Source organism: Vitis vinifera, chromosome 6 (genome assembly GCF_030704535.1).
Source record: "Vitis vinifera cultivar Pinot Noir 40024 chromosome 6, ASM3070453v1".
Classification (NCBI taxonomy): Eukaryota; Viridiplantae; Streptophyta; class Magnoliopsida; order Vitales; family Vitaceae; genus Vitis; species Vitis vinifera.
In genome coordinates, this window is record NC_081810.1 from 15,281,656 (window position 1) to 15,353,744 (window position 72,089).

Here is a 72,089-nt window from a genome sequence, read left to right on the forward strand (position 1 = left end):
ATATGACACCTCAATCTTTTGCCTCTTTTGGGGTCTTGATGGACGTTTAGAAACTTATTCGTGTCTTTAGCGAACAAACCTAAAATAAAGTATGGTGAGCTGGGGGGTTGTACCCCCCTCTCCACTTCTTATCCACCAAATAGAAGGCTCAAAAGGACAAGTATATGATGAAATAGGAATTCAATTTGAATTATCATCAAAATTTAAAAGCAATAAATAACAAACAAAGACAAAATTTAAAACCTAAGAAGATCTTTTGGATTTTGGATTGATTTAAACATGCAAACAAATAAAAGAAGCAAATAGAAAATAAAGTCATGACAAATAATTGCAGGCTCGTATTACCCAAATCAAACCCTATTACCCTAACCTTTCTCTATACATCAAAATCATGCTTCATGATTTGATTTTACATTAAACTCGTATGGATATGAACAAAAACAGAAAGAGAATCCATATCAACATATTCCTTGGAACAAAAACAAAAAAAAATAAGCAAAATAAATTGAAAAAATAAATCCAAAAAAACAAAAGGGAAAACTGGGTGGCTTTAAATTCATAAAGAAACCGATTCAAAAAGAGGTGGGTCCATCTGAAAATTTCTTTAACCAAAACAAAATTTCCCTTATCTTCATTCATGTGAAAATTAATCAAAATACAACAAACCCCAAAATATAACACCTTCGACCCCAATATTTTCTCAATAGCCAAACGAATCCTTAAATGGAAAACTCACTTGTGATTGATTAATCCACAACAAGAGGAAGTTCCACTTCAGTTTCCAGAAACCTTAAAAAAATCAACCTTTGATGAAGAAATATGAAGATATGCCTTGACTTTGGCTTCTTTGAAGGTTTTCAGAAGATGCTAATCGGGTTTGGGTGGTCAACTTGTGAAGAGAGACACACTATGGTTAGGCCAAAATAAACAGATCGGTTGTCTACCTTCATGTATCAAATGAGCTATGAAAATGAGAATTTTTTGAGATCGGGTTAGGGCAAAACGAGAGGAAGTGACAGAGAGAGTTTCCCAACTTTCAAATGTTTCTTGGGTTAAGTGTTTTGTGGGTTTCAGATTTGATAACTTCAAGTTTCAGATTTTGGTGTTTATTAAATTGCACACCTGCCTGTTGACAGGGAAACATTAAAGGGTAATTTTGGAAATGCAAACCTAAACAGTATATAGTGCATGAGAAATATAATATTTTCCTCATTAACAGGCACATCTCATATTTCATTTATGTGGGTTTCCAAAACTATATATATTCCTAATAGCAGCCTGGAAACACAACTTTCCCTTTATTGAATCTTGTAAATATCTTCCCATGTTGCAGTCTTCTAGGAACAAGTTGAACAACGACCTTATTGTTTCTCTTCAACTTTATTTTCCCCATTCCCTTGTATAGAAAACATTTGAATTATGGATGCTTGAGACATACACCTTAAATCCTTTTAAATCTAATCTATTTGAACTAATTTTTTGGGACCTATAGTTGCACCTCTCAACATGAATTTCCTTCCATCAACAATAAATTTCATTCATAAATTTTTGAAATCCCACAACGTGAGTCCTAATTTAGCTAGTCATTGAATTCCTAACACCATATCACACCCACCCAAAGGTATGGGCCTCAAATCTGCCTAAAATTCTTTCATTTGCATGTTTCATGTCAATTGCTTACAAAGTATAGCACTAGTAATTCTAGTTCCATTTGCCACTACCACCTTCATGGGGTTGATAGTTTGTATTAAGCATTTTGTTCTTTTGGCCACTATAGGATCAATGAAGTTATGGGTGCTTCCTGAGTCAATTAGTATGATGATGACCTACTTCTTGATGTTGTCACAAATCCTCATGGTCTAATGAGATGTTGAACCAAATATTGCATTGATTAAAACCATTACCACCTAATATAAAAATATGTTTCATTGTACATTTATGGTCGTACTCATAATTCTTATCACAATAATAACAAAACCCTTTTTCCCATCTCTCTTGCATCTTTGTAGTTGAAATTCTTTTAATAGATAATAATTGACCATTCTAATTTATTCAAATTCTCATAGAGTTTATTGTACTCCCTCTACTTCTATTAGAGTCGTTGATTTCCTTGAGAATTGCCTTCATTGTCCCTTCTTACAACGAGGCTAACACGATGGTTTGGGCTAGTGTGTTCAATCAAAACACGATGACTTGATTTTTAATTGCTTCTTTCATGCACAAATGAAGCACTAAATAAAAAATTCTTATGGTAATTTACTAGTTCTAGCCATCAATGCTTCAAACTGCTCTTGGTATACTCTAACCATAAAAACTTGTTTTAATTTGGTTATTTGTCCAAGGGCCAAATCTAGAAACAACATCTATAGAAAATTGTGTCCAATTGATTTCCTTATTACTAGCCTTATACTCTTGAAACCATTCTAAGACATTTCCTTTTAAATGTAAGGAAGCCAATCTTAAATTCTCTTGATCCTTGATTCCATTAATTTTAAAAAATCTATCACATTTTTTAAATCCATTCACTACGATTCTTATCTTCAAAATTTGAAAAATTGAGTTTGGAAAACTTGGTTTGAAAGAAGTTTGTATTGTGTGAGTGATAGCCTATCTTGTTTCTATTGATTGAAACGCCATCCCCATTACTTGACTCTATTTTGGAAGTCATGTGTTTGAAATTTAGGTTTACGGTTGCGATCATTTTCGACAATTTTTAAACACTTATCTATTTTTTGGTTCCATGTTTTCCATTACCATTTCTTTAAAACATGAAAATCAATTTTCCATAAATAAAGGTTGAATCCACTATTCTTCAAATTGAGAATCTTCTATAAGCTTAAGGTTTTTTTTTTTTTCATGAATAAAACAAGTTTGTTGATAATAAAATCAATTTTTTTTTTTTTTTGTTTTGAAAATTAGAAGTTATCTTTTGTAAATAAAAATTTTAGTTTTTTTTTTTTGGAAAACATGAAATCATTTTCCATAATGAAATTTGTCATTATTTTCTGACATTAAACCATATTTCTAATAATGAAATTATTCTTCATAAATAAAAACGAGAATCATTTAAACTGTGATGACTTTTTTTTTTTCCCTTTGTTTTGGTAAACAAAAGCTTAAAAACTATCTTCCATAAACACAAATTGAAAATATTTTTCTAAAAATAAAAACTGAAAATTAATCTTTTTGTAACTACAATTTGAAAGCATTTTTGAATATTAAAAGAAAAACATTGAAATCATTTAAAAATAAAAAATAAAAATCATTATAAAAAATTAAAAATATATATAAATAAATTAAAAAATCAATAATATTTAATTTTTATTTTATGCATAAGTATAAATGTATTAATATTTTAAATTTTATGAAATAAATTATGCATAATATTTAAATATGAATATATTGAAAATAAAAGAAAATTTAATTATTTAATTTTAACTAATTTTATAAATTTTAAAAATATTATATTATTTTTATTTAATATTATAATTTTTTTCACAAAGAATATATTTCTTATGTTTGCTATATGAAGCAACAAGTTGAAATTCACTGTTTTTTTCCTCTCCAAGTAAAGAATATAAGTCAACATTATTTTTTGTGTAAATAAAATTGAAACCATTTTTTGTGTGATTAAAATAGAATTGAAATTATTTTTTAAAAAAAAAATCATAAATTGAAGTCATGTTTTTAAAATTAGGTGGAATGTTTTTTTTTTTTAATATAAAAAAATTAAATATACTATATTTCATATTTAATTTTGAAAATAATTGGATTGATCCCATAATTTTCCTTATTTTCAATTTTGCAAATCAACTTATTCAATCTTTATTTTTATTATTATTTACATTAGTCCTTAAAAGAAAAAAAAAAAAATCATAATTTTCCCTGAAAAAAAGGCAGCGGCTGTGAGGCACAATCCCGGGGATTGTGTATCCGAGGAGGCAAAGGGCATCATATGGCTTCGCTTCCTCACTGCTCTCTCTGCTCACTCTCTTCCCTCTCTTCGTCTACCTGTCTGCTTCACTTTCCTCTCCACCCAATCCCTTTCCACCGCTTCCCAACTAGCCCACAATTGCCCTTGTTGTACTCCTCTTGCGCTTCTTCTTCCTCTGTACAGCCGACCAACCTTCTTCTCCACCCCATTTTCTTGTTCACTAGCTTTGACAGGCCGTTGGATACTCAAACTTTTCTTGTCACTATCAGTGTTCTGGCCGCCATTGCCCTCTCTCTATTTCTGGGACTCAAGGTATGTTTCTCTTCTACAGTTTTCTGGGGTTCATTGAATGTATATGGGTTTGGATTTTGAAATTGGTTTTTGCTTCAAATGCATAATGGGTTCAGCATATCTCGACCAATTTTTTTGAATGATGTAAACTGAAGGAAATATAATTCACACTTGTGCCAAGGAAATGGTGGGTCCAGTTGGTTGGGCGTTTGTTTCGAATTCATACTGGAATAGTATTTCGAGGGAGCTTCTTTTGGGTTCCTTTGTTGAAATTGGTGTCACGGTATTTCTATTCTTTGTTCCAAACAAGGACTTTGGTGCGTTTGGAACCCTGTAAAATGAGAGTGGTTATGTGGTTTGGGTTGTACCTGATCTCTGTATTACGGTAATGGATGTCTGTTTGATTCATTCCTTTGGGAAGGCATTTTGTAAAAGACTGGTGGTTTTCGATAATATATTTTCTGAGTTGAGAGGTTCTCTACTTGTTCTTGTTTGGGTGTCTTTGGATACAGGTTTTATGGCTTTTGGATGAATCCATATTGTTTATGATGTAGAGAATTTCCATTCCAAACTTCCAGACTCTGTTTTGGGATGACTATTTGATGCAGTTCTTTTATTTTCCATGTCTTTTTCTTCTACCATTTTCTTCCTAGTAGAGGCCCATGTTTTTGTAATCTCTAGTTTTTAGTAGAGTTTGGTGATTGTTTTCATGGATGGAACGAGTTATATATATATATATCATACGGCTCCTCCATTATGTGCATAATGAGAATAATACATGGAATCCAAAAAAAATGGAAATATTCTCATTATAAACTGGGCTGGACTAGTGTTTTTACAAGAAATCTCTAGCCAACCTTCCTGCAAAAGATCTTTTCTTAACATCAAGTGTGTTCGTGTTGGTACTATACTAGATAGAAAGGGTAACTCGAACAATTTCTTTGTCCTCAATGCCCCGGAATTTCCAAGAATTAGTCACTTCAACAGGCTTCGATGGTTATATAGTTATCCAAAGTACGAATGAGATGGATGGTTGTTGTCTCAACCATTCTTGGGCAATTTGGCAAAGAAAAAATTACTCGAATAAAGGGCAAGATTAAGACAGATACAGATCAAACTAAAGATATTAAGACATATATATATATTAATTTATCCATGAAATGTTAGTAGTTTAAGGTGAAAGGAAGGAGAGACAAAGAAAGAGAAAATGTGTGGAATGGTGCAGGGTCCAGGGAGTGTTGGCAGCCTTAGTCATAATTTTTGAAAATAGGAAAATTTTGTGATATATTTTCCTCATTAAGATAAAACAACTAGGAAGAATGGGATCATAATCAATAATCATACCATGTGATCTATTTTGTGGTGTAATGATCTTGCTTGGAGGTTCAAATGACTGGTTAAGATGGGATTAAAAACATTGGCCATGTCTAGTTTATAATGGATTTGGAAGCTTGAAAAATATTTAATGTGTTCAACAAATTAATGGTTTCAAAATATTATGTTGTTCGCGCAGAAATTTCTTTTCTTTTCTCAAGAAAACTTTTCCCTGGAAAAGTTTTTTGTTGAAACTAGTAGATTCTTTATTTTGGAAGCTTTTGTTCTATTGTGGTTTTTGATCAATAATTGGTGGGATTTTGCAGGGAGATCCTGTTCCTTGTGAGCGGTGTGCTGGAAATGGTAATCTGTTTTCTTGACCAATTCTAAATGTATTTATGAGTGTTATGTGTCTGTTTACTTTTTAGATTAAATGAAGATTTGTCCTTTTAACTATTGTTGTTGCTTGTATCAAATGATAATCCATTTGGAGTGGAGTTTTAGGTGCAAGAATGACTTGTGGATGCCCTAATCAATGAAGTTCAACATGGATAAAGAGTTATCATCTATGTATACTCTAACCCAACCCCAAAAAATACACATGAAGTATTGCTTGATGACTTGGTTTCATTTTTCAATATTTTCAAAATCTTTCCTGTTTCTTTCTTTCTAGATGGCCTAAAATAAACACAAAGGAATAACTTTCTAGACTTTCTTTCTCTTCTTTCTCTTACTGTGGAGTGCATCACCTATTCAATCCCAAATAGAGCAAAAATGAGCTGCCGCCACAACATTATTTCTTTCTTGCAATGAAGGAGGATATGATCAACTATTTCTTCATCTCCTTTGCATATAAATAACATCCATTTGGGATTCATCATCCACCTTTTAACTTGGTCTAACGTTTCCTGCCCCATGTAGCTTCCCTTGTGAAAAAGCTTGCCCTTACTAGGACCCAAGAAATCAAAATCATGCTTGCATGAAACACTTCTGATCTTTGAATGGAAAAAAGGAGTAAAGAGATTTAATTGAGAAATTGCCACATGGTTTTGCCAAACCATCTTATCCTCTATATCTCTATAAATCGACTACACTTATAGTCTCCTGAAAAGGGCCTCCACCTTGTTTATTTCCCATTCATGGATCTTTCTTGTGAATCTAGGGTTGCAACATTTCCCTTTCGCACTTTGCTCTCATATCTCAACCACCTAAGCATCTTTAGTTGTGGCTATTGAGAATAATGTGGGGAAAGACAAGCTCCAAGGTTCTTTCCCACATTATCTATTTGTCCAAAACTTCACCCTTAAACCATTTCTCACCTTGATTACCATTCTAGTCTTAAATGCCTTCCCATCCACTTTTGATAACCTTCCTATTGCCTTCTCATACCATTCTCTCACTCCTTTACAAGACCTAATGGGAATCCTAGATTGCTCTGTTTCCCTGGTCTTGGATCGAATTGGGTGCATGCAATCTATTCCTAGACTCTCTAAATCTAATACAATGGAAAATATGACATCAAAAACCATAAAGAACCTAGATCTAGAGATATAAAGAACATACCTACGATCTGGATGTTCCCAGTCGAATCCAATCCATTGAAGTTGTTGAAAACTTCATAGATCTCATCTATTCGGTGTTTTTCCACTTGATCTCTCCTCATATGGAGCCAAGCACACAAGAGAAATGTGGACTTCTCTTTCTCTTTGAGGGTGGCTAGGGTTTCTCTTTGGAAAAACCTCTTTGGAAAATAGAATTGCTAAACCCTAAACCCTCAAGGGGGTTTATGGACTTAAGTGACTTGAGCTCAAATTGAACTTAGGTCATCTAATCCAGCTCACCTAGGTCCTAATTAATTAATTAGCCCTATTAGGTTTCAATTAATTAATGAGGTCATTCTAGAAAGACTATTCATAAGATCTAATGCAATCTTGTGTTTTTACCAAAATGCCCTTATGCATGCTTATGAACCAGAAACCCAAATCCTTCAAATAAAACGTGGCACTATGTATTAGAAGCTTGAGCCCATAGGGAAATACTAGCTCCCTCATAATCTAATTTCGAAATTGATTCAACATTCCACAAAAAAAAATAAAAAAATCAATTAATATCTATGAAATTATAATGAGGGGAAACTTGAGTTTGTGACTTATTATCCACTACATGCAGGCCCCCCATAAACTGGTATTTGTAATCTAATAAGTTAGTGTTATCAATCTATCAAGATCATAGTTTTAAAAGGCTCAAGGGGCACCAAGGCACAAATAGTCCTGGAGCCTGAGGCGCAAGGCTCACCTAAGGCGCAGACTTTAGTGAAGTGAGGCGCACCCTAATTTACATATATATTTTTATATAATATAATCAAATTTAACAATCATTTATTTGTCCTAAACATATAAATCATCAAATATCATCCAAAACTTCAATTTAATCAACATGATGAGGTCCCGGAAGGTACGTGACTATTTTTCCTCTATTTTTCCTCATCTTCTTCTTCTTCTTCATTTCTCCACTGCATGGCTGAGGCTAGGGCATGATTGGGAGTGGTGTCAGGTTCAAAAATACCAGAAAAAGGGGGCTGGAAGGGAAAACAGGGCCAAAACGGTGTTGTTTTGGCTTGTTTTTTTTTTTTAAAGGAACAAGCTCCAAAACGATGCCGTAATGACCTTTTTTTTTTTTTTTTTAAAGGAACAGGCTCCAAAATGAGGGCCAAAATGACGTCGGTTTGGACCCAAAAAAATAAAAATAAAATTAGGGCTTCTCAACCCTAGCCCTCTACAGCTTGATAGCAATTGAAGAAGAGAAGGAGAAGAAAAAGAAGAACAAGAAGAAGAAGGAGAAGGAGAAGAAGGAAGGCATACCTGGCCGGAGGCGAGTCAGGTGACTGCGTCATGCCTTGCGCGCCTACACGACGCTTTTGTGAAGGGGCGTCGCCTGCCTTTAGGCGAGGCGTCGAAGGGTGGGGTCACGCCGCCTCGAGCCTAGGCGTGCCTTTCACAACTATGATCAAGATTACATCTCTAATCCTTAAGTTACAAATCCAACTATTATGTGAACAATTGACATACTTTAGCTCCAAAGAGCATATGTCAAATTCCACTAAAGGAATTACTATAGCCATAGTCTTCTTGATTACATGTCCTTTGGATCATCCATGATGATATACTTTCTTAATCCTATGAGATATCATGGTGCCTCTATTGAGAATACCTATTGCTACTAACCTGTATCAACAAAGACACAATTCGTAGTGATATATGACTAAATCAGGGTCTCACTAATAGGTTAAAATCTCCTCTTGATTTTGGCACAGACTTAATATTTTGTCAAGGTTGAGAGTCTGACATATAATAGCTTGGTGAATCATGACAACCTGATGAACTTAGGTCATGATTCACCGTAGGTCTTGCCCAATATGTAATCATATACATTAATGCATTCACCATGAAAACCCCATCTTGACAACCAAGACAAGCCATCCCTTTAATTGAGAGATAATGCACAACAATCTCTACTAGATTGCCTAAATCGATGAATAGACTGAATAACTTATTATCTTGCAAGGAGCCCATGACTTGTATTTTTTATCCACTCGTAGTGCACCTAAGTCATATACAATACAAGTGATATGGACATGTATGCTGAGATAACTAATTAATGCATATGAGATATTAAAGGGAACTAGATACATAAATAAATAAATAAATTTATTAATGAATCTAAAATTGTTACAACATGCCATATACTCTAAGGCTCTATCCCAACAGGACCAACCTCCTTTGAAATAACCCTCTTCCATAGGGAGTTTAACGAAAGGCTTTCTCTCAAATGAATGTGGCGCACAAACTAGAAAGGGTTGAAAAGACCTCCTTGGAAATGGAGCCACTAGACACCTTGGATCGTCATCATCGAAATTTTCAAAAAGCATTCTATTGATGCTTGGTCTCCAATCCCCCAACTCAAAAAGAAGGTTTTGAAAAGCATTAAACACCACACCAACCCCACCCCCACCCCCCCCACCCAATGCAATGGTTGCATCCTCAAGCAACATAACATCATTGACCTTGATTTTATCCAAATAATTCTTTTTTCTATTGGCATTGGCCATTTTGTTGAAGAAATTTATATTCTTATCTCCCTCTTTAAGCCATAATTCTCTTGACTTTTGTATCTACGAAACTTTTTCCATTGTTTCCCACTTGCAATACTCCTCCTTTGCTTTCCTTCTAGCCTCATTCTCATCAACAGAAAGAATGGATTCCCTTTTTCAGAGCTATAGCTTTATTTGTAGCAACCTTTCCAAGTACTTTTTTTTTTTTGATAGGTAAATAAGAATATATTAAAAGTGCTTGCAAAATGGCACAAACATTTCAAAATAATTCTCTATTCCAAGCTTTAAGATCGAGCTTCTGGAATTTTAGCTCGGTTGCCAAGATGGGCTAAACAAACCCTCAATAGAGTAGCTCTAATTTCTAATCAGGTCCTTGAACCCTTCTTCTTTTAGCCTCATATTTTCAAACTTGAAGGACGATTTTGCCCTTCCTCATTCCTTATCTTTTTAATAAAATGAGTGTGATCAGAAACTTATCTTAGCAACACACACTGGATTAGGCTACCGAAATGATTCTCCCACTCTTCTGAAACATGAAGCGATCTAGCCTAGATGAACATTGTTTATTCAAACCCCCAATCTAGGTGAAAGGACCACTTTCTAGAGGACGGTCCCTTAAGTGAAGCTCTTCAATGAAGCTTGAAAAATGCTTCATGGCTACTGAATTTCTTTGAAGTTTCTCATTTCCTTAAGGAAATGGACTATGTTAAAATCCCCTTTGATACACCATAGGTTAATTTAAAGCCCTCTAATATCACATAGCTCCACCCAAAAATCCACTCACATTTTTTACCAACCCATGCACCCTTGAAAACAACATCCAAATGAAATTGTCTTCATTGTTTTTAAACCAATAGGAGACTAAAAAAGCCTTCATGTCCTTATTAATTAACTCCATCACTCTACCATCCCAAAAGACAAAAATCCACCCTTGCTTTTGACGTCAACAACACCCTAACTTAAGAATTTGTCTACAACTAAACTCTTCTCCTTCTAAACAAGCAATTGTTGGACCTAAGTTTCTTTAAGACACGTGAGGTCTGCCCTTTGATTAGGGACATTACCATTAATCATTGGATTTTTTAGGAATACTATTGATGTGTTGTGGTTTAGAATCATTCCTAGGGGCTCGAATAACACCTCTTAGGGTCATCAGAAAAACTAAAGGTATCTCTTCAATTGGAAAGACCCTCTCTAATCCATTGGAAACTTGCCTTAAGAAATAGAAGACAAAGGATAGGTAAGCCTGAACCTTAAGGAAGAGGGAAGAGAAGGAACCGTGATTGGGAAATAGGAGGCCTTAGCCTCCAACACTTCATTGGTGATTTTTTTGGACCACTGTTGCTCCCCCTTGACGTCGGCAGAGCAAGGCTTGACCCTTCAATGTCCACACCTTTATAACCTATGCCCTGATTCAGACGAACTCCTCCTTGGTCGAAAGAACATCACTCACAGTAATAGCTCTTAATGGGTGAAGATGGGCCTAAGAGGGGCCCGCCTCTTTGAATCAACCCTCATAGCTTCTTTAAAGTTTAAACTTAAAGCTGTCTTGGCCCTTTTAAAGGAAAGGCTTAGGTATCTCTTTGGGCCTCCATTCACCATCTAACCCACCTCCTCATCTAGCATTCAACTCCAAGATGATGCCTTCTACCTGATTAACGTCGATTGAGGCTTAGGCCCACCAATGCTTCTCCACCTCATCAAAGACTACAACACCCTTACCCTTTCTAACCCCTACATTTTGAAGAGGTGGCACAATATCACCACATTTTTTAAGCTATAGGTTTGACTTTTCCACACTTGCCACAATGCGCGATTCTCCATGCAAGACATCCCTAACATCTTTTCTTGAGTGTGCTTTGATCTCTTTAGATCTTTTCTCCTCCCATAGTTCTTGTTTCAACCATGATATTCAGAGATTTTAGTTGATGATGTAGAGGATGTTTTCATCATGACTCCCAACTTGGATTTCTCAAGACTTACAAGGGAAAAACTTGATGTAAATAAGGGAATGGATCTTTTCCTAGGACATGACTTCTTATCTGATCCAACTCAAGAGTTTAAACTAGCAAAGAATTCAAATACATGTTCTTGTTCATGCAAGTCTAGCAACATCTACAGTAGATTCCATTCTTACATGTTGATACATGTCAAGTTCTTGCCATTATACTTCCATGTTACTGGGATATGAAGTCACATCAAGATTTCCTTATTCAGTGACATGGGTTTTACTTTTCAACTCATATATTTGGGCTACAACTCTTTGCTTTGAGTACTTTTGGGAAACAACATCCCAAACTTCCTTGGTCTTGTAAAGAAATAAGAAAGGCTTTTTGATTTTTAGCTTCATTGAATTCAATAACTAGGATATTACCATGGAGTTCTTGGCCTCCCACGTCTGATAGTTGGGATTAGTGGAGTTTGGTTCTTTTATTGTTCCTTGAGGATATCCCATTTTATGTCTACTCTTTAAGAACAACATGATAGATAGAGACCACTCTAGGAAATTGTAGCCATTGAGTTTTTCTATAGTGATTTGAAGGGTTGGATTGTCAAGATTTGTTGAGCACTTTTGTGGATTGACAAAATTTGAAGGATTTTGAGAAGAGAGTTTGCCAGTCATATTTGCCAAATGCAAATACAAAAGAGTTTAAGAACAAAAAAAAAAAAAAAAAAAACGAGACGAAGACGTTAAAGAGATTTTGCAGAAAATGCAAGAAGAATAGAGAGTCCAGAAACTTAATGGTGCTCTGATACCATATTGGTTAGAACCAATTCTTCTTGTTATTACTGAATAAGAATCATACACAGATGCATACAAGGTTGTTACCAAATTAGGCTGAGATTCAGGCTCAAACCAAGCTGAGATTCTACAACTTTCTAGCTATAATACAACTGTCCTATAAAGAATAATATTTTTGACTAATCTAACATCTAAGTACTAGGAATATACATGGTAACAAAATAACAATTAATTAGATCTCTGAAATTAAGGAATTGTGCAGATTTCTAACACATTCTTTGGGTATCCATGTTGAAAAGTAGACTAAATCACTGGAGTAGATAAGAGAAGCAAGTTTTATTAGATTAATGATCATTAAAATTCTTTAAGAAGCTGAAAATCCTGCATGCAGAATTGTGTGCAATTGGGAAATCTTTCCTACTTGAAATTCTGCAGAGCCTGGGGAAAGCTCGTTTGATAAGTTGATTACCCCACCAAAAATCCTTCCTCATATGAATCCTAGAATTTGTGATTTGAGTCAGGAATAGTTTCTTGCCAGCTGAACTATAAAATTTTAATTTATCATTCTTCTTATTGTAGTTGACTGAGCCCAATAGTTAAATTGGCTGAACCCATAATAATTCAACTTGGATAAATATTATGTTGGTGTGAAATATATAATTCAAGATCTTTGATGTTATATTGACGTGAATGCTCAAACAAATCAAAATAAATATTTAGTACTCTCTCAGATCTTAGTGGGGATAAAGCTTTTGGATCTGATGGCTTCTCTATGGGTTTTTGGCAATTTGGTTGGGATTTTTTGAAGGAAGAAATTATGGGGTTTTTTAAGGACTTTCATGAATGGGGCAGGTTTGTGAAGAGTATTAACTCTTTTATGGTGTTAATTCCTAAGAAAGGGGGTGTTGAAGACCTTAAGGATTTTAGGCCTACAAGCTTGGTGGGTAGCCTTTACAAGTTGTTAGCTAAAGTGTTAGCTAATAGGCTAAAGAAGGTGGTGGGAAATGTGGTATCCATGTCCCAAAATGCTTTTGTGGAGGGTAAGCAAATCCTTGATGCCTCTTTGATTGCCAATGAGGCTATTGATTTGTTGTAGAAAGGCAATGGTAGTGGTATCATGTGCAAGCTTGATATTGAGAAGGCATATGACCATGTAAATTGGAATTTCCTATTTTGGTTGCTAGAAAAGATGAGATTTGGTTCTAAGTTGATCAGTTGGATTCAATGGTGTATTTCTATAGTGAGCTTCTCTGTCCTTATCAATGGAACTCCTTTTGGTTTTTTCCAAAGTTTTAGGGGTTTGAGGCAGGGGGACCCTTTATCCCCTTACCTTTTTGTGATTGTCATGGAGGCCCTCAGTTGTTTGTTGAAGAGAGTTAAGGAGGGAGGCTTTTTGTTGGGATGGTGGTTCAATAGTAGAGAAGTAGGAGTGGAAATCTCTCACTTGTTGTTTGCATATGACACTTTAGTCTTCTGTGAGCCTTCTCTAAATTAGTTGACTTATTTGAGTTGGTTACCTATGTGATTTGAGGCGATGTCAGGGTTGAGGGTAAATTTGGAGAAAAGTAAGCTAGTTCTAGTGAGGAGAGTGGACATTGTAGCAGACTTGGCTCAAGAGTTTGGTTGCAAGATTAGTGTGTTCCCATCTTCTTATTTGAGTCTTCCCTTAGGTGCTCATTTTAAGGATGTGGTAGTTTGGGATGGAATGGAGGAGAGGCTTTGGAAAAGACTATTGATTTGGAAAAGACAATATATTTCCAAAGGAGGTAGGCTTACCTTAATTCGGAGCAGCACTCTATTTGGTATGTCTATTTATTTTATATCTCTATTTTGTATTCCAAGGAAAGTCAGATTGAGGTTGGAGCAGATCTAAAGAGATTTTCTTTAAGGAGGAGGGGCCCTTGAGAGGAAGCCTCATTTAGTAAGTTGGTCTATTGTTTGCTTAGATAAACATAAGGGTGATTTAAGAGTGAGGAATTTAGCTTTGCTCAATAATGCCCTTTTGTGTAAATGGAGTTGGCATTTTGCATTGTAGAGGGAGACTTTTTGGAGGCAAGTTATTTGTGGGATGTATGGGGAAGAAGTGGGTGGGTGGTGTTCTTGTGAAGCGAGGGAAAGGTTTGGGGTAGGTTTGTGGAAAGCCATTAGGAGAGAATGGGATGTGATAGGTGGCAATATGGCTTTTTCTGTGGGGAATGGGAGGAGGGCTAGATTTTAGAAGGATAGGTGGTGTAGTGACGATCCTTTAAGCACCTCTTTTCCCTCCTTATTTGCTATATCCTCATCCAAGGAGGCTTGGGTGGAAGATGTTTGGAACCTCTCTGAAGGGGGGAGTTTAGCATCCTCGTTTTTTTAGGCGGCTCAACGATTAGGAGATGGTTGATGTGGAGCGTTTTTTTCAGTGATTGCAATGAAGAAGGTTGTGTGGAGATGTGGAAGATTAGGTGGTTTGAACAAAGTCTAAGGATGGTAAATTTAATGTCAAATCTCTCTATAAGGCGGCCTTAGAACTGGAACGACAAGGGGATTTTCCTACTAGTGTAATTTGGAACTTATGGGTGCCCCGAGGGTGAGCTTTTTTTACTTAGAAGGCTACTTGGAATAAGGTCTTAACCTTGGATTGGATTCAGATGAGAGGGTGACCTTTGGCTAATAGATGTTACTTGTCTCTTTCAGAGGAAGAGTCTCTTGATCATATCCTCTAGCATTATGATATGGCAAGGAGTCTTTGGCATTTGTTGTTTTCTTTGTTTAGGGTGTCGTGGGTGCTTTTGTCACTGGTTAGAGAGATGTTGTTAGGTTGACATGGTTATTTTGTGGGTAAGAAGATGAAAAAAGTATGGTGAGCTGCTCCCTTATGCCTTTTTTGGACAATTTGGAAGGAAAGAAATAGTAGGACATTTGAAGATGAGGGTCATTCGGTACAAGGGTGTAAATCTTATTTCCTTTGTAACCTTTGGGCATAGGCTAAGGGGTTTTTAGCTGTCGGCCCTTCTTCCGTTGTTGAGTTTGTAGATTGGTTGTGCTTTGTTTGAGGGGGTGTTGTTTTTTTTACTCTCTTGTTTTTTTGTGGCGCTCTTAAGCATCCTTTGTATACTTCCTGTGTACTTTGAGGCGCTTTTCTGGAGTGCCTTGTTTTAATATATTGCTTTTTACCCATCCAAAAAAATAAAATAAAATAAAATAAAAATAAGAATAATGCAAACAAGATAGAAAACAATAGATATCATATATAATGAACCAAATTTTTACATCATGTCACCACTTTTAAGGGCTCTATCTTAGAAATATCAACCATGTTTCTCAAACCCATTTCATGACAAGCCTATCTGTTACTTGGATAACTTTTAGAGATTGCTTCAACGCCTCAAGGTCTGTGTAAACTTTTTTCATTATTATTTGAGATCTAAATCTGTAAGCCACTTGCCCTACTAGGAGTGTAAGTGGGCCTGCAAATATTAAAAAGATGTGCATGCAAGTCATCATCACTATTTGACTTGAACATTCAAAAGCAATGCATCCCCATATCTAAATCTTTCAAAAGAATTTGTCAATACACTAATTTCCTCATAGATTGGATGTTGTATCATTTATTTGCTTACTTAAGAGATAAATAGACATTCATACATCTATAGATGTGGTATCAACCAATCAGTAAATGGCTTTTCTGAAAGGAAGTTCCTTTACTTTTCTTTATATATATATATATATATATATATAATATTTCTTTCAATTCTTTCAATATGTTTTGGTCATTATGAAGATTGATAACCTATCCACCACTTGTTAATGTTAGTGACTTCTCTAAAGAATGATTTTTTTTTTTCATAATTATCTGTGATTATATATTTGGTGTTTGACATTATAAACAAGTTAATGACGGTATTTATTATGATTAGGTGGCACAAAATGTGTTTTTTGTGACAATGGCAAGATGAAGCAAGAAACAGGTTTGGTTGACTGTAAGGTGTGCAAGGGAGCAGGTACTATTTTCTAACTGTTGGATATTTCTATAGTAGTTATAAAAGATGAGACTATTATATATCCATTTGAAAATGGTCCATCCCATTATGTTTCGTGTTGCTTTTAGAATGAAGCCATCATGTTTCTTCCTAGTAATTTATGAGTCTTTTGTTTTTTTTTTTCTTTTGGGTTTAATGTTAGACTATTTATGACTTTGATTATTGACCATATTTTCTAAGAAGAGTTTTGACCGCTACTTTTTATGTTTTCAAAACCGGATTGATCATTGAACCAAAAAAGTTATCGGTTCATGGTTTATTGATCGGACCGGTGATCGAGTCGGTGACGTTATAAATATATAATTTATATATTATTAAAATTTAAAATAATTATTAAAATAAAAATAATAATTTATATATTATTTAAAAATTAAAATTTTAATTGAAAATCAGAAAATTAGTTTTAAATTAGAAATTTAAATTAAAATCAGAATTTTAATTTAAAATTTGAATTTTAGAATTTTTAAATCAAAAACTTATTTTAAAATTAGAAATTTATTTAAATTATAATGTTTTCATTAATTTAAATTAAAATGACAATTTTTAAAACTCATAAAGTAAAAAAATAACCAATATAAAATAAAATAGATAATAATGGAGATGAGGTAAAAAAATAAAAAAAAATAAAAAAAATAATTTGAAAATGAAGGGGAGAGATGGACGGGCAAAAAGGAAAAGGTGGGATGCATCGTGCGGGGCTGGAAGGTTGGTGGGAGGGGGGGAGCAATGGTGGCAACTAGAAATGGAAAGGGAAAAAAATCTGGAAATGAATGGGGAAAAGGGGCGGGCAAAAGGAAGAGGAGGAGGTGGGTGGGTGGGTGGGTGGGGGGTGCTGCGAGGGGCTGGAAGAATGAAGGTTTGGCAGGGGGTGGGGCACCAACTGGAAATGGAGAAGGGGGGTAGGGCGGGGGACTGGGAAGAAGGAAGGGGAAGGGAAAGGTGCAGGGGGGCTGCGTGGGGCTAAGAAGGAAGGAACGGGTGGGGGGCTGCGGTTGAGGCAGGTTGGATGGGAGGAGGATAACTGTTTGGTTCACCCGAAATTGGCCAGGTCAGCTAGTTCACCTGTTCGACCGCCGGTTCTGGTGGTTCGACGCCAGTTTGAAGGATCTCTGGTTCAAATGGCCGAACCGGACCGGATTGGTGGCCGGCCGACAGTCGAACCAGTCAGTCTGGTCTGGTTTTTAAAACAATGCTATTTATGACTTTGATTATTAACCATATTTTCTAAGAAGAGTTTTGACTGCTACATTTTTTGTGAATGTATCCAAAAAAAAAAAAAGAAAAAAAAAAGGTGATACAAAGGAAATTAAGGACTTTAGACCTAATTTAGTGGGAGGAATATATAAACATTTGGCTGATTGGTTGAAGTTGGAATAATTGTCTTGGAACTTTAAAATTTATTTATCAAGGATAGACAAATCCTTGGTGCCGTCCTTATTATGATGAAAGATATAAATTCTACAATTAAGAGCACTAAGGCAGGTTTGGTTTGCAAGTTGAATATTGAGAAAGCATAAAACCAGGTTTTTGGGATTTCTTAGTAGATATACATACATATATATATATATATATATATATATATATATATATATATTAATTTATTAAGATGGGTTTTGATGAGAGGTGGTTTCTTGAATCAATGGGGAATGGATAGAGGAGGCATTTTAAGGAATAATTGGCAGGCATATGTTTCTCATAAAAGGGTCTGAGTTACTGCTTATTGAAGTTTAGAAGGCAGCATCAGTTATTAGAACCTGAATAACTTTAGGAACTTCCATGTTTAGGGTAGCTCGAGATGGTGATGCCTTTCTTGGCTTGTATCCATAGATGTTGTATTATGGAGGACAGGGATGATTCACTCTGTTGGAAAAGGTTCAAGATGTACATGAGATGAAAAGCACTGGAGTCAAAATTTGGTCAAGTATGTCAAATTCATATTAGAAGTGATTGATGGGGAACAGTGAATAGGGGCGGATGATCTACAATTGCCAGTGTCTTGGATTGATGATGCCAAGGCTGAAGTCTAAGATCCTTGGATAAACTTGGTAATCCAAGATTTTGTATTGTTTTTTATTGGGGGAGGTGGTGCTTGTGAAGCAGTTTGGGGAAGACTCCCCCATATTGATGGTAGGGCCATGGTGAATTGTTGTCATCTATGTAGGAAGGAGCAGGAATCTGGTAATCATATTTTCTTCCATTGGTAGAATGCAAATGCCTTATGGCCCCCTTGTTCTCGCCATTTGGCATCTTGTGGGGATTGCCGTTCTCAGTGAGCGAACGAAAAAGCCATTGAATTATGCCCCTCATTTCATTAGGCCAAGGGGGGAACTCATCTTTCCATGACCTTGTAGAAATTTTAGTACTAGACTAATTTTGTCGGCCTTTGTTTTTGTTTTTGGCTTTTTCGTTTTCCTTTTCTTTTGGGTTGTTTCTATGTATACATCCCATGGAGTAGGGTCCGCCTGCTATTAGTGCATTTCTTTTAATAACATTCTATCTATGGAAGTATCATGATAATAGAAAGCCACTGGTGTGTTCTCCATGCAATGTTTCAGAATGGAATAATTCATCTCTTGGAACCTTACTGTTCATTTAGATTATATTATGTTGGGTCCGACCATTGAGTTTACCTTGTTTCTTAAGTTCAATTCCATCATTCATTTTTCTCACCCGCTTATTGGTGTTGTTTCTCTCTAGGATTGATATTCTGCAAGAGATGTGGAGGTTCAGGGTACTCTAAACGCTTATAAACTGTGGCTCAAAATTTCTCATTTCTGTCGTGATTCCCTTTTGTTTCAACCCCTAAGCTAATTTTGCTGAAGCTTTAATTCTTTTGTTTACAATATTTCTAATGGGCTGGAAGTAATGAAAATTGTAAAGTTGAATCTCTCTCTCCCTCTGTCTCTCTCTCTCTCTCTGTGCAAAATGGAAAATTGTTATTTACAGAGAGGAGGGCTTTAGAAAATTCATCTTCCTACGCGGGTACGAGGAGCGAGAATGATCACTTCATTCCTTTTTTTTTTTTTTCCATCCTCGTCTATTGGCATATTTTGAAACTTCAAGTAATGATGGAAATGGAATAATCCTTTTTCATGTTTAGATAATTCAAATAATTATAGGAATGAAATCGGGAATGATTCCAAATGAAATGAATTTTCACTTATAAGTAGGATTTCAATTCATACCTTGTCCGGGATATTTTCATTTATAAGTGCAAGTTAATTTTAAAAACATTTTTTAAAAATAAAGAAAATTAAAAACTATTTTGGATAAATTGTTTTTAAAAAACAATTTTTATTTTGATTTCCTAAAAAAAAAAATTTTAATTCAATTATATGATATAAATTAAATTTAATTCTAAGTCTTATTAAAAATATTTTTTAAATTATAAATAAAATAAAAAATAATTTTAATAAAATATGAATAATAATATTATAATAAAATTATAAATTATATTTTTATGAATATTATAGAAATATGGATATTAATCGTTGATTTATTTTATTAAAAATAAATAATAATAATTTAAAATTAATAATTATTAATATTATTTTATTTTAAATGAATTTAAAAATAAATCAAATTTAATTTTTTAAGGTATGAATGAATCAAAATTTTCATTACCTGCCTGCATTTACTACTATCCTGGCCAATGGATTTTGAAAGTTTTTATTTAATTTATAATTAATTAATTAGTATTTTGAATTTTAAATTATTTTTAAAATTTTAAAAGTTTATTAAAGAATTTAAAGTATTAATTATGTCTATTATTTTTTTTTCAAATTATTTTTAAATATTATTAAACTTATTATACATTTTTAAAAATTGTTTCTCCATAACAATTACTAAATAGGAGTATTAAATTTCAAAAATAATTTTATTTGTAAATTATAGGTTCAAATAGATTTTTATTATTATTAGAAAAAAAAAACTGTCAATGATGATTTTTTTTAAAATAAAAATAAAAATTATTTTAAACCATGAATATAATATGAAAGGATTAAATAACATTCAGATATATATTAATTTTATTTGAAGTAGGACTTACAATCACTACACATCACGTAGTGCCACATTAATTAGAATTTTCAATTACGAATCGTTTAATGATCAACATCAACTTATTTGCAGCCTCCGAGGTAGGAAAAATAGTGAAGAATCCGTGCTGTTGCCCTTCAAATTCAACGTACTCGACCTTCTTTTCCCACTGTTTGAGCCTCTTTGCATAATCCTCAGCCCGGTCTTTCAAAAGATCGCTTCCCCCAGCAACCACTAGAATGGGGAGGAGATCCACTGGTTCAAGACTGGGGCTAAGAGGCCCAAACGGGTTCACCAATGGATTGTCAGTGGTATCACCAGTAGGTATAGATAACCTCCAGAACCTGCAATAATTTTATTCATCGTTCAGGATCTCATCATCAAGCAGAGCTTAAATAATACTAGGCTAGAGTTGAAGATACCTGTCAATCAGCTCCAGATTCAGAAAGGCGTCTTTAGGTCCCTCAGCCTCCGACTTGGTCCTCACTGTCCCACCAAAAAATGGGGCCAACAACACATAACCTCTCACCCCAACCGGCACCAACTCCAACGATCCCAGCTGAACCGCCAAGTGATGGGCGATGTTACCTCCTGCCGAGTCTCCAGAAATGAAAACTCGCCCAAAATCGGCTACCTCGGTTAACCAGGTATCAGGGTTCTCAGCCAAAGCTTGAGCTTGGAGCCACTTCACAGCCTTGTACCCATCCTCGATGGCAGCCGGTAGCCGATTCTCAGGAGCGAGTCGATAGTCAGGTGAGATAACAACCGCTTGAAGCTCAGACGCAAGGCGGAAACAGTAGTTTTGGCAGTTGGGCCATGTGCGGGACCCAATGCAGAAGCCGCCTCCATGTATGTAGTAGAATATGGGAAGCTTGGCGGAAGGGGAAGCCGGCTTGTAGAGCCGGAGCTGAAGGTCGTGCTGTGGGTCAAAAAGGACGTCCTTCCACAGGACAGAGCCATCATCGTGTACAGGGACGGCGAAGCTTGGCTGAGAGGAGCGGACTATGGAGCCGTCACTGTAAACTCGAAGAACCCCACGACACTCTTCAACCTCATAGGGAGAAGACATCTCTCTCACCTTGCCCGTGGGAAGATGCCTTTTGACGGGCTTTAAAGAAGGGGAAATGAGAAAACAAAAACAAGGAAAGAGTCAAAAAAAGGGAACGTGGGAATAAGGTTTGTCACATAGTGCTTATTCTAATGCCATTCCATTGATTGGGTGTTTCTATTAATATATGAACTTAAATAAGCTTTTATTTTAAACTATAGTTGATAGTTTTAGATAGTATTTGATTTTTTAGTTGAATAGAAATATCAAAATATTGTGATGGGAAACAGCTTATATTTCACTCAAATAATTGAGATGATGTGTTCAATTTGTTTCTATTAGAATGAATTCGTCACAAGTAACAGACTCACATGGACCATATCATCCTGCTAGATATATTCTGCCGACACATTTTGTTTTACATGTTAATCCTACCTTAGTTCTTGATATGTATGAGTATTTTAAACCAAAAATCATATATCCCATATAATCTACTCATTTTATTATCCTAACTAAGAGCTGGATTTTAATTCCATTACACCCCACTTGATATCATGACTCTTTTTTATTGTGAAAATTTTGATAGTAATTGATTACTGTGTTTTTATGAATCATTCAACAATTTGAATTCTTGTTTCAGCCTAGAATGTGATAGGTAACTACCGCTATGTAATCTAGTTGTCTTATAATTTTTTTTTATCAGTAGTGTATTTGGTAGCGATTTTAAAAAATGTTTATAATATTTTAATACTTGACCGATAAAAAATTTTAAGTGTTAAAAAGTTTAAAAACACTTTTTAAAATTACTATCAAATGCACTTTAGAAATTCGTTTAATAGAAATTATGAGAAGCTTTTTAGCTTAAAAAGTGTTTTTGATAAAAAGATTAGATATTTAACAAAATTTAAGAAACACTTTTAAAAATTTTAAAAATCACTAATGATATTGCAAAATCACTTTCCTATTTTATGGAGAAACATTTGGTAGATGATTTTCCTAAAAACATTTTATCATCAATTCAAATTAGCATGTATAATACGTAACGTATGATTATGTTTGCGAAATCGTAAGAAAGAGCACCTTCTACTTCTAATAGGCCATGAACTAGATCAGAATTATTCTCAACGAGTCCATAAGAAGTGATCACATTTTTTTCATCGGGTCCGGGTAGAGACCAAAGGTCTTGAGCTACCGATCCGGGACACCAAAGGCCTCTGCCCTTCCATCCGATAGAGAGGGGGGCAGAGCTTTTGGTTTTTTCATGTTGTCAAAGAGTTGAACAATGAAAATAGATAGCGAGTGCCTGATCGAATTGATCGGAGAAAGCATTTTTACTAAAAGCACTTCGAATATAATGACTACCAAACACATTATAACTTTTTATCGAGAATTTAGTAGGTTTATTAGTTTCTTTTTTAGCTTTTAATAACTTTTCTTCCCCAAATTTCTAGAATAATGAAAAAGCTTGGTAATTTTGTTAATTATAAAGTTTTTCTCTTTCATAAATGTCAATATTTAAACTTAAGGAAGACAATGAGGATTGTGTAATATTACAAAATTTATGTAGCTATGAGTAGAACTAAAATCCTTATTTTGTTCATGCTTTTAGGAATGTCCCAGCTACGATTCAAGCTTGCTTAAAATCCATAAACTAAACCCAACTTGGAAATTGTTAGGTAGTAGACCAAGATCTACCTAATAGAGGTGTTGTATCTCTTTTAGAGTGTGTTTGACAGTGATTGCGAGAAGTGTTTCTAGTCTTTCTAATACTTGAAAAATAAAAAATTTCAAACATTAAAAATACTAAAAACGTTTTTTAGAATTACTCAAAACGGGCTTTTATTCAACAACTTGTCATTTAAGCCTTTATTTGGTCAGTGATCATGAAAGCTTGAAGAAATAGGTGGAGATTAATAGGAATTCTTGGTTGACAATATTATGAAAATGATTATTTTTTATTTGCTTTTGAAATTGACCAACCACGATCTAGTATGGTAAGGCTTTACAAGCATATATAGCTAACATTAATCACATCTTGGACTCATCAAGAGAATCCTAAGACGTAGTCTTGGAATTGAGTAGATTGTAAGGCATATATACCTTTCATATAATATCAAAATTGTTTTCATCATGAAGAATTTATTTATTATAATTGTACAACCTACGAATTCTTTCATGTCTTAACCATAACCACTTAGTTTGGGGCAATATATGCCTGTAGCAACTAACCAGATTAGATTGTGTTTTAAGAGTGGGGAGATGGGATTTTCAATGTCTGTAGCAGATGCTTTATTTATCATACATATGTAGGGAACTAAGAAAGGGTGTCCAAACAGAGTTTTCTTCCCATGAAATAAAAGGGGTAAACTACAACAATTATATAAGCTCTTCAATTTACAATCAAGATGCTTTCATCCAACTAAAGAAGAGAAAGATGAAAGAGTTTCACCTTCAAATTAGTGTAGGAATGGAGAATCTCCATATGGTTTGGAATGCGTGGGGGCAGACGTCTTTGGCATTTGGTGACTACATATTTCAGATCACATTGATTGTCTCAATCCTCAGTAAGCTCTATCTTCTGATGTCTATGCTGTTGAATGACCAAAACCGAACCATCAAAGTCCGCAGAAGCCAAAAGATCCCCAACAGTCCCAAGCTCCGGACACTCTTCCCAGTCGCTCATTCCGATCGTTATAGGACACTGTCCTCGCCCTCCTTTCCCCACTATAAACAAGGAGTACATGTCCCCCATCTGCCTTAGAGCATTCACTGTTTGTTCCCCGTTATCAACGTACTTCTCTACATACCCCACTCGGCCCGATGTCACATACCTAATCAACATTAATTTCAGCATTATAAAGGGTGCCTTTTTGTGGGGATTGACTGAAACACAATGAATTATAATCCTACACGAATGAAATTTACATTAGGGATTATGGCGAACACTTATTGTTATTGCTTTGATCATACCTGTTATAGAAGTTTGCTAGGAAGGCATTGTCTTCCTCGTTCTCGTTCTCACGGCCAGGTATGGACATTAAGACCTCATCCCTATATGATGCAATTCTCATTCCCGCGTCATGATCCTTTGATGATTCAGGCAGGAACCTGATGACGGTGAGATTGACATGAGGATGCATGCCCATACTCCTACCATATGCTAATGCCTCGCGATCATCAGGACCTCCAAAGAACAGAATTGCAACATGTTGAGGTACTTCAAAGCCCAGTCCTTGTGGGGCTCCAACAAGCCAAAAACCTCGGTCGACCAGGATGGCGACAGTGCATGTTGCATGGCGAAGAACCTTTTGGTTGGTGATCCTTACGCCTTCCTTGCCACTCTCCATTTTCCCATCAATTCTCTGGTGCTTGTGGAAAGGGAGGAGTATGATTGATGCTCGTAAATCCTCAGCACCATTGCACACCTCCTCGTACATTGTTGCAAAGGGTGATACAACTTTGAGCTGACGGGTCATGATTCCTGTCTCAGCGAAGAAGGCATCCACTATGTCATTGATCTCTACCACATCATTCCCCCCATAGTCATCATCATCACTCAGCTCATCATCTTGCAGTTGATTATACATCAAATTGGTTTTGGTCTTCTCAGGAAGTTCGATGAGGTGCATCAAGAAGGGGGAGATGGGCGTGCTTTGAGCCCCATTTGATGATTGGATTATCCTAGCCATGGTGGGTACATGACGAGGGCCATGCACACAGGCCAGGATTCGTAGCTCCCTCTCTGGGTCTTGTCGTTCAAACGGTACATGACAGTAACCAAAAGATTTTGTTTCTCTACTCACTATGAGAGCCACAACTGGCCCCACTATAACTGTGTTAATCATTATTGTAATTAGAAGCAGATTGTTAGCTTTCGCACTCCATTTCTGCAATATTGTGTACCCATGTTACGTTAGACTCTCTTTGTCTTCAAGAACTGAAATTAATCACAGTTGCAAGAATATTTTAATCCCTTATGTCAGAAATATAAACTTACATAGTTCTGTACGGCACTGCCCACCAGGACAAGATCTACATTGCCCTTCACGTTCAGTAGGAAGGCAAGAACAACTCCCTGTGTCACTGGAATGTTTAGGCTCCGGCAAGCACCAAGGGTGCCAGTAATCTTGCCACCAATGCTTAACAAGACGATGGCACCAACAATTTCGGCATTTTCTAAACTCTTCAGATGTCCTAGATCTACCTGGAACCCTGTGTAGCCAAAGTAAACTGGAAGTACAAAGGTGTGAATAGAGTAGGATAGTTTGTGCATCAGGGTTCGAGCTGTTTTTCCTTCCCTGGGGTACATCATACCCATCAGAAAGCAACTCACTATGCTGCTATATCCGCTCCATTCAATAAACATTGCTGTTGCTACTATGAGTGACAATACGCAGAAGAATTCGGTGTTCTTTAGGTGCTTCAGGTTTCGGTTCCTTTTGTTTAACCATAAAGATAAATGCTTGTTGAGAATGACAACCACCCCGACGAGTATGAGGCAAAGGAAACCATTTCGTATCTTTCCCCCTATTTTAGAAGATGCTGCAGAAAAAATGCTCATTAAACACACGAGTAAGGCACAACAAATGTCATTGATCAAGGAAGAAGATATGACAAGTCGGCCCACATCTGAAGTTGCCAGCTTATAGTCAACTGCCAAACGAATTGCGACTGGTGAGGCTGCATTAGTTATAATAATCATCAAGGCAAGGGCAAATAAGAACTTGCTGCCCTTGATTTCCAGTACATCATATAGAAACAAGGAGACAGCAGCACCAAACACACTACACGTTATGGCACCCCCAAGCGCAACAGTGCCTACTCGCCGTATGTTGCGCATGGCATAAGGAAGGTCCAGTTGGAGGCCAATCAGGAACATAAAAAATATACGGCTAAATAATCCCAAAATTTGATAGTAATCCTCGGAAGAACTATGAAATGTCTTCTTTACAACGCCTATTTTTGACAACGCTGAGGGACCTATCACCACCCCCGCCTGTCATGACAATATTAATTATGATCAATTTTCCGTCAAGCCAAACAGTCTAGGTAACATATTGAAACTACAAAAGACAATTTTTTTTTTTTTTCCTGGGTCATTTTAATGAATGAATATTTTGTAACTAATGAAGGTGTTTAGGTAACATACTTACGAGAATCTGAGCGATGGGTCCGGGTTGACCGAGAGGCTTCAAGACAAGGTGAAAGAAGTGAGAGAGGACAAGAACGCAGGAGACCTGTATGCCCATTGTAAACAGTGGGTTAATTAAGTCCGCATTGCAGGCTATCCTCTGTGTTGCTTCCATTGTTGCAGTAAAACAACAAGATTAATAGAGAAGACGATGCAATATCTAAGAAAGTCTAATTTGTATTATGGAAAGAAGATTTTATGGAAGCGGGGTGGGGTACAGGGGTGGTGAGAGAGGGCTTAGAAGGAGAAAGGTAGGTATTGTCTCCCACCCTCTCCTCTCTTCTGCTACGTAGAAACCTCTCTCCGGGTATTGAGTTTTGCCCTCTATGTGGAAACCACTCTCTGAGTTTTCAGTTTTGTTTTCAGAATGATAACCAGGAAGGAGGAAGAGAGAAGAGAGAGGAGAGAGAAAATGCGAGATTGAAGGTGGTAGGGAGTTTTTCCTATACGGATGATGATGGTGGACCATTCTTCACGGAGGAGTTGCACTCTAACCACCCCATTTCCCGTTATTTTCTTCTGTGGAAAGGTAATATTTATCATTCATAATACAATCCAATTTATGTTTAAAATAGATTTACAAAATTAATGTGAAACTTTTCAACAAAAATTATCATACAAGGTTGTGATATTTGAAAGAAGAGGATGCTAACAGAATTTAGGAGGCGTAAGAAGAAATTGGCACTGCACAAATTCTTTGAAAAACAAAAATCATATTTCAACTCTTCAAGTTTATTTATAGGAGTTATCAATTTTTGCCACATCCCAATGAAATATGCCACGAATATGTATGGGCTAATTAGATGATGTTATGTACACCTTTCTCCATCAATAAATTGCAAAACATCATATTTGTTGTAGTGTGTCTTCCTCCATCAATAACAGGTGTATTTATATACATTTGTTAGATGTTACCCCTCATCTAGACATGATTATGCTTTCTTTAGCGTTTCAACTAGTAAATATTTCAATCTTCATATTCAAATATTGTATCTTAACTTTTTCAATGTAGTCGATGGTAATACTTTTATGATTAGGTTTGTTCGATTATCACATGACTAGATTTGTTGAACATCAATTTAACCATTTTCTTGGAGCTTATGAATATAAAATAATTAATATGGGGAATATATGTTTACTTCTATCATCTTTTATAAATCCTCATTTAATTTGTACAATATAAATAACATTATCTTCATACAACTTGATAGCATTACCTTTAATGGAGGATATTCTGCATGATTCTTAGATGTGTTGGATTATTAACCTTAATCTTATACATTCATGACTTCCTTCATGATTTGGGAGTATTTCTAAATGATTTGTAGAGGTGACCACTAGGATACTTAATTGATATTTAAGATATTGTAGTACATGTTTAAGAATAAAGTCTTTGATCAGTTAATGCAAAATAATAACTTAGAAGCAAGTTAACAAAGAATGAAATATTTGATCATGTATAATTTGCAAGATGAATCAATATACCAATAGTACTGAGATATGGTATTTCTGGACCAACTAGTTATTCGTTATCTTCTTTAGGATGAAGGGATCTTTTTTCACTTCAAGTGAATGAATTACCATCGAAGAACTTAATGGATGTGATTTGTCTATATGAAAGTGCTTTAAGACTTTCTCTCTATATGTTAACTAATAACCTAATATTTAATTTGAAAAATAATCGATCCAAAGGCCAAGACAAAACTTTGTTTTTGAAGATCTTTTATTTCAGATTCCCCTTTTTAGATAGTTAGTTATTCTTATGATCTCTTTAGGAGTTCCAACAAAACTCAAATCATCTACATATATTATAACAATTGAGAAATCTAATTGTTGATTTCTTAGTGAATATGTATGGGTAAATAATCTTTTACTTAACAAATATTCATTGAGGTGATTATACCACATGCAGTAGATTGCTTAAGTCGTATAAGGATTTGTGTAACTTATAAATACATGCTGCCAAGTTTCGAATTATGTGCCTAAGGCATCTTGCATCCTTCATAAATTTATTTGTTTCATTCTTGTGCATAGGGGTGTTTTGGTAGTTACGTAATGTTGCACAAAGGATAATGAACAAGGTCTTTGGATTGAGCTAATTGAATAATTAGATGCCTCTATGTGTTTAATTAATCAATTAAGACCCATTTTGGGCTAGATTAAGTGACCCAATCCTTGATGAGCTCACGTCACTTAAGCCTAGTGGGCAACCCTATAAATACCCCTTATGGGTTAGGGTTTCCTAATGACTTTCAATTAGTCGTCTTCCACCTCTAAAGAGAAATAGAGAGAGAACTAAGGTTTCCACTCTTCCAAAGTCCATATTTTTAGTGTCAAGATCATGGTTCAAGTCATCACGCAAAAGATCTTGGGTGTATGAGCCCTTCAAACTATCCATACATGTTTTTTACCGTAAGGAATTGATCTAAGAACATCCAGATCCAGGTATGGGCACTTTTTCTCTAGATTTTTATCCTAATATGGTTTTTGAAACAATTATTTTCTACTGCGTTAGATTTAGAGATCCTTAAGGATAGATGCGTCCATGCACCCTACGAGATCCAGGGCATGGGAACAAAGTAATCTTGGATTCCCAATAAGGAACCCTATAAATACCCTCTTAGGGGTTAGGGTTTTTAGTTAGTTATCTTCTACCATGCCAACAACTTATATATTCTTACCAGTCTCCATGAGATGTTTGGTGATAAGTATAGGTCAGTTAGGCAAGTTGCCCTTAAGACTATTATAAATGCTAAGATGTTAAAAAGAACTCTTGCTAAAGATTATATGATTCATATGGTTGGACTATTTAATGAGATGGAGATCGTTGGAGTTGAGATCGATGGGGAAACCTAAGTTGACATGGTTTTAAAGACCTTGTTGAATTCTTTCAAGCAGTTAAAGCTTAATTATTCTATGAATAAGTTAGTGATAAGCTTAACTGAACTGATGAGAGAACTCTAGACAATTGAGGGGATTCTCAAGGACCAGAGAGGCATCCATATGACAGTTAAGGGTTCTTCAACTTCTTCTTGCCAAAAGAAGAAGAACACTTTGATGACCACTAAGTAGAAGAGAAATTTCAAGGGTAAAGAGAAGAAGAAGAGTAAGGGACAAGGCAAGAACTTTGTCTGCGAAAAGTAAGGCCACTGGAAAAATGAGTGCCCAATTTTCCTAAAGAAACAATTAGGTATGCATCATTCACTTTTAGTTGAATCATGTTTGGTGGTGGATTCCACTAATTCTTGGTGAATAGATTTCGGGGCCACTTACCATGTTTATAATTCTTTACAACTGTTTCAGCTAAGGAGAAACCTGAATGATGAGGACATGTACCTAACGTTAGCTTCTAAAGTGAGGATTGTTGTGCAAGCTATGGGAGACATTAACCTTATCTTATAGTTATCTTTTAGAACTAAAAGATTGTCTTTATATCCCCGAGTCTAGGAAGAATTTGATTTTAGTTTTTAGATGTAAGCTGAATTATTTAGTGTTTTTTTTAATAATATACAAGTTTTTATTAAATTGAATGATTCATTTATATACTTAAGATCATTGATAGATAATCTTTATCATGTATCACCATTATCTATTTTGCCTAGTAATGAGAATTATCATGCCTCACATAAAAGGAAGGAACTTAGTACTAATCAAACACAACTTTAACACTTACGAGTTACACCTAGGTCATATTAATCTAAATATGATTGAAAGACTAGTTAAGTCTAGAATTTTACCATCTTTGATTCCAGAGGATCTTCCAATTTGCAAATCCTGTACAAAAAGTAAGATGACCAAGAGGTCATTTACTACTAAAGGATATAAAGTCAAGAAGTGTTTAGAGTTAGTGCATACTGACAAATATGGGCCTTTAATGTCCATGAATGGGGAGAGTATGAGTGATTCATTACATCTACAAATTATTAATCCAAGTTCAAATATGCTTATATGATACATAGGAAGTTTGATGCCTTGGATAATTTATTTAATTTAAGGTGGAATTAGAAAAACAACTGGGTAAACATATAAATGTGCTTCAATCTGATCAAGTTAGTGAGTATATATCTACTTTGTTCGATTCTTTCCCTTAAAGAGCATGGGATCATATCCCAATTGAGTGCACCTAAAACTCCATAGAAAAATAGAGTAGTAGAAAGAATAAATCGAATACTAATGGAGGTTATGAGATCTATGATGAGTTTTTCATCACTACATGTATCCTTTTGAGGATGTGCCTTGGATTCTACGAATTACCTTCTCAACCTAGTGTCTTCCAAGTCAATACCTTTAACCCCCACAAAAATGTGGAAAGTTTGCAAACCCAGTTTGCAACACATTCACATTTAGTGGTGTCTAAAACATGTGCTAAAGCCAAATGTAGACAAGTTAAAAGTAAGTTCTATAGTATGTGAATTTATAGGTTATCCAAAAGGAATGATAAGGCATTACTTTTATAGTCAGGTTAACTAGAAGATATTTGTTAATGCAAATGTCATATTTCTAAAATAAAACTAGAGAACACTTAAAGACACTCTCATATTAGCACAAAAGACTCTGGGTCCAAAGGTTCCTATACCTACCATTCCTGTTAATTCTAGTACACGAAAGCCTCATCATACTGAAGGGTTATCATACAACTAGATAGGTTCATGTATTTGGGAAAGTCTTTCGAGGTAATTTCAAAGGAACATATCCCATAGATTACGATGAAGTTATGAGCAGTGATGATGTTATTGATGGGAAAAACCAGGATCACTCTGTTTCCTAATCTTGAATCAATATTAGGAATATGCTTGACTATCCTAGGCTTTTCTAAATCCTATGCACAATAGAGAAAATGCATTTTTAAACTTAAAACAAATTTAGAAAATGCTAATGAAAAACATACCTCAGATTCAAATGTTCCCGAATCGATTTCACACAATGAAGATAAAGAACAAAGTTGTAGAAGTCTTGTAAACCTGAAGTCTTTCCCTTAATGCTTCAAACCTTGATCTTGACACACTTCTGGTGAGGTTAAAAGTGAGGGTGGAGGTTATGGCTTTCTTATCTGAAGGTGGAAGACGAATCTCTAGAAAAAGTTATGGAAATCTTTACCCCTAAGGGGGTACTTATAGGATTCCTTTCAATGCTTAAGTGACTTGAGCCTAATAAGGGCTTGGGTTACTTAATTAAACCCAAAAATGGGTCATAATTAATTAATTAACCCAATATGGCCTAGTAATTAATCAATTAGCCCAATCTAGAGATCTCGCATAATTACCAAAACACCCTTATGCACAAAATTGAACCTAAAGCTAGTCTAACCCTCATAATCCATGGCAACAAGGTTTATAAGCTTAGAGTAGGGATCACTAAGACCCATATGAGTATTAGCTTCCTCATAATCCAATTTTGAAGTTGATTCAACATCCTACTATAGATAATCAAATGAATTCTAGTATCTTATGTAAATAATAAGGAGACACTATGTATTCAAGTCTATGACCTGTTATCTTATTACATTCAATCTTCCCATGAAATGGTATCTATAGTCTAACGACATGAAAGCTATCAACCTTTCATGACTACCTCCATTATCCTTGAGTTATAGATTCTTGTATTGTGTATTCAACTGACATATTTTAGCTCTCAAAGAGCGTATGTCAAGTTCCATTTAAGGAACTAATATGGTTATAGTTTACTTGAACACCTTAGAATCACCCAAGGAAACATTATGTCTTAACCCTATGAGATATTATAGCACCTCTATTGAGAATATCTATTGCTATTAGTCTCTATCAATAGTAACCTAATCCATAGGGAATATATGATTAGATTACGATCTCACCCATAAGTCAAAACCACTACTAACTTTAGCACAAGCTCCATATTGAAGCTACTTGGTGAAATCATGACTACTTGATAAGCTTAAGTCATAACTCACTATAGGTCTTATCCAATGAGTAACCATATGCACTAGTGCACTCACCATAGGAAACTTATCCTGATAACCAAGACCAACCATCCCTCAAATTAGAAGGTGGTGCACTACAACCTTTAATAGGTTACCTAGACTCATGAATCGATTGTGAATAAGTCATCTACTTGCAATGAACCCATGATTTGAATCTTCCATAACCCCTAATGCACTCAAGTCACGTACAATGCAAAAGATGTTGGTCAGAGTGTTTGCAAGGTATAATGCATGGAAATAAGATAAATAAAAGTGAACTAGAGCTTTATGAAAATAAATAATAAAAATATGCATGTTGATTATATTATGTCATGATTTAAGAGTTCTATCATAACAGTTATTCTATGGTAAGGAGCTATAAAGGCAAAGTGTGAAACTATGTATTCTAACAGAGTTTGGGATGTTGTAGAAGTGCACTTGAAGGGATAAAATCCATAGGGTAAAAATGGGTCTATAAGAGGAAAAGAAAGGTATATGGAAAGGTTGAGATGTATAAGGCTAGGCTGGTAGTGAAAGGTTATAGTCAGAAACCTAATTTTCACTGTAAGAAAACCTTTTCATCAATAGCCATGCTTAAATCCATCAAAATACTCATATCCATTACGACACATTTTAATTATGAGATATGGAAAATGAATGTCAAGACAACATTCTTGAACAATGATTTTGAAAAAGGCATATATATGATCCAACCTAATAGTTTCATAGCAAAGGGCGAAAAATACCTTATCTGCAAGTTACAAAAATCCATTTATGGATTAAAAGAAGCATCTCACTTATGGAATAAGTATTTTGATTAGGCTATCAAGACTCTTGTTGATCAAAACGAGGATGAGCCTTGTATGTACAAGAAAACATAGTGAAACAAAGTGGTGTTTAGTCTTGTATGTTGATGAGATTCTACTCATTGAGAATAATGTAGTGTTATTATCATCAATCAAGATTTGGTTATCTACTTAATTGCAAATGAAAGATCTAGGTGAGGTGAAATATATTATTGGGATTAATTAAGGTTTTTTAGTATTATAAGATTAATAGGAAGATTGTGTTGTCTCAAACCACCTACTTTGACAAGCTTTTGGTCAAATATGATGTAGGACTCAAAGAAATGCTTGCTACCCTTTAGGTATTCTCAAGATTAAAGTCCTAAGACCACTAAGGAGAAAGATCTCATGAAGGCAGTACCTTATGCTTTAACAGTGAGTAGCCTTATGTATGTAATGTTATGTACTAGACTAGACATTTGCTTTGTTGTAGGAATAGTGAGTAGATATCAATCTAATCCAGGCATGAAGTATTGGACGGTGGTCAAGCATATACTCAAGTATCTTTGGAGAATGAGAGATTATATGTTGGTGTATATTGTGATGAGTTATTAACCCTTGGGTACATGGATTCGAACTTTAGTACGATAAAGACTCTAGCAAGTCTATCTTCGGGTTTGCATTCACTTTAGGTAGTGAGGTTGTCAATTGGAGAAATGTGAAGAAATCTTATATTACTAACTCCACTGTGGACTCCAAGTATGTTGTTGCTTTTGAAATAGTAAATGAAATCATTTGGCTTCAAAAGTTCTTGTTGAGACTTGGGATAGTTTCCTTAGTTGTATCATCCCTAGTACTATTTTGTGATAACAGTAGGGTAGTTGCATAGTCTAAAGAACCAAGAAATCACCGGAAGGGTAAACACATAGAGAGAAAGTACCACATGATACGTGAGATAGTAATGAGAGGAGATATCGTTGTGGAGAAGATAGCTTTTACAGAAAACCTTATGGATCCCTTCACGAAGACTTTATCTATTAGAGTCTTTGATGGTCATAGGGATACCTTAGGTGTTAGATATGTTCCTAGCATGTTTTAAGGATAGTGGGAGTTTGTTAATATAGAACCCCTAGAGAGCATGATATGAAGTAACATATTGAGATTCATTTATAAATTTATTTATTTATTTATGTTTCTTGTGATTTCTCTTTATTATCCCATATACATTAATTAGTTATCTGAACGTACACTCCCATATCACTTGCATTGTACATGACCTGATGCATTAAGAGTTGCCTAGAGGATACCAATTATGGGTTCATTGCGAGATGATAAGTTGTTCATAATCAATTCATGGATTTGGGCAATCCAATAGAGATTATAGTGCACTACCTCCTAATTGGAAGGATGACATGTTTTGGCTGTCAGGATGGGTTTCCCATGATAAGTGTACTAGTGTGTACGGTTACACATTGGATAGGACCTAAGATGAATCATGAGTAAGGCTATCAGTTATCATGATTCACCATGCTACTATACTGCATGGACTCTCAACCTTGAGAAGGTGTTGAGCTTATGTCAAAGTCAAGTCAACAAGAGGCTTTGACCTATAGACATGATTTGAAATATTGGTAAATACGGATATATCGGTACTTAGATTTTATGGATATATCGAAAATATCGATGGATATTTTGACAAAAATATTGATAAGGTGAAAATTATTCAAAATTCATGAAAATATTTAGAAAAACTCCAAAAAATGATAAAATAAATAAAAATACACATGTTAAGTTATTTTCTAAGTGTAATTGGCATAGGTATGATCAAAGAGAAAAATATCGGTAAGTAAGGATATATCGATTAATAATTTATTATTTATCTAATTAAATTAATTTTAATTTATAAAATTTTAGAACTTCATTTTTTTTATTTTAGTATTTTTTTGAATAAGTTTATATTTTTAATATTTTAAAATAAAAACATTCCAAATTAAAAGAATAAATATAAAAAAAAATTAAAAGTGAAGTGATAGTAATTTTTTTAAATATGATTAATGAGATAAATGATGATACATTTAATATTAAAACTATAATTTATTTAATTCAAATGCATTCAATAATGTAAAATAAAATGATGATGCATATATGACTTTTTAATATTTAATTATCATATAAATGATATTAAAAAAGTATTAAGAAAATTATAATGATGGTTTTTATACATTTATTAATTAAATAAATAAAATTTATTTATTTATTTTTTAATAATGTACTTTAACATATTTATTATCATCATATATTAACAAGGGAAAACTTGGCCCAATGATAACCAAGCTTGAACCCAGGCTTTTTGGCCTGGGTTTGAATCTGCCTTACAATAACATAAATCGAACCTACCTAACAGCAACGTAAACCTAAAAAATTTGAAATTTAAAGGGGCAAGCAACGCGTTGACCATCAGTTGACTGATCGAAAAAATCAAGAAATTTCCCAAAAAATTAGTAAAAAAGTCGATAAATTCTAATATATCGGCAATTTTATCGATTTTTTGGCGAAATCGTCGAACCGATTATCACTAATTGATTTCGTTATGGCCACCATCGATAAGCGGTTTTTATCTTTGATATTTCAATGAAAAATCGTGAATTTTCAAACATTGCCTATAGGTGAGCTCCTAAGGTGGTCACAAATCCTTATGAATTGGGTCACTATTGATGGAGGATAGTGGCAACAAGTATTCTCAATAAAGGCACCATGATATTTCATGGGAGTGAAATAGTGTGTCCCCTTAAGTAATCTAAAAGACGTGATCTAAAAAACTATGGTCATAGCATTTCCTTAATGAAAATTTGACATATACTCCTTAGAGCTTAGAGTATGTCAATTGATCACATAATAGGTGGAATCTATAACTTAAGGATTGGAAAGGTAATCTTGTAGGTGATAGCACTACCTAGTTAGATTACGGACACCAGTTCATGGAGAGTTTACATGCAATGAATAAGAGGTCATGGACTTGAATTTTGTCACATTATTATCTACATAAGGTACTAGAATACAATTAATTCTCTACAATAGGATATTGAATCAACTTCAAAATTGGATTATGAGGGAGCTAATATTTTCTTATGGGTCCTAATAGCCCTCTTTTAAGCTCATATACCTTGATATCAAGATTTATGAAAATAGGATAAGCTCTAGGTTTACTTATATGCATAAGGGTGTTTTGGTAATTATGCAAGATTATACAAGATTAGTGAACGGTATCACTGGATTGGGTTAATTAATTAATTGGAATGTTAGGTTAATTAATCATTTATAACCTTTTTTTGGGCTAAGATTAAGTGACTCAAACCCTTAATGGGCTCAAGTCACTTAAGCCCAATGGGAAACCCTATAAATATACCTTAAGGGTTAAAGTTTTTAATTAGTCATCTTCCACCATCAAAAGACTAGAGAGAGCTTGAACTTCCACTCTTTCATATACCTCACTATTTGAGTGCCAAGGATCGATGTTAAGTCATTGGGCGGAAGATTGTGGGTTTACAAGGCTTTCGACTACTTTGATTTGTGTCTTCATCGAAATGAATTGATTTGTGAACATTCAAATCAAAGGTAATGCTTTCTAATGCACACATCTAGATCATTTTCTATATTTGCTTTCGTTGCGTAGGATCTAGAAACCTTATGGAGTTTTCATACACCTAACTTGGTCCTGTGATAGGGAACGAAAATATCTAGAATTCCTTGCAATTTTAATAAAAAATTGTCTTATGGAGAAATTTTTTGGATTTTCAAATTCTCTTCTTTTACATTAAAGCTCCAATTTAGGAAATAAACATTTTTTGGAAGATTTTCATAGAGAATATTATATCCATTAAGGAATTATTAATTTCAATTAAAAGCTCTTATTTGCAAACGATTATGTGGAAGAGGGCCTTACCAAAGTCCATGGCCTCCATTGTCAAGCCCATCTTGATTTGGGTTCATCACCATCCCAACAGTGGGCTAAGCCCAATGAATCAAGGGATATGAAATTTTCATACGGATGAGACTACATGTCTGTAGTGGGAGCAACCACCCCAACGGTAGAGTTCTTCACTTGGTGGCATTAATGTCAAGGACGATTATTACACACTTAACTAGGATATGAAGTGGTTGAATCCTCCACCATAGTCTCCTATTTGCATAGTCCAAGGGCTATACTAAAAAGGTATGTTGATCTTGCCTTAGATACCTCCCATGGTTAAGGCAAGAAGATCAGTTTGAGAGGGTCTCTAACTAGTAATAAGGTCATGACCTACACATTGTAGGCTTGATTCTTATGATACTAGGATAGCTTGCAAAAGGATATGTAGTCTTAAGAGTTTTATATTTTCGCTAAATTTATTTACTTGCTTTTGTGGTGAATGTTTAATTTATTAATGCATGGTTTACTTTTCTGTTATAGAAATCATGTCATATAATCCAATTAATTTCATTCTCACTATTAATAAATGGAGTGGACCAACTATGTAGATTGAAAAAGAAATTTGGACATATTACTTACATAAGAGAAGCTAAAATGGGTAACTCAAGATTTTGCTCCCAATACCCCTAATGAACATTCCACACACTAAGAGAAAGCTATATATAATAGGTGGCATAAGGTGGATCAAAAGGTTGAGTGTATCATACTTAGATCTTTGGATAACATGTTGCAATAGTAGCATGTGTCTATGGTCATAGCTTATGATATTCTTTTGAGTCTACAAGAGATGTTTGGTGACAAGGGCAAGTTAGTAAGACATGTCGCTCTTAAGACTATTATAAACACTAGGATGTCAAAAGGAACTCCCATTAGAGATCATATTATTAGTATGATCAAACTCTTAAACGAGATGGAGATCCTTGAAGCAAAAATTAATGAGGAAACTAAGGTTGATATGGTCTTAAAGACCTCATCGGCTTCCTTTAGATAGTGCAAGCTCAACTATACTATGAATAAGCTAGTAATGAACTTACCAAAATCTAATGAGGAGATTCTCAAAGACCAAAAGGTTATTCATATGGAAGTCAAGGGTTCTTTAACTTCTTCTAACAAGAAGAAGAAGAAGAAAAAGAGGAAGAATTCTAAAAGCACCAAACAAAAGGGAAAGTTCAAGAAATACAATAAGAAGAGCAAAGGGAATGGAAAGTGCTTCCTTAATGGAAAGAAAGGTCATTAGAAAAATAAGTGCCCAAAATTCCCAAAGAAAAAACAAGGTATGCATCATTCACTTTTAGTTGAATTTTGTTTAGTGGGGATTCCCTCAACTCTTGGTGGATAGATTTTGGGGCCACTAATCATATATGTAATTCTTTACAACCAAGGATAAGTCTGAATGACAAGGACATGTACTTGACTCTAACCTCTAATGCAAGGATAGTTGTGCAAGTAGTAGAAGACTTTACCCTTATCTTAGAGAAAACTTGTCTTCTAGAACTCAAAGATTGTCTTCATATTCTTGAGTCTAGAAAGAATTTGATTTCAATTTCTAGTTCATGTAATCAAATTATTCGATTTTTTCACTAAATAAGTTATTATTGAAATCAATGATTCATTTATATGCTTAAAAGCATTGGTTGATAGTCTTTTCATGTAACTCAATTATCATTATTGCTAAGTAATAAGAATAATCATATCTCACTTAAAAGAAAGGAACCTAACACTAATCAAACACAATTTTGACACTTACGCCTAAGTCATATTAATCTAATTAGGATCCAAAGATTGGTTAAGTCTAAAAAATTGCACTCTTAAATTCCAAAGGATCTTCTAGTCTACAAACTATATAGAAAATAAAATGACTAAGAAGCCCTTTACTGCTAAGGGATATTAAGCGAAGGTGTGTTTGGACTTGGTGCATACTAAAGTGTATGAATCTTTTAATTTGCATGCACAAGGAGGGTATAAGTATTTCACCTTTACATATAATTACTCTAGGTTTGGATATATTTACTTAATGCATAGGAAATTCAATATCTTGATAAATTGATGGAATTTAACGCGGAATCGAAAAACCAATTAGGTAATCATATCAAGACGCTTCAATCTGATCAAGGTGGTGAGTATATGTCCACCCCGTTTGATTCTATCCTTAAAGAGTATGAGATCATATCTCAATTAAATGCACAAGGAACTTCATAGCAAAATGGAGTAGTAGAAAGAAGAAATCGAACATTAATGGACATGGAGAGATCTAAGATGAGTTTCTCATCTCTTCCCATATCCTTTTAGTGATATGCCTTGGACACTACAGCTTGCCTACTTAACCTAGTGCCTTTCAAGTTAGTACATTTGACTCACATGGAGATTCAAACAAGTTGTAAACCTATTTTGTGACACATTCATATTTAGAGGTGTTCAGCACACGCACTGAAACCAAATCCACCCAAAAAACTTTCAAGAGTGTGTTAATTTAAAATCATGATCTTCAAAATGCTAAATACCATAACTGATAATTAATATTTTATGTCTAAAAGGAAAGATGTCTACTTTTAACAGTTTCAAGTCTAAAATTAATTTGACACCTACAACCTAAAATACAGATGTTAAAACGGTCAGAGTCCAGAATTGAAGGGTAATGCTTATGAAAAGGAACTCATACATGTAAGACAGGTGACTCCGCTGCAAAACTAGTTTTGTTTATTTGTGATTTATCCACACGTCCAAGTTCTATTTCATTCGTAACAGCACGGATTTTTGCCAAAGGTCTAAATTAGGTTCGAGGATCAGAATTGTGACATGCAAAACGAGAAAAACGGTTACCTTAAATCAATGTCAAACGGGAAGCATTTCTAACACTCCAAATTTTTTTTCATTCAAATTTTTTTTCATTCAAATATTAAAAGGCTAAAAACATTTCCTTAAATCATTATCAAACACACTCTGAGCTCCCCAATTACGAAATGGACAACGAAATTAAACACTGGTCGAAACCGTTGAAATGATTTGATGCTCAACATAAATCGGAAGGAACAGTCTACTAGGCATATGCCCAATCAAATCAGGCTGTCTTGCTGTCAGCCAAGCTTCTCATTGTTTCCCAATTTCCATAACCATCCAGGATAGTTTGCCATTCACGTTTCTCTCCTTTTATCCATTGATGCAAACAAAAAAGATTCAACCAACCAATAAATAAATAAAACCAACAAACAGATGAAAGGCACCAAAAAAAAGTCATTCCGCAAAATACCTCTTTGAGTCTCCCACCAACGGCCGGACTTGCTGAGAGTAAAGATGATTATGAGCCCAGAAGGAAGGTGATCACAAATACATACCATTCTTTTAAGACATAACTCACTGCAGAGGTTGGAATGAAAAAGTAAAATTCACATTTAAAGTTTAATATATAAGGAATTTTTCTGTCTGACAGTATGGTTCAAAAACATTTGCAACATTGTTAAAACCAGTGCAGCAAGCATGCACGATTCTTTGAAATATATCCAAAAGTAGGTTTCAATATTTAATCAAATTTACAATCATATATATACTGGTTTCCATGTCCAAAGAAAAGAGCTCATTGTCTCTCCAATTCTTTATTCTCAAATCAGATCACATTTACTAACGCTCTTTCCATATGATATAAAAATATCTATTGGTCTGAAGAGGGAGACATAGCATTACATCCACAGCATCTCTCATATCTGAAAAGGGAGTTCCCCACCTGTCATCAAAGAAGCACCTTTCATGATGTTAGAAAATTCATTGACACATGGAAATTTTCTCCGTAAAAGAAATAAGAACGGAAGCTATCTGAATAATGGTAACAATGAAAAATTCAAGATATAAAATTTAAGTAGACTATCATTTTTTTTGCAGGTACAATAATTTTCAGTATGCTACAAACTTGATTATCATTTTGTGCCTATAATTACACCTTTCATATGCTATACCCATCTAACAGGTGTTTGTATTTGCAAAAAAACAAGGAAGTTTCATGTACTCAATTGTTGTTTGGCAGAGAGATTTGGATCCATCCTAGTCAATGAGAATCCTAGAGAAGGCACTTAGAACCAATAAAACAAATGGGTCACTCTGGCCATGACCTTTAGGAAAGTAGGAACCATGAACACAACTATCTATACAAATTGAAATAGAGAAATCTCACAAAATCCAAATCAGATCCCTTTATAAATTGTAACCATAACTTCCACTCAGCAGTGACTCAGACCATGGAAGGAAATGAATGGAGCAGTTGTCGCACAAGGAGAATTCGGTTGTCTATCCTACTTTCAGGGTGAACCCTGGGGCAAAAGATTTTTGACATGTCAGAAGGTTCCCTTGTAGATGTGGCAGATGATGTGGATGAACTGTATGACAGGGCTGACAACCAAATGAAGAAAGAAAGCTCACTTAGCTTATAAATGCCAAATTTTGTTGAAAATTTGACTCACAGGATTTCCTTAGTGTCTTCATACTCTGGACAGGGGTTGATGTTCATCACATGAAGGTCAAAAGATAAGTTGTATTTTCCAATATGAATCCTGTTGGAAAACCTCAAAGTTGATGAAAGGACATTAAAAGCAAGCTTTTCAGACATATGACACCCTCCTATTAGCCAGTTTATGATGGATGAAGTGAAAGTAGCCAGTTTATGATGGATGAAGTGAAAGTGGCCAGTTTATGATCAGCAAAATCGTATTTGGGAGAGTGATATTAAGGAATTTACAAACAAATTCAAGGAGCTGGTGACTCAGCTTAAAGGTCTGTCTAAATTGTGGCTTGGAATCAAATTCATATAAATAAGGTGATCTAATATCCTCAATGCATTGAAGAATGAAAAGAGTTAGAAGGCCCCACTTAGCTTCCACATGGTGATGATACGTCAATTGAGTATGGGAGACTAATCCTCTAACTAGTCAACATTCATATATAGATATAGATATATGAGTTCATGGTCCACAGAATAAAGAAGCATATAGCATATCAATGAACAAGGAGAAACTTGCATTTTGATGTTGAAACAAAGGGGAGAACAGAAACAGAAAACAATGGCACAAATCAGTGTCCAAGTTAGTTGACCCCTTCACCTTTCCTGCTGAAGGAACACAGTAGCCTTCCCTTAGTAAGCACTCTATTCCACCTAAGCAAGAAGAATGATTAGAGAAATAGTGTTATTTTTCAGATCTTGGTTCTTGAGAATGAAGCTTACATGCATATTCAGCATCAATGTGGTGCCATGGACCAATAGCATTTCTGTTCCACTAACAAATACGGATGTTTGGTTTCAGTACATAGTCCTTAAGACAATTTGTTTGATGTTTAGCTTGGTTCACCATCATCCTTGGTTATATGAAATAGATTGGTGGGAAGGCTAGCATGCTATTTTGCATTCAACAAGAAAGTTGTTAGCAAGCCTATCTTTGGAGAATATGGAGAGATATAAAAGGAAAAGCCAAGAATGTATTGAGAACCAGAAAAATCCTTCCCAACTTATTGCTAGGAAGCAATTTGAAGTGAAAATGAGAGTTGAAGTTCAGAATGTAGGGCTAACCAAAGCAAAGATGCAGCAGTATCTTTCTGCATTAAGTATCCTATAGAAGGGTCTGAATTGTCCACCAAATCTTCAGATGTTGCATCAACAAACTCACCAATTGATCTATCCTTAAATGTCATGTCCATTACAATACTGGCTTGGTCTTTTGGGTTATCAACCACTGATATTAATGGTGGAATTTGAGTGCTTTCCAGTAAGGTGCACCACTTGAACTAGTTTTGGTCTGTGGTGCCATTATAAATATGGATGGGATTCAATAAGGATGATATTTGGTATTTTAGAAAAAGAATGCTGGGTAGGGCATGGGAGCTGATGACTGCAGAAAGGCCTTGATACACATAGAGAGGTCACTACTAGCCAAGTGGGCCTAGTGCTAAAGATGAAGAAAACTGAGATCATGACACGTTTCACAGCTAAACAGTGAATTGGACATGCTTTATCCTACCCTTTGCTTGTCTCACACATGTAGCCTCGTATATATAGCCCTACCTTTTATGAAAAATGGTTCTCCATTTTTTTCTTTAATAATAGAAACAGTTCCACTCTCCCCTGTCCCCTTCCACTGTTCACATATCAGGCAATATCAGCATTTGGCAACCCACTAGGGCAATGACCATCCAAGATAGCATTTATGCCCATTTCACCCCAAAAATACTTGTTCTAGGTGGAGCAATCTCTATCACGATCAGTAGACAAAAGAAAAATGTCCTCCAGATCAGAGTAGAATTACTAGATTTCTATGTGCAATTCCCCAAGCACCCCAAAACTCATACATTGCATTTTATTCTTAACCAAATCTTACGTCTTCGAGCTACAAATGAAAAGAAATATTTGACATACACACCAACAGAAGATGACTATGAGCTAGAAATGTCACATAGGTTTCCACCACCTACATATTAAATTTAATTGAGCCTACAAATTAAGTAAAAAAAGTTAAGGATATAAAATTATGTACAGGCACACTCAAAACACTTAGTGTTCATAGGGTAGAAATCACATGTAACCAAATCTAATTACAGAAACAGAGAACAATCCTTAAAAATTTGTTAAAATCAGACCCATTGCTAAAGCATCCACACGTGCAGCTAATTCAAATGATGAATTCAGACTCAGAACTTAACTTCACAGGTAAGAAGCATTAAATTAAAGCAGTTCCTGGAATAATACTCACTTCTGCTACTTAAACATAGCTAAAATTAAAAATCACAACGGACCTTCATGAAATGCATTGAATTGATGTCATTACTGGAATATACTTAATTAGTGCCAGAACTTGCAGCACATGAAGCTTGTACATTAGTGTCACCCAAAGGATTATGAGCACTAGTTTCAGCCATTCTCTGGTCGCCCAGTGATGGAGATGAGGTATCCTCTGAACTATCTGATACAGAAGAAGGGGTGGTTCTGCTATTGTCACGAGTTTCAAGATGCTCCATCATGCGTGATACAGTTGCAATTCCTGCATTAACCTCTCTTCTAACATCAGAACCAATATCTGCCATGGAAGTATTGCGAGAGAACAATCTCTCCTTCCATCCCCTTGTACTCTTCGAAATTGACTCTTTGTACCTAAAAAGAGAAAGAAACATAAATAAATCAACAAACTTTGAACAAGCTATTGACTGGCTTTCATTTATGATTGAAAATTTGATACCTCATTGACACTGCATTAAATCGAGATTTTAGGGTTTCTGAAAATGATTGAAATTCTGATGGTCCTGCTTTATCTTGACCACTTGGAAGAGATTGACCGGGAGACCTCCTACAGAAAAATGATTAAAATATAAACAGTCGCTGAACATAGGATTTCACCACAAATAATAATAATAATAATAATAATAATAATAATAATAATAATAATAATAATAATAATATATTTACGAAGTTCATCTGGTAAGAAAGTAAACTCAATCAAATTGAAGCATAGAAACTACCTATTGGTTGAGGAATAATAATAATAATAATATATTTATGAAGTTCATCTGGTCAGAAAGTAAACTCAGAATCAAATAGAAGCATAGAAATTACCTATTGTTTGAGGAAGTTCCATGCTGATTTGTAGTATGAATAATTGACCCAGATGCTGAGGCAGTAATTTCCTCGGCTTGGGAAGAAAGTTGTGATGTAGTAAGCCGAGAAGATTCTTCCCCCACAGCTGTAGGAAGGGAAGAGGGCATAGCAGCAGTAATTGCAGGAGCTGGTTCATCTTCCCCTCTCTGAGCTGGAGAGGAAGAAGCAGGACCAGCCTGAGGCGTGCTAGGATGAGCTGAGAACACCAGAAATTGTGGACGACCTTGAGCTGATGACCTAGTTCTCTGGCCTTCCCTTCTAGCAATGTGGCGTGCTCTGCCCATTGCAGCTGCAGCAGCTAAGTGCTGGATTATACGCTCTTCAAGTTCAGCATCATTCGCACCCACAGGTAACTGCAATACAACATAGAAACATGACCACATGAAAACAAGTCTCAGTGGAATCACCCAATATGCAATTTATTGCCAAGAGAGAACACAAAGAAAAGCTTCCATCTAGCACAGGCAGATTACAAACATGTTGTAATTCGAAATCCCCCAAAGTTGGATGATGAAATATTGTGGCATTTCTAGATGGATTAAACCGAAATGTTCTCTCCCGTTCCACTGCCTCAAGCAATTCCTGGCTGCCAAAATAATTCACATTAAGCAAGTCTTATCAAAGTTGGTAACAACAGCTAATGAAAATCAAAAAGACAAGGAACCCAATAAACCTGGTTGGATCCTTCAGGCTGATAGGCTGCCAACACATGGGGCACTGGGAGCTTCTCTGACACCTACAAGATTAAGATAAAATTTCAAACTACTGCCTTTTTCTTTTTTTCTTTATCTTATTCAAATATATGATTCAAAAGAACAAGTTCTTTCATTTTGGTTTACATGGGTGCATGGTTGTAGATACAAAAAATAAATTTTAAAAAAAAATTAAATTAAAGAACTCGGTAGTGGAAATCTCATCTAAAGAAGAAAAGTTTAATGAGCGCAAAAATATCAAGCAAGAATATATTCAACCTTCTACCAATTGAGCATGAAGACAATAAAATCCATGAAATAGAGTTGAACTTTAAGCTTATGAAGACAATAAGATCTGTCAAATTGAGGATCAAGCATACAACAGGATGTCTTGGCAACAATTGACCCTGAGTTTCTCTTAGCTGAATTTCGAAACAGAAACAAACACGGAAAATTCTATTGTAGTCATAAATCTCTAAAGTATACCCTTGCAAAAGTTTATTGGGGACAAAATATAATATAATGAGGTGTTATTGGAGTGGCAAGGGAGTTTTGAGGAAACTGAGAAAAGTTTGGAGGCTGATCCCCCTTGTGCTTGTGCTAAGACCTTTTGGCAGGAGCAAAATCAAAGCACTTTTTAAAGAAGTGAGCATTTAATCCAAGTTTGAAGGATTCACTTCTCTGGTCCCTTTTTCTTTTAACTATGGACTTTTCGAATGCTGACTCTTTCTTCGTCTTGCTAGTGCAGTTTTCCAATCCCCTTTTTTCCTAGCCTAAAAGCCCCTTTATACACTTGCCATGTACATGGGGCAATCTATTTAATCAGTGCTTTTAATGAATTCTCATCAGCTTATCAAAGCAAAAAAAAAAAAAAGAGAGAAGAAGAAGAAGACAAAAACCCTTACTCCAATGCTTGATGCTTGTGATGGAAATCACCAACATAATCCTTATGTTTTAAATTTATACCCTCTTTCCACCAATATGCATAGTCATGTTAGAAAACAAAAATAAAACACTAAAATAAAGAAAGCCAACAAATAAAAATAGAAAATCCAATACCTTGAAAACAAAATTTTAGTTTTATTTTTTACTCTAAATAATCCTTTTGTAAGAAAAGATCAAGGACACTGACCTCCCCTTTTGAATATGAAATTACACTATGCCCCCCGCTAGAGCTAAGGAGCATTTATGGAGACAACAAAGTCCCAAAATTACCCTCACCTTTTTAAAACAAAACACTCCCCCTCTAAAGTTCTTTCTATATAATTCCCCATGCCCATCATCTCATTTCCATCTTCATAGTTCAATCCTCATGCTCCAGTACCATTGCCACCATCATACACCAAATGATTCCTAACCTCTCTCATGGACATCTCTCAAACTCAAAGAACACAACCAGCAATGCATCAATCTGCTTCTCTAGGAAGGGACCATACAACCACCATCAAGATCACCACAACTACAAACTCACCAAAACCACCATCCAGACAGCAAAACCAACCTGTATCGGGTCTTCAACATCATCTTCATTTCACTATCACCACCTTATTCAGAGCATCTGGTTCCACTCACTCACACCCCTATCATTTTTCTCACCTCCATCTCCCCAATTGTAATCACAGCTCCAAGGATGAGCCAGAAACAATGACTCTCTCTCCACATAATAATGGGTGCACAAGACCCAAAACAAATCCTTAAAAATTCCACCAATTGGCATTACCAAATGATTTTTTTTACAACCTTGATGCATCAACCCTTCACATTAAACAAATATTGACAACCAACCTAGCCACACCAATAATCACATCAACTGATCCAATCTCCAGTAAAAAAACTATTTATATCAGTGATCTGATCTGTAATTAAAATCAAAGTAATCAGTAGGCATGGTAGCAACTTCTTAATGTAGTTGGCCATGTTATTGGTGAAGTGGTGACAAAATGACAGCAATCAAGATAGGTGATGTTAGTAGTGATATCTTGATTTCTTGCAGAAGATGAAACAACAGAGGTGGGTTGGCACACATGATATAAAGGAGTCTAATGGTGAAGATATCAGTTTACAAGCAATGAGGTCAATTGGTTGCAAAGATAGAAACGATGAAGGCAGGTGGAATTCAGGTGGTACTAACGGGTCTAATGATAGAGATGCTGAAAACCACTCGATATCCACCATTCTATCAATATCTTGTTATGACTTAAAAAAAATATATAAAAATAAAAAATAAAAAAAGGCACCATTAAAGTACTCATAAGTAACACTTTGATCTGATGCCAAAACAATCTAATTTGCTCAGACACAAGAGCATCACATATAAATATTGCAATCCGTTCTCTCTCCTTTTCCTCTGTCAAGAACAATCATCACAGTGAAGATGATTGTTTTTAGTTTTTTACATCTGTCTGTGTAAGTTACCTCTAAATAAAGCTTATAGCTTTTAAAACATCCCAAAACCCATTTTAATAATAACTAATCTAGGAGAGATGTAAAGTGAAGCATTTGGAAAGTCTAGAAGAAAAGGAGAAAGAGAAAAGAAAGGACTAATCATGATATTAATCAATCATCACCAAACCATTCCTACATCTCAGCAACATGGTGCAATTTACAATTATAGTACTCTTGACCTTTCATTCTTTGGCCAAAATCTTTGTGTAAGCCTATACCCTGGGCCATATGCTGTAAGGGCATGCCAATTTACACCACAAATATAGTTTTTACTCCATTCACCACATCTATTACAACATAATCTATCCATTCCCCTAACACCTTTCACATGAGAAACAAACAAACTTTAAAGTTAGAACAGTGGAAGGGGAGCCAATGTTGGCAACCTAAACCTTATAACTTCATATAATGGTGCTCTGTCCAAATCCTTATTTTATCTTCATCCACTTTCAGAATTCAATCACTTGATCCACTTTACTCACCATCATTTGGTTTGCTACTGACTTTATGAAACAAATTGCACTTTAGTATCACAGACTAAGCACATTTATCAACCATCCACATTCACCAATATTGATGAAATAAGATAATCTTTCTAGAGAAAATAAATAAGACTACCATTCAAGAATGCACTGAAGATGAAATTCATGCTTGCAACTAGTCACCTACAAGAGAAAGAGATGTAATTAGTTCTAGCCAATAAAAATTTAGTTAACCCAATTTATAAAATACATTTTCCAATATGTACCGTCGAGGGATCACTGTCACAGAAGGCTTCCAAGCATATGCTGCAAGCATCATCACAGGCCTCTTGAATTCCACCCTCCACAAAAGCCGCAGCAGAAGTCAAATGGCACTCGGACTTGTTGCTCTCTTCCATACCTGGAGCCTACAAAATCCAAGCTTTCAAAAATCACCAGATTGAAAAAAAAAAAAAAAAATTCCCCAATAATCTCACTTCCAAATAGCCAAATGTACAATAATGAAAAAAAAATGCTGTAAACCCACTAGCAAAAATCCATTGTCATGAAAACCATTCCAAACCACACCATTTAAAACCAATAAAGTCATCAATTACAGCAAGCACCTCCCCAAAACGGGCTAATAGTCACAGAAGTTCACCAAAATTCAGTTCTCAAAATCCACTTCTTTATAAACAATTTCATAAAAGCACGACATCAAAGGAAATTCAAACAGGGGAAAAAAAGAGCAAGAGAATACAAAAAGAGAATACAAAAACCAGAAAAAAGAAAAAAAAGGATTTTTTACGATTTCCCCCGGAAACTAAATAAAAATAAATAAATAAATAGCAGATGATTTTCTCGGCAACCAAACAGGGACAAAAATAGATAAAATTAAGAAACTACCTCCATGAAAGATACGATAAGCGATGAAGGAAACGATCTACTTGTAAGGAATTTGCGTAGATCGAGGAGGGATATGGAAAAAGAGGTAATCGAAAACCCTAGACAGCAGAGATTATTGAGAGAGAGAGCGCGAGCGAGAAGACTCGTCTACTTTTTCCTTTGTTTTACTTTTATGGCGATGACTAAGCCACACAGTATCAAAACCTTAGCTCGGTCTTCCACTCACTACTCTTATTCCACGTGGCGCTCCATTTCTTTCCATTCCTTCCGAATTTATTTAGGTGACTCACTTCTTTAAAATATAAATATATTTAAATTTTAATATAAATTAATAGATAAATTCAAATGTTATATTTATATTTATATATATATAATTAAATATTAAATTGATTTTCTTTTATATTAAAAATATTTTTTAATTAAGAATCCATATTACTATTAATAATGATTATTAAAATAAATAATTTAAATTATGTCTAAAAATTTCAAAATATTGAACATGAATAAAACTTCACTTTCATTGGGTGTAATAACATCCAACACGAGTTATAAGGAAAGGAATAATTTGTAAGTTTAATTCCAAAAAATGGACACCTTAAATTAGAAAAAAAAAATTGTGTCCTACCTTTTATATATTTTATGTGTGCAGTTAAATTATATATATATATAATGTATTTTATGTTTACACCTAAATTTTATATATATTTAAAAAAATATTAAAATAAATTTTTAATAAACATAATTATTTTAATTATTTCTTTTCAAATTCCATTAATTTATTATTAAAAACATAAAAATCATGAATTAAATACAAATATAATAATTATGCATATATTATAAAGTAGGTAAATCATTATTTTAATATTAATTGAATTTTCAAATACTAGCTACTATTATTATAAAGTGTTAAAAATTATACCATTTTTAACATTTTATAATATGTGTGTATTATTAGTTCCTAAATCAGTTTTAAGAAGTTTTCTAATATTTTTAAAAAGCAGCTGAATATGTATACATATTGAAATTGGTTGCATTTTAAAAAAAAAAAATGACTTTTTTAAACCCTAATGATATAAGATGATTTTTTTTAAGAGAAGTTTATGGATTAAGTTTCTTTGGAAAAGATTTTGACAAAGTGACTTTATGAGTATTAAACATACAAAATATTAAACATAACAACCCCATGAAAGTGTAGGGTTGGGTCTTAAGTGACATGAAATTTAACATCTATAATCATTACCAATAGGCAACTACGAAAAGATCTAAAAACCATACAAAACCAAATGGAGTAGCCCCACACCACCTATCATGTATAATTAAAGAGCCTAAATTGAGCGAGAACAACATTGAAGACAACAAACCTAACAATAATCCTAATAAGCATCAATCAACACATAAAATTAATCAATTTCATGCGATTATCAACAATTTACAAACGAAAATTAACACATGTTATTATCAAAATGTGTAAACTAACAATCATATGATTTTTAAAAAATAAAAAATATTCACACACTTAGGGTCTGTTTGATTGTTGTTTTTTAGAATTGTTTTTTTATTCTTAATAACAAAAAACACAAAAAACTTGTTTAAAGAACAAAAAATCCTTATTGTCCTTGTTTTTTTTACTGTTTAAATAACAAAAAGAGAATCTTTGTTCTTCGTGTTTCCAATATGTTCTCACCTTCTCTATTGTCACTTGTGAAACAATCCTCCTCTACCTCATCTTCTCTTGTTCCAAAACTTGCATCAATATATAAAATAAAAAAAAAGTATCTTATTTCCTTGTTTCCATTAGTCCCCTCATCTTCCTCACATCAATTAGCCACAAAAATGGCATTGATCCTAGTTTCTAATTATCAAATTCCCTTTCTGGTTACAATCCAAAACCCCCTAAGAAGATTTGATCAAAAAATAAGGAGAGTAGAATTTACCTCCCCATTTTCCACAATCTTCTCATCATCACCCTAAATCATACCAATCTACTTCACCCATGAAATGAAAGAGATCTTCTTTGATAATTCACAATAATCATATCATAATGAGGATGAGCAATCCTCACACATATCTTGCAATTCAACTAATTTTTGAGGATTCCAAGCAATTTTTTATGATTCCACGATACCCCGATTTTGAAATTTTTGCTGCGTGGGCTTCACATAGAAGACATTTGTAAGAAGTCTTGCCCTCTTCAAGCTCAGAAATGTGATCGAGCTTAGAACACCAGAGGCGGGGTCTCTTAAGGGCGAAGTAGTATGCAAATTTCATGATTAAATAAGAAGAAAGCAAGTTGAGAAGAAGAATGATCATAATCAGTTTAAGAACATCATAGATGAAAATAAGTATGATCTTATTAGTGTTTCGATGCAACATTATTGCAAACTTGTTTGTTGCCATTGACGATGACAATGATGATGATGATTTGTTCTTGATATTTACAGAAAAAAAAAAAACAAAAACTATTAGGAGAGATTGTGAAAAACATATGGAGAAATTACTCTATTTTTTAGACTAAGAAAGACGATATGAAAGGAGAAATACCTAAGGAATACTCAAAACTTGAGAAAAAGACTAGGAGAAAAAATGATTTACATATTTACAATATTAAGTTTATTGAAGAAAAAAAAACTCAATTAAGAAAAATACAACTTTTTTTTTTACTTATTCTAAAAAACTATTTTTATTAACTCAACAAAACATTTTTGTTTTTTTTTTAAGAATAAAATTTGTTTTTCAAAATTCAATTGTCAAACATAATTTTGTTTATGACAATACAAAAAAACTGTTCTTAAAAACTGTTTTCTAGAATAGCTTTCAAAAACACCGACCAAACATGCCTTTACAATTTTTAACAACTCATAAATATTGATCATCACACAATTATCAAAATACTTAAACTAACAATAATCAAGTGAACTTTAAAAAAAATGAAAATACTCAACTTAGAATTTTTTACAATTCATACAATATTAATCATCATGTAATTATCAAAATACTTAAACCCACAATCATCATGTAAACTTTTTTTTTTAAATAAAAAATAAAAATCACAACTTGCAACCACTTATGAAAAATCAATTTACAATCACCTAAAATTCTTAAACGGACTAATATAATCATATGACTCATAAAAAAAACAACTTGCAATGAACTCATGAATAATCAAAATATCATCATTGAAAAGTTTTCAAATAACTAACATCATCATATGATTTTCAAAAGAGCAACTTGGAAACATATCAACTGATAATCAATAATCAATCAAAGAAATAAAATATAAATAAATAAATAACAACTCAAAAGCAACTCATGAATAATCAAATATAGAATCAATAAAAAAAATAGTAATTTGGAATCATGCTCATGAACAATCAAAATATAATCAATCAAAATGATAATAACTTAGAATTATACTCATGGATAATCAATAATCAATTAGAAAATAGTAACTTGGAATCATACTCATGGATAATAAATAATAATAATAAAAAATAGTTACTTGGAATCATGCTCATGAAATATCAATATATAATCAATAAAAAAGGTAGGAACTTGGAATCATATTCAATCAATATATATTTATTGTAACTTGGAATCATACTCATGAACAATCAATGAGAGAAAAACAAATTATGTTTAAAATAAAGGTTCCTAATCTAATATCAAACAACGTAGGTTTACAAAAAATTTGTAAACTAACATCAATGAGAGAAAAAAGATGTAATGATCAAAGAATGTAGACTAGATTAATGTAAATAAATAAAAAACAAAGTACCTAAACTTACTCTCAATTTTTTCCTCTAAAATAATTTTGCGGTCGTCTTCAACTATCCAACCTTCCTATGGGCAACCTATGAATTTCCTTCAATGTCAAAGTCATTTTATTCTCTTTCCCTCAAAGTTTGAAATATTGGTAAACACGGATATATTTGTATTTCGATTTTACATATATATATATATATATATATATATATATATATATATATATATATATATAGAAATATTGGATAGATATCAGTGGATATTTTGATAGAAATATGGATAAAGCAAAAATTATTCAAAATTCATAGAAATACTTGGAAAACTATAAAAAAAATGATAAAATAAATAAAAATACACATGTTAAAGTTATTTTTTAAGTGTAATTGACATAGGTATAGTTAAAGGGAAAAATATTGACAAATAAAGATATGTCAGTTTTAATAATTTATTATTTATCTAATCAAATTACTAATTTTAATTTATAAAATATTAGAACTTAATTATTTTTTTTATATTTTAGTATTTTTTTTGAATAAATTTATATTTTTAATATTTTAAAATAAAAACATTCAAAATTAAATAAAATTAAAAGGATAAATATAAAAAATTTAAAAGTGAAGTGGTAGTGATTTTTTAAAATATGATTAATGAGATAAATGATGATATATTTAATATTAAAATTATAATTTATTTAATTCAAATGCATTCAATAATGTAAAATAAATGATGATGCATAAATGACTTTTTAATATTTAATTATCATATTAAAAAATATTTGTTAAGTAAATTATAATGATGACTTTTATACATTTATTAATTAATTAATTAAAATTTAAAATAAAATAATTAAAATTTATTTATGTATTTATTAATAATGAAATTTAACAAATTTATTATCATCATATATTAACAAGTGGGAACTTGGCCTAGAGGCAACTAGGCTTGGGTTAATGCGCTGGTAACCTTTTTATTTCCACCAACTCTTTCTTCCTGTCGTCTCTAAAAATATCTTTATCTCAAACTTTCCAATGGATATCTCAAGAATTCCATTCAATATCAAACTCAGGACAACCTTTTTTCCAATATATGATCAATACTTCCTTCCAAAGAGAGTCCTACCCTCTCTAAAATTAAATATCTTATTTCAAACTTTCCAATGGTAACTTGAAAGAACATTCTAGAAGGGGCACTTTCGCTTCTATTGAGTCCTACCCTCTCTACATTTAAGATCCTTTTCCTAACTTTTTATTGAGTCTCCACTTTCACTCATCTTATTACTGTTTTCGAAACTCTTTTAAAGATATATCTTCGAGAGATTATGTGGATGATTAGTGGCCTCTAATTTTTATTTTTATTTTTGTTAGTTTTGCTGTTTTTAGTACATTTAGGTTTGATGTTGTTTTCCATTGCATGATTTTAGGATTAGATGAGTATTGAATTGATTTTTTATATTTTAAGTGCATGATTGTCTTTTAACATTTTGATTTTGATACATGTGATTGATATATATATATATATATATATATATATATTATTTTTAGATATGCATGTGATCAATATTTTAATTACTAATTTCATGAGTTTTGATTTTTAATTTTTGTAGGAATAAGATTGATTTTTTTTTAATTACATGATTTAGATTTTTAGATTTTTAGTTGTGAGATCGAGTTTTAATTTTTGTGTTGTATATGAACTAACTTTGATTTTTTTTTTTTTTTTTTTTTTTTTTGTGATTTGCATTTTTATCATTAGTGCATGTTTGTTTTATGTGAGGTCATGTGAGCTTGAAGGTAACTCGAAAGAACATTCTAGAAGGGGCATTTTTGAAAATTGAGAGATCTTGATATTTTTTTTAAAGGGAATTTTGAGTAATTTGAGGGAAGTCTATAGAAAGAGAATATTTTTTTGTGGAGGGAATGTTGAGTGAAATAAGAGAGCTTAGAAGTCTCTAGATTTTTTTTTTATAAAGAGATTTAAGAAGCTATAAAAGGGAAACTACAAGATTTCTCTAGAACTTTTCTTGGCCACTAAACGAGTTTGAGAGAAGAGAATTCTATAGAAGTTAGGAACATTTAGAAACTTGGAGAGATCTCTAGACTTCTGTTTGGAGACTTGAGAGTGAAGAGGGCTTGGGTGAAAACTTATTTGGGTGGTGAGAAAATTCTCGGAAAACAAGATTGAAAGAGAGGAGGAGAACTTTTTTATAATATGCTAAACAATTTTTACCAAATGCTAAACTTATTTGGCTGATGATGAAATGATTGTGTGATTAGATCTTGTTGTTTGATAAATTAGGATTGGGATTAGGTTAATTTTCTTCAAATTAATTTTTACCAAAGAAATTCATTTAGGCTATGTTTGGTTCTCAGAAAATTTGAGGGAAAATGCAAGGGAAATAAAATACAAAGGAAAAATAGAAAGAAAGAAAAAGTGAAGGAAAATAAAAAATAGATTAAAAGTTGATAAGTTATTTTTATTTGTTACTTCAAACTCATTTTATTTATTTTAACTTATTAATATAAAGATTAAATAATTTTAAAATGCATAAGTTTTTAATTAGTTTTAATTATATTTGATTTTCTTTTATATTTTTCATAAGACAACCAAACATGAAAAAATCATTTTCCTTTGCATTTTTTTTCTTTCCTTAGTATTTTCCGGGAACCAAACATAACTAATAATCATATGATAATTGGCTTAGAATAAATATTTTGATTTTGATTCTTGTGTCTTTTGATTTTATGTTTTTAGTTAATTTTTGTAATTCGCTTTCATAATCCACACACACATTTGGCACTTAAAGATGATGACATGCTAGAATTAATTGGGCACTGGTTTAGGACACTTTGACACTTGATTTGGTATCTAAAATAGGCCTTAATAAGTCACTTATATGGCTGTAAATTTAGTTAATTTATATATTAGGTTACATTTAGTTTATATTTAGGATATTTTTTTATTCCTAATTTGATGTACAACTAAATTCTAAATTTTGTATGTTTTGGTTTGTTTTATAATTGGCTTATTTAGACTTTCATTTAAGGCACTTGAAGTTTACTTTAACATGATAGAATCCATACAAACATGCACTTTCATTAGATTGTTTAAGTTTAATATTTCAATGTGTTTTAGAGTTTTCAAAATGGTTTTCAATATTTTTTTAATAAATAAATTAATCCTCAAATCTCTCTTTAAAATTCATCTTAGATCATTAAGGTATGCAAATTAATTTTCCAAAATCTAAGTTACCAATTTCATTCGGTATGCATCTTTACTTCAAATTTTTAAATAATTTAGATTTTGAGATACATGAAATAAGTTCATAGCTTCACATCAATGGGGTAATTCCTTACCTTAGTGAACTTATTCATGATCACTTGAGGTTAATGAGGCATGGATAGTTTTCATGGATATTAATGGGGGAAGTGGTAAGTCCCTACATTCAATAATTCAAAAACAAATGTTATATTGTCTTTTTGTGTGAATTACCGAACCTTTGGAATGAGAAATTAGAATTGGCTTATTTATATATATATATTTTTTTTAAAAATTCTAATGATTTTATGATGTTATAGACTTCCTAAATATGTCAATAGAACTTTGTTTGACTCAAAAATCATTTTCCAAATGGAAGATATAAACTAGTCTTTCAATAGGTTCAATTTTCACTCTATTTTTTACACTCATAATTGTTCTAAAAAAATTAAATTATTAAATAGTCTCTTTAATTTCTTTGGATATTTTTCCTTAATCCAACTTCTTGAATTTCATTTTAGATACATAAAATATTAAGAAATAATTTCTCAAGTAGAAGATATGATTTTTTTTCTTTTTACACCTACTGCACAAGTCTTCTTCTAGAGCTGAGAAATGTTTATTTAATTTTAAATATGTTGTGTACATGATCATGCTCTATGATTATTTTTCCTATAAACTAGACATGAAATAATTTTTAAAAAGTTTGGTAGGATTTTAGCACAAGTTAGTCAAATAAATTAGTTTCTGTATACTATGGAAAACTACCCTATTTTGGACTGATTGCAAGTTTTATGAAATCTGGTAATAAATAGGACTTCATTAATTAATTTAGCCTTTTGAGTTGTATTCAGACATAGAGGAGGATTTGTCCAATTTTTTTAGGATAAAATTCTACTTCTAAATGATATTTTATTATTTATTTTATAAAGTCTCATGTTCTAGTCATATGCTGATTTTTTTTGTATAGTAATCCAATTGTGATTTAATTTGGTATTAATTGAGATATAATTAATTAATTTGGAATTTTGAATAATGATCTAGACATGTTGAAGATGTTACCCAATTTTATTTTATTTATTTTTGATGAAATAACACTTCTGGATATTTATTTTGTGAAAACTTATATTCTGTCTTGTTAATTATGATTAGCGTATTTTGATAATTTGATCACTTTTCAACATACTTGTGAGCTTTTTTTTTTTTTTTTTACTATAGATTCACATTGTAGATTAATTATGTATATTAGTTGAACTTTTCTCTAGTTTAAAATCATTCATTTGATATTTTATGTGGATTGATTCTTGTATATGAATATATGTTAGTTAATTTGGAATTTGTAAATAGTATATTTTGTTCCCTTAAGTTTGTTCATTGTTATCTTTCCTTCCTTAATTTAAGACATGCTATGTATATATAGGTTTAGTATTTAATTATTATTATTTTTTTAGCTTATTATTATTATTTGTAAATTAACCTTATTTTTATGAATGTCCTTCATATGCTAACAAGGTATGCCTTTTCCTTTCTTTATCCGTTTGTTTCCATTAGTATGCATACTTAATTCACATTATTGATTTATCTTGTTTTGTTTGTTTGCTATCATAATCACTATCATGTATAGGTTCCATAGATGTAATAAAAGCTAACAAGTCATTGGGATCATACCTTGTACTTCAGAAGTTGTAAAAACACTCTCTTCAGAATTTGTATAACTCCATGTTGCCTGAATAGACTTTTTGATATCTTTGGGACTAGGACAATCATGAGCATAATGTCCTAGACCTCCACAATTAAAGCATTTAACTTTCTTACCTTTGGAAGAACCTTTTCCTTTCTCATTGGATGATTGTTTATTAGGTCCTTTTCATTTTCCAGATTCTTGGTTCTTATAGAACCTTTTATTAAATTTCATGACCCTTTTAGTTATTTTAGCCATATACGTCAGTTCATCCCTAGTTATATTGTAACGACCCACACCCAACCATGTAGATATTGTCCGCTTTGAGCCCAAGGGGGCCCTCACGGGTTTAAAACACGACTACTTGGTTAAGAGGAGCCTCTACATATATAGCGCCAGGAACTTCCTCCCCTATCCGATGTGGGACATCACATATATTATATGGTATTTCAACATCTTTCTCCTCATTCTTAAAAGCCTTAAAGGCAAAGTCTTTAAACTTTTGGAAACTAGGTAGGGTCATTTCATATGTTTGAATGGAGCCTACAAGTTCATCAATCCTCATGGAATCAATATCTCTGCTTTTCTCTATAGGAATTACTTTAGGTCTAAATCTCTCCAAAAGAGATCTCAATATTTTCCTAACTACTTTTTAACTTGGAATAGGTTCTCCAAGGTTAAATGAAGAATTAACAATATCACCCAATTCAAAATAAAAGGAAGAAAAAGTTTGATTTTCATGCATCTTGATATTCTCAAATAGTAGCAAACATTTGCAATTTAGAAATCTTTTTACAGTAAACGTACCTTCATGAGTGACTTGAAATATATCTCATGCTTCCTTTGCACATTTGCAATTTGCAATCCTGTGCAACTCAACTAGACAAACTCTGTTAAAAATACTAAATAATTAATAACAAATTCATATTCATTTATTGATAATAAATAATTAATAATAAATTTATATTTGTTTATCTTTGATGATTAATAAACTAATAATAAATTTGTATTTTTCACATAATGTTAATATTATAAATAAAAGAGAGAATAAAATTTGTTATAAGGGTTTTTCATGTATAAAATGTTTTACAAGTTTGTTGTACTTTTATATGTAGCATAGTATAAATAAAAAAATAAGTTACACAAAAATAAACAATATTCTTAAACCTTTAAGTATTTGTGCTTAGAAACGTATTATAATATTATGATAATTCTATGCATATGTTCCATTATTAATATTTTATAATAAAAAAATTCTAGAATCAAATAAAAATAATTATTTATTTATTTTTATTACATAAATTAATCATAATTAAATTAAATATATCTAATTTAATTTTTTATTTATTATTTAATAAACAATTATATAAGTCTATGTTTAAATAAGATTTCTTTGACGCAATATTTTCTAATATTTTATAAAACTAAAATAATAATCCTATTAAGTGAAATTTTTGTTATCAAATTAAAACAAAAAATATATATATAGTCTAATCCCAGCTTAGTATGGAAGTGGAAGCATTTAAAAATACAAAAAAAAATTGTATGATGTTACAATTAGAAAATAACTAAATCTTAAATAAATAAAAATAAAAATTTTAAATTCTAATAATCATCAGAATTTTGAAGTCAATATATCTTTCTTTATAAATAGAAAAATTATTACAAGAAATCATTTAAGGAAGAAAATGAAAAGAGAAAACAATTGATTTTCTTGTGTAGAATTTCAAAATTCAATCAAGACCATGTGAGCTCTTCAATAATTATTTGAATTTAAAATCAATTATTTAAATTTGAAATCAATTTATCCTTATCCTTAATTCTATTTATAAATATTTGAATTTAAAATCAATTATTATTTATAATTCTATTTATAGATATAAAAAATATTTGAGAAAAAAAAAAGAAAGAAAAGAGAGTTGCATAGAATTTTTGTTGCCTTCAAACACTATATCAATTCTTGATCAAGTCGAGCAACATCGATATAAAATACAGGATTATATACGTTATATTTTAAACGATACAAAAGTGTGGACCCCGCATTTCGGCTCATGCGTTCCCCACTCGAATGACGAGCTCAATTTTTATTTGAAAAATTTATTTTTATTGATTAAGAAAAAAAATGACTTGGAGTCGCCACTTATTTTTGTTTTATTTTTAAAGGGTAAACAAAATAAAAAAGAAAAACTCTAAGTGTGACTCCTTATTTTAGAAAAGGTGGTCTGTGAAAAATCGGATCAGGTTCGGGGGTCAGGTTACTCATCGGGAAGGTACGGTAAGGACCGTAGCACCCCTCTAAGCCCCTAAAGTCGGGTCTCTACTAATAAAATGAAGCAATCATGGCAATTGATGAGGAAAACAATGAATACCCGGAACTATCATGCACATAGGAGAATCAAAACATGGATATGGAAATACTGGAATGGGAATAGATACGTACCCGGGTGACGAGCCACAATGCTCTTATCAAAAGTGAGGTTAGTGCACAATTAAAGAATAATTTCAAGCAAGTCATAGGGCAGAATAGAAACAATCATGCATAGCAACTAAATCAATCGGTTATAAAGTCGCATATGTCGGGCTCCTACCAATACCCATTTATTTTGCATGGACCAAATCCGTAAATTCCATTATTCAGAATTACAAAATCTGATTCTTTGCTTATTTCAAAACATTTTTAAAACAGAGGAACAGAAGATTGTTTTGAAGACCAGAATGGAATTAAGCTATTTGAGAGAAAATCGGATTTTTTGAAATTTAATTGAAAAATTGGAATCTCGAAGATCACTAGAAAATTGGAGTTTTAAATTTTATTTATTATTAGACTTTTAGAGATTGAATGTGAGAATGAGAATTTTTAGAAATTGAATTTGAAAGAGGTTGGAATTGTGAAAACGATTTGAGGGTTCGGGATCTTAAAGAAAGATTAAGTTGCGAAAATTAGGACTTTGGGAGTTGAATTTTGAGAGAAATCAGAATCGTAAGCTATTTGAGAAATAGAAATTATGAAAGTTGATGTGTAAAAATTGGAAGTCTCGAAAAATATTTGAAGACGGACTTTTTGAAAATTAAGTTCGGAGATAGGACACTTGGAATTTTAGATAGCTAAATTTAGAAATCGGAATTTTGAAGAATTAGACTTTAATGATTGAGATTTTTAAGAGAAATAAATGGGTAAATATGGAACAATGTTATTAATTAATCGAAACAATATTTGGACGGATGAATAGTTAATAATGGGGTTTGTGAGATTAAAAATTAAATTGGAAAATCGGATTTTGACGAAAGTGATATTTGAACGGATGAAAGTGAATAGTGGGATTTTGAAAATTAAGTTTGAAAGTCGGATCTTTGAATAATTGGACTCTAATTATTGGAATTTTTAGAAGAAATAAATAAGTAAACGTGGAATTTATAACAATAATAATAAAGATGATATTTGAATGAATAAAAGTGAATGGTGGAATTTTTGAGTCTCAATGTTAAATTTGGAAATCCGGTTTTGAAGAATTGAATTTTAATGATTGAAATAAATAAATAAATAAATATGAAATAATGATACTAATTAGCAAAAATAATGTTTAAACGAATAAAAAAAGAATAGTGGAATTTTTCTAATTAAGAATTTGAATTAGGGCGTTGGATTTTTAAAGGATATGACTTTGAATAAGTAAATGAATATAGGATACTAATTCTAATTAAAGAAAATAACATTTAGACAAATAGTGGGATTTTAGGATTGAGAATTAAATTATGACATTGGATCTTTTAAAAGGGGCGGATTTTGGATAAATAAACTAATATAGGATGATAATACTAATTAACGCAAATAATCATTTAAACCGAATAAAAGGAATTTGGAATTTTTAGGGGTTTGAGAATTAAGTCAGGACATTATGTTTTTGAAGAGTTGGACCTTAAATGAATAATAAAAAAAAACACAGGGGATAAGGATTCTAGTTAACGAAAATAACATTTAGGCAATTAATAGAATTTCTAAGGTTGAAAGTTAAATGGAGGCTTTTGAAATATCGGACTTTAAATAAATATGGGATGATGGTTCTAATTGATAAAAAGGAAATTTAAACGAATTGTGGAATTCTTAGGATTGGAAAATTAAATTAAAATATGAAATGTTCGAAGGATTAGACTTTAAATAACTAAATAAATACGGGATTGTAACTTTAAGTGATGAAAATAAGATTGAGTTGAATTGTAGAGTTTTTAGGATTTGAAAGATTAAATTAAAACATGGAATTTTTGCAGGATTAAACTTTAAATAGCTAGATAAATATGTGATAATAATTCTAATTGATGAAAATAAGATTTAAACAAATTAGTGAAATATTAAATTAAAATTGAAAAATTAAATTAAAAAATATGGAGTGTTTGAAGGATTAGAATTAAGTTTTAGCGAATGAGATTTTTAAAAGGTGATAAATAGATTCATACGAAATAATAATAATACTTAATAATCATAATGTTTAAACTAGTAGAATGGAATAGTATAAATTTCAAAATAAAAATATAATTAATAATTTGTCTTTAAGTTTGAACTAACTAAATTGGTGAAGATAAAAAATAAAATAAAATAAGTAAAATGACAATGCATGAATAAGCTAACAATTTATTAAAATTAAAGACTTAAAACTTGTTAGGATATGAAGTAACTAAATGGGCTCACTCATCATGGACTTGGGCCATGAGAGTGACTAACATAAGGAGCAAATGGGGCCTTCCCTTAGCAAGCTTGGGCTCCAACTTAAACTCAAAACCAAAGCCTTCATAGGCAAGCCCAAAACCAACATAGGATAAGCCCAAAACCTATCTCCATCACATAATTGGGCCTAGTGCCCCAACTAAAGCCCAAGCCCGAGCTTCATCTTCCTCCCAGCTTGCTCCCCTTCTCGACTGGCTCCAGCACGATCACCACCTCCCCGCGGCGGCAGCGGCGACACCAGCCAGCACTAGCCAGCGGCCAGCACCGGCCAGCAGCCAGCACCAGCACCAGCCAGCACCAGCACCAGCACCAGCCAGTACCAGCCACCAGCCAGCACCAGCACTAGCCAGCACCAGCACCAGCTTCGAAAAATTTTTGGAATCCTCTTAAGCGCCAGAAAAACTCATTTCTCCTTAGCTTCTCATACAGTTGCATCTATGGAATGGACTTGAGCTTTCGCATGAGAGCCTCAACCCAGATGACCAGTACGAGGTACGGCATTCAACGTTTCGAAAAAAAAGAAAGAAACTTGACAGGAAAATAGGAGCATGAAAAAAACAGAGCATGTACATATATGTAAAAAAGAAAGCTGCCAAGCCTCACCCCGTTCCACAGATGTCTATAGGAGGGGTTTGGGTGGAATCAGAAGAAAACACGGGCATGACATCTAAGAATAAATGCAAATGCAATGAAAAATCCAAACTCAGGACATCCCAAAACAGAAAAACAGAGTGCACAAGCGGTCTTCAAATGTCAAAGGAATCCATAAGCGATTAGAAACAAGGGAGGGCAGTTCAAAACAGGGGAAGCAAAACAGACTAAAAACTAAAAAAAAAAAAAAAAAAACCATACCTGGACCAAGAGAAACTGGCTGAATGGATCTTATGATCCTTTTCAGCTTACTTAGCTATGGAGTACCCTCTCACCCGGATGCTCTCTGCAAACCCTGCTCTGGATCCCCCCGCTTGAAGAAAAAAAACCTCTCCCCCTTTTCCTCCTTCCTGTCTTTTCTCTGTTTCTGTCTTCCTCAGCAAGCCATCCTGCTTGCAAACCTGTCCCATCTGCCGCCCAAAAGCCTCCCCCATCAGTCCCCTTTAGCCACCTGAAAGCAGCCCACTTGAGAGACCCTTTGAAAAGCAGCAAAAAAATGATAATAAAAAGAAAAACCCCCCAGCTCCTCTCGGGGGGGTCTACAAAAAGATATTCTTTTAAATATAAATTTGTCAAACAATTTGTGTATATAAATTTTATTAATTTGAAAAATCTTTCATAGTTGTGTTACATTTACTTTTTAAAAATAAAAAAATAAAAATGGAAATGACAATTTAGATTAGAAAAAGTTTACATCTCAATTTTATATATTTTCTAAATATTAATTTTATGATTATTAATATTTTGTATTTGATAAATATTAATTTTAAATTTAAGTGAATTTAAAATTTCAATGCTAATATGATTTTTTTATTATACATATGGATATAATTATTTTACAAAAATATATTATTTTTATCCAAATAAATGTAATTATCGTATGCTCTATGTTTCTTTGGTTTTTCACCCTCACCCTCCAAAAAGATTATAAAAAATATCTATATATTTCTTTAAAAAAAATTGTTTTTCCAATGTCCAAAATAAAAATAAAAAATAAAAACCAAATTTGTGTGTTCTATATAATCACCTAGAGATGGTAAAAAATAAATAAATTTTAAAAATGATTATATAGAACCTATAGGTTCTCACAATTAATGTTTAATTATGTCTAATTTATTATAGAAAATTGAATATAATAACAAAGAAATTGATTCAAAATAAAACTTTTGTATTAAAAATTATACATTGATTACAAAGTTGAACTTCAGTACAAGGATGTTAACAAGGGAAGAGATTTTTTGAAAGGAGAGAGAAATTACAAAAGCTAAGAGAAAAATTTAGGGAACACTCTTAAAGGCTCTGATCTTCGTTTTGCTCACTCTAATTTGTGATGAAGGTTGCATATCTATTTATAAAGGAAGTGGTCGGAGTTAAACTCGATTGAAATCCATGTGTTTGAAAATTTTTGAAATCCATCATAAAGTGTCAGGACAGTTGGAACTTTGATTGAATCAATTTCTTTTTATGTGCAGGGACAGTTGGAACTCTAATTGAATAAAATCTTCTAACAGGAGGAGACAACGTTTTTAGGTAGGAAATAAAATTTTATTTTCCCATGTTGATTTTTAATATTAGTTGCTATTTGAATAGTGATTTGAATAGTACTTAATATGATTTTTTTTTTCTTTCTTCTTTTCTACGAAACTTTTTTTTTTTTTTAAATCGAACATAAGAACAAAGAAATTAATTTAAAATAAAACTTTTGTATTGAAAATTATACCTTAATTACAAAGTTGAACTTGAGTACAATGATGTTGACAAGAGAAGAGATTTTTTGAAAGAAGAGAGAAATTACAAAAGCTAAGAGAAAATTTTAGGGAACACTTTTGAAGGCTCTAATCTCCGCTTTGCTCACTTTTGTGTCTTTGCCTTGTGATGAAGGTTGCATCTCTATTTATAGAGAAAGTGGACGGAAGTGAGTCTTGATGAAATCCGTGAATTTGAAGTATAATTGAATCCGAAAATAATTGCAAAAGACAATTGGCCTCTTTATTCCATGCTTCAGACGAAGAAATTAAATTTTGTTAGGGGGTTGCTGGTGAGAAGGCCACATTCATTCCCGTGCTTTTTTAAAAGTCAAAGTTGTCAAATGAAAGACAATTTTTACTATTTGACACTATTGAACACTATTCACTACTATTTGAATAGTTTTTTTTTTCTTCTACTTCTTTCACATGTTCTTTCTTTCTTTCTTACACTTTTTTTTTATGCACACAAAAGATTAATTCTATCTAAGGACTCCAAGCATAAAAATAGAAATATTTAATGTTTAATTTTATCTAATTTATTGTAGAAAATCGAACATAAGAACAAAGAAATTGATTCAAAATAAAAAATTTGTATTGAAAATTATACTTTGATTAGAGAGTTAAACTTGAGTATAAAATGTTGACAAAAGAAGAGATTATTTGAAAGGAGAGAGAGAATACAAAAGCTTAGAGAAAATTTTAGATAACACTCTTGAAGGTTCTAATCTCTGCTTTACTCGCTCTGCTTGTGATAAATGTTGCATCTCTATTTGTAGAGGAAGTGGTTAGACGTGAGTCTTGATAGAATATGTGGATTTGAAGAAGAATTGAATCTGAAAATAACTACAGAAGACAACTGGTCTCTTTCTTCCATGCTTCAAACAAAAAAATTAAATTTTGTCAAGGAGCTACAAGTAAGAAGGCCACATTTCTTCATGTGTTTTTTTGAAAATCAAAGTTGTCAAATGAAAGACAACTTTTACTATTTGACACTATTGAACACTATTAATTACTATTTGAATAGTTTTTTTTTTCTTATGTGTTTTTCATGCATTATTTCTTTCTTTCTTTTACATTTTTTTTCTTTTTGCTAGATAGATACAATGAGACAAATGTAAAAATATATAGTTATACAAAAGATTCTTGAAATCTTTTATTTAGATTGACCCATAGGTCCACCATGTAGGATGAACTCGGGATCCACATATGAACCATTAGACAAAGTTATGTCTTCAGTTTCTTTATTATCTTGATTATCATCAAACTGTTTGAGAGTTTGAATAAGTCCTTGCCAATATTGTTCTAAATCTATAGCAGTTACTAATGAAGCAAGACATTTGCTTTTCAAGGTTAGGAATTCTACTTGAGTCGGCTTTTGAGCAGAGCTTGCTGAATCTTTTGAATTTGATGGTCTTGGCCTAATTTGATGATCCTAGCATTGAAATTATTTGCAAAATCTTTTTTTTGACACACAAACTCATGATTAAATTTGTCCCACCATTTGATGTTGAATTCTTTGGAGAAAGATAATGGAAAATGAAGAGGTTGCTCTTGCTTCTTGATAATATTCCATGTAAGAGTCCATGGAATTCTTAATCTGGAATAGAACATCAGGAGTCTCGGTTGAGTGATAGACTAAGATGAAGTCTTGATCTTATAGAAGTTTAATCTTTCTTGAATTTCAGGAGGAAATATGGAGTTTAGTAAACCAAAGAAAGTCCACCATTTTTTAAACCAAGCTAGAAATTGGGCGTTGCAACCTCTTGAAAATTGAATAAACCATGAATGCTGATAACTTTGTAGATAAAATATGTTATACCAGGCATTCACGTAGTCTATGTAGTTGTAGCTCATGAGATGGAAAGGTTGACTAAAATCTTTGCAAGTAAAGCGTTTTTGATTCCAATTAGTTAAGGTCATGACTCTAAGAATTTGACATTTGGAGAATGCAATCCTCTAAGGATTTTTTTTATTAGCATTATGAGTAATTTTGACTGAATCAATATCAACTAAATAAAGTCATAAAATTGACAAGTTTTCAAATGATCATTTGGATTAAAATTGACTCCTTGAGGAAAGATATACCGAAGGATTTTAGGAACTTCTTCAAAATTGAACTCAAGTTCAATGAAAGCAATTTCTAATGTTTTAGGTTTTTTGACATATTGAATAGTTGAAAAAGAAGAAGGAGAAGGTAGTATTGAAATAGTCCTAGGGTTGGATTGACTCTAAATAAAAATACTTTTAGAGGTTGATTTAGAAGCTTGAATGAAGTTTTTTGAAGGTTGAAGAGGAGGAAAATCTGGACTTAAGACTTGAAAGGAATTTGATGTTTGTATAGGAAAAGTATGACGAATATTTGGAGAATTTAAAATCATCGCATATGAAGCTTTGGTTTTCTTGGATGATGAAGGAAGCTGGGGTCTAATGGGAGTACCCATTAGGATAGAGGAGGATCCTTATCTTGCAAAAAATATTGAGTAAGGAAGTCAGAAAGGAAATTAAACTCTATTTTGATAAATTCAATTTCAAAATCAAAATTTGAAAGTAAAACTTGCCATCTTGTAAAAATTTGTTTTGAAACTAGATTTTTAACATCTTTTTGTAAAATGTCTTTTACAGCTTTGCAATCAATTTTTAAAAGAAATTTTTTGTTTATCAAATCACTTTGAAATTTTGAAATACATAAAACTTCTTTTTTGACAATTGAATAGTTTATTTAAGTGCCCAACCAAATCTCGAAATGATATCTAACTATACGCACTTGATTGCCATATTCTTGCTTTAATATGTCTCCATAGCCTAAATTAGATGCATATGATTCTACAATGAGCAATGCATTGGGATGAGGGATGTTAAAGCATGGTAGATGTTTGACTCTTTGTTTAATTTCTTTGACTAAATTAGTATGATTCTTAGTCCATGCAGGTGCATTTTTCTTAAGTCTTTTGTATAAAGGTTCACAAATGATTCTCAAATTTGTGAAATAATCAGAAACATAATTTAAACAATCTAGAAATCTTTGCAATTATTTTTTGTTTTTAATGTCACCGGGAAACTTGTCAACAAATTCTATTAATCTTTTATTTTACCTTAATAAATTTCATGTCCTAAAAATCTTATCTTGGTTTGAAACAATTTCAGTTTTGGAGAGAAACATGTCATTCCATTTGCTTTAATTACTTTGAAAAACTTTTTTAAATGAACAAAAATTTTTTCTAATGAATCATAAAATACTAGAACATCATCAATCTACACAATAATGAATTGAAAATGAGAGTTAAAAATGTCACTCATAATATTTTGAAATTCAGAAGGGGCATTTTTGAGACCGAAAGGTATTACATTCCATTCATAATGACCAAAAGGGATTGTAAAAACAGTTTTGTATCTATTTTCTTCTTTAATTTGAACTAGCCAAAAATCTTGATTTCATATCAAATTTTGAATAAACTGTAACACTATGAAGTCTTTTGAGTAGATCTTGTTTATTAGGAATAGGGTATCTTATCTATTGTAGTACTTTATTTAAAGGTTTATAAGTAATGATTAATCTAGGTGCACCTCTTTCTAGTTCAACAACATTTTGAACATAAAAAGTAGCACAACTCCAAGAAGATTTTGAGAATCTGATTAATTTATTTTTTACTAATGAATTGATTTCTTGTTTACAGTATTCTAAAAGTTTTTCATTCGTTTGAATAAGACTAGCTTTAGTGGGAATTTAGACCCATCGAAAATTTGAATATAAGGTAAACTTATTTCATGTTTCTTTCTAAACCAAAAAGCATTTGGAATACCAAAACAAATTTCTTTTTGAAAAAGATCTTGAATTTCTTTTATTATCTTTTGAACTTTGTCTTCTAGAAGTTGTTCTTCTACTTTCTTATATTGAATTTCTTTTAATAGAAAATTTATATGAGCTTGTTTTCTTTGAATTAAATTTATCCTTTTATTTATTGAATCATTTTGGATTTGATGTATTTCCTTTTTCGTTAGTGGATATATAAAAGGGAAAAATATAGTGTTTCCTAATATTGTAGTTTTGACACCTTCATCGGTTACTTAAAAATGGGTAAAGCAATGTAATAAAAGGAGTTCCTAATATTAAATGTTCCGTCATGTTTTGTACTAATACGAATTGAGTTCTAAAACAATAATTATCTTGATATATATGACCATTTTGAAGTTTGTATTCTATGTCTAATTTTCCTTTATTTGCAACAAAAAGTTCTTTTCTTATTTTTTCATAATATTGAATAGGGATTAATCTTTCTTGAATACAATTCATATCAACTTCTAACTCCATTAATGTTGTCATTTCTACTTCAAAATCTTCAATTATGACTTTTACATTTATATACCATCTTTGAAAATCTATTTTTAATATTGTATTTATAAATGATTCTATGAGAGTTTGTTTATCAGGTATTATTATTCCTGAATTTTGATTATCAGATGTTTCAACAAAGTTTTCTTGTTTGTATTGTATTATATTTCTTATTTGTTCATTTTTTTTTGTTTTATTTGTTCGTTTTCTTGTTTTAATTGATCTATTTGCTTTTTTATTTCTTGTATTTCTTCTTTCAAATCCTCAATAATTATAAGCATTTGAATATTTTTTAATCTATTAAAAATTTCATCCATCAAGTATTGTGCAAGTCTGATTTCTTGAGTTTTATTTGGATTTTTCGTGAGAATTAATTATTATTTTTTTAAGTTTTGTAAATAATTTCTTTGTGTTTCTTCGTCATTTATTTTGTCTACAACATCAAAAAATACTTTTTTATCTACTTTTGAAGATATTACATTTATTGTTTTAATTTTATTTTTTTCTTTCTTTTCTGTTTTTTGTACTTCATTAATTTCACTTGTTTTTTCTATCTTTGATGTTGATGTTTCAAATAAAATAAAATAAATAGAAACCAAATTTGTGTGTTCTCTATAATCACCTAGAGATGGTAAAAAATCAATTAATTTTAAAAATAATTATATAGAACATATAGGTTCACACAAATATCTACATAAAACACAAACTATCAATTCAACCATCAAAAACTTCCAACAAAATAAAAAGAAAAAAGATAAATAAAATTTTAATTATTTATGTTACAAACACCCCATATTTTTTCTAAAAAGTCTATATAACTCAAAGTTCTAAATCATTTTAAATTATTAGATTAATAAATATAATTATTATTGTGTACCTACATTTTTTCCTCCTTGATTTTTCAAGAAAGGTGTGTTAGTCTCCTTACTTGCTATGACCTCACAACAAAATAATAATAATAATAATAAATAAATAAATAAATAAATAAGCACAAACAAAGTATATATTATTGCAAAATAATAATAATAAATTTAATATAAAAAAATTATCAAATGCTACCTCTGATTCTTCTAAAAAAAAAAGGAAAATTTTGAATCTTATAACTGGTTGGTTTTAATTTACTTAACAGAGATTAGAAAATTTTCATTTTTTTTTATTACAATTTTTCCATAATCAACTAGGGCATAAGCCAATGAATGGACCCTAGTGAGGATTTTTCATCCTTTTTCATTGATCACATGTTCTCCATTTTTTAAATATCATAAAAATAAATCTATTGATTTCATGTCCTCTATTTTTCAAATATCATAAAAATGAATTTATATACATTTTACATGATAAACAACCAACAAAAGAAAATGGTTGGAAGAAAATAAGAGAGTAAAAGACTTGTCTGCTTGATATGAGGAGATGAAAAGACGAGATCTAACTTCTAGTTTATGAGATTTTTCTCATAAAAGCATATTAAAATTTAATAGGGTAAACATATTTAAGAGGTAAAATAATGAAATGAAAAGCTTGACTCTACGTTTTAATTTGTTAATATTTATCGTCTTTTTACGTGATAGTTTTTAAATTTATAAAATATTGATAATACTTAAATATAATTTTTTAATTAATAGACTTACAAAACAAAAAGGAATTATAAGAAGTAAGGAAAAACACAAAAATTATAAAATAATTAAGTAAATAATGATAGTTAACATTTATCAAGGTAGTTAGAATCCAATATTCTTATAATTTATTTTTAAGAAGCTTTTTAAACAATAAAAACTTGGAACGTAAATTATTATTATTGTTATTATTATTATTATAAAAAAAAAATTTAAGAGAAAAACTCAAACCACTGTCCAAAGCAAGTTTTTTTTTCATAAAAAATAACATAAGTAATAATATTTAACTTTTCATTTTAAAAGGAGAAACAGTAGAAATATTATCTAAACTGATTTTTTATTGAATAAAAGGAAAACTATAATTATTATTATAGGATTGAATAAAAGGTTTTTTGGTTTTAAATTTGGATTTAGAAAAACAAATGATGTTTTTTTACATTTGGGTTCAAAAAAAATAATTCATAACAATAAATACTTGTATATTTTTATTTTTAAGAAGTCAAACAAAATAATGTTTAAAATAAAACAAAAATTATTATCACTTTTTAGAGAGAGAAAAAAAACAATATCATCATGAAATATTATTTTTAAAATTAAATTATAATAATTTTGTACAAGAGAAATTTTATCTAAATATTTGTTTGGGTTGTTTCATATGTTTGCAATTAAAAAATTAAGCATCTAATTTTTTTTCATAAAATTCGGTAATAATATATAAATTTCCATATTAAAATTATTTTATTTAATATAAGTTTTTGTAAATAAAAATATGCAATTCAAAGTCTAAAAAGTATTTTTTTTGTATTTATATGATTTTAT

At 32.4% G+C, this 72,089-nt stretch overlaps 4 protein-coding genes across 5 annotated transcripts; 1 reads left to right on the forward strand and 3 right to left on the reverse strand.

Annotated features, from left to right (window-relative positions):
* Positions 1-3,867: 3,867 nt before the first annotated feature.
* LOC100244480 (protein BUNDLE SHEATH DEFECTIVE 2, chloroplastic) lies at positions 3,868-19,302 on the forward strand. Its single transcript, XM_002277621.4, has 4 exons — positions 3,868-4,246; positions 5,866-5,902; positions 16,293-16,376; positions 19,113-19,302. The coding sequence occupies exons 1-4, from the start codon at positions 3,956-3,958 to the stop codon at positions 19,163-19,165; spliced, it is 465 nt and encodes a 154-aa protein (XP_002277657.1). The 5' UTR covers positions 3,868-3,955; the 3' UTR covers positions 19,166-19,302.
* A 1,113-nt stretch (positions 19,303-20,415) lies between these two features.
* LOC100249629 (probable carboxylesterase 15) lies at positions 20,416-21,855 on the reverse strand. The gene is made up of 2 exons (XM_002277471.5): positions 20,876-21,855; positions 20,416-20,797 (listed from the first exon to the last, which is right to left on the reverse strand). The coding sequence occupies exons 1-2, from the start codon at positions 21,520-21,522 to the stop codon at positions 20,491-20,493; spliced, it is 954 nt and encodes a 317-aa protein (XP_002277507.1). The 5' UTR covers positions 21,523-21,855; the 3' UTR covers positions 20,416-20,490.
* A 1,980-nt stretch (positions 21,856-23,835) lies between these two features.
* Positions 23,836-26,997, reverse strand: LOC100261493 (cation/H(+) antiporter 1). The gene is made up of 4 exons (XM_010653328.3): positions 26,655-26,997; positions 25,499-26,497; positions 24,472-25,388; positions 23,836-24,332 (listed from the first exon to the last, which is right to left on the reverse strand). Exons 1-4 carry the CDS (start codon positions 26,805-26,807, stop codon positions 24,056-24,058), a joined length of 2,346 nt encoding a protein of 781 aa, XP_010651630.1. The 5' UTR covers positions 26,808-26,997; the 3' UTR covers positions 23,836-24,055.
* Positions 26,998-40,833: 13,836 nt separating this feature from the next.
* LOC100254749 (E3 ubiquitin-protein ligase-like) lies at positions 40,834-49,774 on the reverse strand. 2 transcript variants are annotated; one of them, XM_002277363.5, is made up of 9 exons: positions 49,511-49,774; positions 48,892-49,032; positions 48,762-48,808; positions 45,680-45,742; positions 45,484-45,592; positions 44,965-45,359; positions 44,591-44,698; positions 44,151-44,505; positions 40,834-41,100 (listed from the first exon to the last, which is right to left on the reverse strand). In XM_002277363.5, the coding sequence occupies exons 1-8, from the start codon at positions 49,514-49,516 to the stop codon at positions 44,193-44,195; spliced, it is 1,182 nt and encodes a 393-aa protein (XP_002277399.1). In that variant the 5' UTR covers positions 49,517-49,774; the 3' UTR covers positions 40,834-41,100; positions 44,151-44,192. The 2 variants fall into 2 exon arrangements, with proteins under 2 accessions (XP_002277399.1, XP_059593545.1); XM_059737562.1 differs by having other exon boundaries at positions 41,025-42,519; positions 49,511-49,712.
* Positions 49,775-72,089: the final 22,315 nt, after the last annotated feature.

Bases quoted from the DNA above. Each gene is read 5' to 3' on its own strand.
- LOC100249629 (XM_002277471.5), bottom strand. From the start codon at position 21,522: ATGTCTTCTCCCTATGAGGTTGAAGAGTGTCGTGGGGTTCTTCGAGTT. The intron at 20,798-20,875 runs GTATCTTCAACT...AAATTATTGCAG, and splicing joins AATCTGGAGCTGATTGACAG to GTTCTGGAGGTTATCTATAC.
- LOC100244480 (XM_002277621.4), top strand. From the start codon at position 3,956: ATGGCTTCGCTTCCTCACTGCTCTCTCTGCTCACTCTCTTCCCTCTCT. The intron at 5,903-16,292 runs GTAATCTGTTTT...TATTATGATTAG, and splicing joins TGAGCGGTGTGCTGGAAATG to GTGGCACAAAATGTGTTTTT. The intron at 16,377-19,112 runs GTACTATTTTCT...GTTTCTCTCTAG, and splicing joins TAAGGTGTGCAAGGGAGCAG to GATTGATATTCTGCAAGAGA.
- LOC100254749 (XM_002277363.5), bottom strand. The intron at 48,809-48,891 runs GTACATATTGGA...TTTCTCTTGTAG, and splicing joins GTGACAGTGATCCCTCGACG to GTGACTAGTTGCAAGCATGA. The intron at 45,360-45,483 runs GTTTGTAATCTG...GTTGTATTGCAG, and splicing joins GGGATTTCGAATTACAACAT to TTACCTGTGGGTGCGAATGA.
- LOC100261493 (XM_010653328.3), bottom strand. From the start codon at position 26,807: ATGGAAGCAACACAGAGGATAGCCTGCAATGCGGACTTAATTAACCCA. The intron at 26,498-26,654 runs GTAAGTATGTTA...TTGTCATGACAG, and splicing joins GACCCATCGCTCAGATTCTC to GCGGGGGTGGTGATAGGTCC. The intron at 24,333-24,471 runs GTATGATCAAAG...AATGTTGATTAG, and splicing joins CTAGCAAACTTCTATAACAG to GTATGTGACATCGGGCCGAG.